The sequence below is a fragment of the Rhodamnia argentea genome, chromosome 10 (genome assembly GCF_020921035.1).
Source record: "Rhodamnia argentea isolate NSW1041297 chromosome 10, ASM2092103v1, whole genome shotgun sequence".
In the NCBI taxonomy this organism is placed as follows: Eukaryota; Viridiplantae; Streptophyta; class Magnoliopsida; order Myrtales; family Myrtaceae; genus Rhodamnia; species Rhodamnia argentea.
The window spans coordinates 22,829,976-22,902,064 of record NC_063159.1 but is presented as its reverse complement, the minus strand read 5'-3'; the positions used below and the strand labels follow the sequence as shown (position 1 = coordinate 22,902,064).

At 39.9% G+C, this 72,089-nt stretch overlaps 3 protein-coding genes, 1 long non-coding RNA gene and 1 pseudogene across 4 annotated transcripts in view; 2 read left to right on the top strand and 3 right to left on the bottom strand.

The window, feature by feature from the left end:
• Window positions 1-25,870: 25,870 nt before the first annotated feature.
• On the bottom strand, window positions 25,871-37,864 carry LOC125312738 (annotated as a pseudogene).
• A 6,392-nt stretch (window positions 37,865-44,256) lies between these two features.
• Window positions 44,257-51,092, top strand: LOC115735100. Its single transcript, XM_048271692.1, has 12 exons — window positions 44,257-44,506; window positions 44,622-44,769; window positions 45,148-45,341; window positions 45,633-45,711; window positions 46,207-46,365; window positions 47,168-47,382; window positions 47,492-47,582; window positions 48,152-48,355; window positions 49,056-49,195; window positions 49,419-49,506; window positions 49,955-50,560; window positions 50,609-51,092. Exons 1-11 carry the CDS (start codon window positions 44,423-44,425, stop codon window positions 50,530-50,532), a joined length of 1,980 nt encoding a protein of 659 aa, XP_048127649.1. The 5' UTR covers window positions 44,257-44,422; the 3' UTR covers window positions 50,533-50,560; window positions 50,609-51,092.
• Window positions 51,093-54,142: 3,050 nt separating this feature from the next.
• Window positions 54,143-58,297, top strand: LOC125312681 (heavy metal-associated isoprenylated plant protein 3-like). The gene is made up of 6 exons (XM_048271694.1): window positions 54,143-54,617; window positions 54,849-54,984; window positions 56,585-56,749; window positions 56,872-57,062; window positions 57,232-57,316; window positions 57,870-58,297. Exons 1-6 carry the CDS (start codon window positions 54,537-54,539, stop codon window positions 58,295-58,297), a joined length of 1,086 nt encoding a protein of 361 aa, XP_048127651.1. The 5' UTR covers window positions 54,143-54,536.
• Window positions 56,702-59,323, bottom strand: LOC125312682. Its single transcript, XR_007196770.1, has 3 exons — window positions 59,091-59,323; window positions 58,196-58,311; window positions 56,702-56,725 (listed from the first exon to the last, which is right to left on the bottom strand). It is a non-coding gene; the product is annotated as an uncharacterized LOC125312682 (long non-coding RNA).
• An 8,325-nt stretch (window positions 59,324-67,648) lies between these two features.
• LOC115735104 (thylakoid lumenal 15.0 kDa protein 2, chloroplastic) overlaps window positions 67,649-72,089 on the bottom strand; it is a 4,720-nt gene continuing 279 nt past the window's right edge. The window contains exons 1-7 of the mRNA XM_048271693.1: window positions 72,065-72,089; window positions 71,732-71,838; window positions 71,234-71,324; window positions 71,023-71,091; window positions 70,839-70,948; window positions 70,654-70,737; window positions 67,649-67,907 (exon numbers count right to left, since the gene is read on the bottom strand). The exon at window positions 72,065-72,089 is cut by the window's right edge and continues 279 nt beyond it. Of these exons, the coding sequence (XP_048127650.1) occupies window positions 67,878-67,907; window positions 70,654-70,737; window positions 70,839-70,948; window positions 71,023-71,091; window positions 71,234-71,324; window positions 71,732-71,838; window positions 72,065-72,089 (516 nt within the window). The 3' untranslated portion in view covers window positions 67,649-67,877. The remainder of the gene's footprint in view (window positions 67,908-70,653; window positions 70,738-70,838; window positions 70,949-71,022; window positions 71,092-71,233; window positions 71,325-71,731; window positions 71,839-72,064) is intronic.

Here is a 72,089-nt window from a genome sequence, read left to right as displayed (position 1 = left end):
AAAGGGATTACAAGGTTATATATAACTCTATAAACATAAACATAAAATGACTATTCTACCCTCATTAACATATTCCCTAAAACTCTCCCTCAAGTTGGGATGTAAATATCAAATAATGCAAACTTGTTACCAAGAAAATTCACTTTACTCCCCTTAGATATTTAGTACAAATATTTGCAAGCTTATACTCCGTCCTTACTTATTGAAGAATAATCTCCCATTTACGAACCTTTTTCCTGTACAAAGTGACAATGAAACTCAATGTTCTTGATTCACTCATGGAAGACAGGACTGTTAGCAATATGAGTAATTGATTGATTATCACAATCTAATACCAATGGATCCGATGTTAACATACCGATTTCTAACAATAACATCCTTAACTAGAGCAATTCACTTGTCACATGTGCCACAGCTTAATTTTTTGCTTCAGCACTTGATTGAGAAACCACATATCGTTTCTTGCTCTTCCAAGCAACTAAATTGCCTCCAAGAAACACGTAATAGCCCAACGTAGATCTCATATCAGTAGAACATCAGCCCAATCTATATTAGAGAACCATGCAGTGCTCGGATGGCTGTTATTTTCGAAAAGTTGGCCTTTACTCGATGTTCCCTTCAAGTAGTTGACATTCCTAAGCACAGTATCCCAATGAGTAGTACAAAAACTCATGAATTGACTCACTACACTTGTAACATCCCAAATTTTAGGGTCCATCTAAGTTCTACTATAGACGAGCTATGGACTGAAGTCGCAGACGCTGGGAACAAAGCTAGTTCACAATTGAGGAAAGATTGTCTATTGGCAAGTCACGATCAATTCTTGTGCTCGGGTAAATGATGTTTACGGGGTGATCATGTCTTAATATCTCTCGACTAAGACGCTAATTTTACAGGAACTCTTAGTCGAGTATGAGATTTGATATGGATCGATCCCGTTAGACACGCATCGACCACAAATTAGTCCCGGCCAGATTGGTTCATGAATCGATTGCGAATATTTCTTCGACACACGAATTTGATCTTGAATTCGCTTGTAACAGTCTACCATTGGAACCTTGTATCCAAACACGTGCCGGCCGCGGACTAATCACCCTTGGTTGTGCAATATGGCATGTGGGATTACGAGCCGAGGTAAACTAATCTCGCATTAATGGTAAGTTGGTCATGAAAGATTTCCTTGGTAGTGTTTCGATTGGATCCTCGATTTAAGAATGGGTGGTTCCGATCTTAAATCAAGTCAAATGTGAATATACTATTATTGACAATGATAGGGCACACCTAGGACATACCGAACCCCATGCCTAGCCGTGCCATCCACGACACATGGCCATGCCACTCACGGTACGCAGCCATGCCCGCGGTGTCTCAATTGTGCCTCCGCCATGGAATTGGTTGAGAACCGACCATACTTGAAAGTCCGAAGGTTGAGCCAATCTTTGGCACAAATCACACTTAAGAATTCCAATGAAATTACATATATTTTTCCTTTTAGCTATAACTGATACCTAGGGCTTTCTACACTCTTTTCAAAAGTCGGTTTGAAAAGTCAAAGGTAATGATTACTTTGAAAAGTCAAAGCACATATCCCTAGGTAGATGATAAGATAAAGGCACGAATTTCTAGACGATAAGATTAAGACATGAACCCCTAGATGATAAGATCAAGGCACACACTCCTAGGTAAATGATAAGATTTTTAACTAGTCAAATATAATATAGTATTAAGGAAACTGTAGAATCATTAACACATTAATAGAATGCCCAACTTGCCATTAGCAATAATTCAAATCAGTTTAGTAGTTCTAAAAAGAACTAAATAAAGAACTTTTGTCTGACATTCGGATAAATAGATTATGAGTTGACAAATTAAAAGGTGATCAATTTATGTCGGCTCTAGCATAGGAATAGCACCAATTTTCCACGCTAGTAGCCAAATTTCAATATATTCTAAATATTTAATTTGAATAATTAGAAAATCCTAAATGTGAACTTTAGAAAAATTGAGAAAGCTCTAGAATAAGGACATCTCGTTTAGGCATGTGACATAAAGGATATGCTCTAGAATTTTCAACAACCATATGTCCATTTATTCATAAATATAGGAGTACGTAGATTAAAATAAGAGGGCCACCTTAATCAATAAAACAATGACTCATGTCCCTTCATTATCATAGGATTATGTGGAAATTAAATAGATATAGAATGGCGCCACATAGAAAGAACATAGGGACAAAATTTTCTTGGAGAGCAAGTCATGAATTAATAAAATTGAGAAATAAAATAGAAAAATAACACTATAAATAGGCAAGAAGTCTTCTTGGACTTTGTACCCTCACGCCAACTTCCTCCTCCTCTACACTTCGGCCACCCTTTCCTCTTCTCTAGTTCTCCTAGCTTCCTCAACCTAATTCTCAAAGCACATGTGTAATATTCAGCCACCACTTGCCACGGCCAACTTCTCATCTTGTTTTACACGTTCTTGCCAACAAGATATGTAAGTAAATTTTCTAAACTTTTGCTAGGGTGAAGGCTAGTATCGATCTAAGTGTCTTGCATAGGAGAATCATAGCTTGCATGCTCTTTTTCATGACTTACCGTCTATAACGGTAAGTTTATAGTACATGACATGATATGGCTCATTCATGGGTGAGTATGTGGATCTCGACTATGAAATTTGGTATGGGATGAATTGATTAGAATAACGGAAGCACATGTTCGAGTCATGTTCACGTTGCCCTACGAGTTGCCTTGGTATATCGAAAGTGCACACGCCAAGACGTCTCATCCAAGAATGGAAGGGTGGGCCTGCGAAAAGTGCGGGATGTATATGACATGATGAAAAAGTTGTATGCTTGCCTATGGTAATCTATATGGCTGAATGGTTTGATGTTAAGCTTATTATCCTTGCTTGATTCTTGTGTTTCAATAATAGCTAACTTCCTATCAATAATTTAGAATTTTTACTTACTAAGACGTGTTCTCACTCTTTATACTTTCAGACTTATAGGTATGGCTTCTAATCCGCCACTTCGCTTTGGTCTTGTCATGTTGATTGAAATCACTCATACGGATGTCGTAGATGTAGAGCAGAATACTGCTCTCTGTCGCTATCTTACCACTGTCTATGTGAATGAGGGGCCCAATTAGTTGGTCCCTCATCGTTATGTGACGTGGTACATAGTCCTTGGAAGAGGAGACCTTGTCGACCCGCTTAGGAGCTTTGATGGACCACCAGGCTTCCATGATGGTGAACGACCACATGGCATGTAGGAGGCATCAAGAAGCCAACTTTTTGTTTGATAAAGGAGGAATGGATGCAAGGAAGGGTGAAACTTTGGTGTACACGCCACTAGAGGCACTAGGAGTACCCTCACCCTATATGTAGACTTGTAAGATAAAAATAGAAGCATGTATTAATGAAATGATGTGAATGAAATAGATGTTATGTAAATAAAATGGTATGTTTGCTCATGTATTATCATAAGTGTAGTTTATCTAAATAAATAAGAAGAATCATAACTTGTTTAAGTATATTCAGTAAAATGGTAAGACGAATTGAGGTTGACGCAAATTAGATGTCGAAGGACCCCGCTCACCGACGCCTAGGCCTTATGGACAAGACCGATTGCTGTTCCCAAATGGCGCCACTCATGTACTAGTGTACCACTGGGGTCAAGTTAGGAGCATTACAGCCGGTTTTGGTATCGGAGCGGGGTTATACCTAAAGTGATAAGGTGCGCGGGAGTATGGGGATTAGTGAATAGGAAATACCACGTGCATGTGATTGTGAATTTTAATTCATGCGTATGTTTGATTTAAATTAATACTACCTTGGTAATAGTTGTGTAGAATTTCTTTTCCCCAGTCGGTTTTCTAACCATAGAGCAAGATGGGCTCTCGTAGAAGACTACCAAGACAGGATCCCCGACTAGACTTGCAAGCCTTAACTCAGATTGGTAACCTCATAGGGCAACAAACCCAACAAAGAGCCCAATAGTAGGCTTAGCAGCCGGGGGTAAATGCCTCGGGGAATGCTTCGATATCGGGGACCGAAAATAATCAAGGCAGAAGCCATCTGCAGGGTCTAATTGAGCAATTTTTAAAATTAAAACCCTCTAAATTTGCTGGTATTGGAAATTCTGATGAGGCAGAGTTGTGGATTGATGAATTAAAAAAGATATTTTCATTTCTAGAGTGTTCAGAAGTTGATCGAGTAGCACTAGCAGAGTATCAATTGTAAGGTAATGCAAGCTATTGGTGGAAGGCTACAAAAGGAGTAGTCTTTCCTGCAGATGTCAAAATAACTTGGAATGCCTTTATTAAGGCTTTCTACAAGAAATACTTCTCGGAGAGTGTTTGAGCTAACAAAATGATGTAGTTTATGCAATTACAATAGGATGATATGACAAGAGATCAATACGAGGTTAAATTTGCCGACTTATCAAGGTACACCCCAAGACCGGTGGAGGAACCCATAGCCAAGGTGTAACGACTTGGGCCCCACGCGCTTCCACCGTGCCACTTTGCAAGATATTGTCCGCTTTGGACACACAATTGTCACGATTTTGTTCCTTCGAGCATCGCCCATACAACGCTAGGAAAAGGCCTCTTGCAAGTCTAAAGGGCACCAAAGTCCTTATAAACCAACCCAAGGCTCTCCTCCTAGGCGATGTGGGATGGGGATGTCATATAATCCCCCCCTTAGCGGCCACAGCATCCCCGCTGTGCCCTCAACAGCATCAGCAAGCGCTCGCTGCGGCCCCACATACGGTCGGAGGTCGGTTCTGATACCAACCGTAACGGCTTGGGCCCCACGCACTTCCGCCGCGCCACTTTGCAAGATATTGTCCGCTTTGGACATACAATCCTCACGATTTTGTTCCTCCGAGCGTCACCCATACAACGCTCGGAAAATGCCTCTTGCAAGTTTAAGGGGCACCCAAGTCCTTATAAACCAACCCAAGGCTCTCCTCCTAGGCGATGTGGGATGGGGATGTCACACAAGGCTAAGCGGTTACAAAAAGGGTTGCGTCCCAGCAATAGGGACCAAGTCATACCATTGAATCTTCGAGATTATAATGAACTATATGCTTGAGCTTAGATGATAGAAAAGTATATGCTAGAGCATGTAGTCCCCACATCGAATCATGACTAAGTACCATCGCGAATGGTGAATCGTGACAAGAGGTACAAGGGAAAGCAACCCCTAGTTCCAAATAAAAAGAGGAAGGGACCCAATGGTATTGTAAGTGAAACTTGCTGTTATTGTTGGAGGCAACATGGCAACGCACCCCGCAGAATGCGAACTTGAGCCTATTTTCGATGTGGACAATAGGGTCACCCGATGAGGGATTGTCCGCAGCAACGATCGCAAGTACAACAACGGTGCAACAAACCACATCGCAAGGAAATACTCAACAGCCATCAGCTCATGGATGAATTTATACTGTTATGCAAGAAGATGTGGAGAATTCCAAGACCGTTGTTACAGGTACGGTCTTTATTCATGGTTGTGCTGTACATGCTTTATTTGATACCAGTGCTACCCATTCCTTTATATCCAAGCAGTTTATGAACTTGATTGGGTTAAAAACTAAATCGCTTGAGGTAGTCATAAAAGTCTCTACGCCATTAAGGAAGGAAATGCTCATCACCTTAATGTGTAGAGAATGTAATATCCGCGTAGGTGATCAAGCGGGAAAGATAAACTTGATTGTGTTAGACATGTATGATTTTGACATCATAATCGGGATGGATTGGCTCCAATAACAACGAGCCAAAGTAGATTGCTATCGAAAAGTGATCCAATTTGATCCCTCAAATTCCCTAAGTTGTAAGTTCATTGCAAATGGGGAAGAAAGTTCGATCCTTATAATTTCGGTAATAGAGGCAACCAAACTTTTAAATAATGGATGTCAAGGGTATATAGCAATGGCGGAAGATAAGTCAAAGGAAGAACCTAAGTTGGAGGATACAACTATGATAAGAGAGTTCCCATATGTGTTCCCAAAGGATCTACCTGGTTTGCCTCCCGAGAGAGAGATTGTGTTTACTATTGAATTAGCCCCGGGTACGGAACCTATATCTAAAGCTCCATACAGAATGGCCACATCGGAATTAAAGGAACTAAAGGTGCAGTTACAAGAACCGCTTGATAAAGGCTTTATCCGACCAAGCACTTCACCCGGGGGAGTACCAGTACCATTTGTGAAGAAGAAAGATGGGTCGTTGAGTCTTTGCATTAACTATCGGCGCTTAAACCAAGTAACCATTAAGAATAAATATCCACTGCTAAGGATTGATGATTTATTTGATCAACTTCAAGGAGCCTCAATGTTTTCTAAGATTGATTTGAAGTCCGAATATCATTAGTTAAGAATCGAACAGGAGGACATTTCGAAGACGGCCTTCCGAACTCATTATGGCCATTATGAATTTACATTGATGCCATTCAGATTGACAAATGCACCGGCAACTTTTATGGATTTAATGAATCGGGTGTTCAAGGCATTCCTCGATCATTTCATTATTGTGTTCATAAACGACATATTGGTATATTCAAAGGATGAAGAGGAGCACGCCCAGCATTTGCGAATAGCCTTGCAAACACTGCAAGAACATAAGCTTTATGCTGAGTTTTGGCTAAATCGCATAATATTCTTGGGTCACGTAGTATCAAGTGAAGGTATATCAATCGATCTAGCCAAAGTGGAAGTAGTTGTATATTGGCCAAGACCGACGATAGTCACGGAAGTTCGCAGCTTTTTGGGATTGGCTGGATATTATCGAAGGTTTGTGAAGAAATTTTCTAGTATTGCCGCTCCTCCGACGCGACTAATGAAAAAAGATATCAAATTTCAGTGGATGGATAATGTGAGCGAAGCTGAAGAACTCAAACGGAAGCTAACAATTGTGCCTGTTCTAACAATACCATCGAGAACGGGTAGGTTTGTTGTATATAGCGATGCTTCGCATAAAGGATTAGGCTGCGTCTTGATGCAGCATGTCCGAGTAATCGCCTATGTATCAAGACAACTCAAGCCATATGAACTAATTATCCAGTTCACGATTTGGAACTCACCGCCATTATTTTTGCTCTGACAATATGGATACACTATCTATATGAGGAAAGATTTGAGATATATACGGACCATCAAAGTCTCCAATACTTATTTTCTCAAAAGGAGTTAAATATGCAACAACGACGATGGATGGAATTATTCAAGGATTACGATTGCGATATCATCTATCGTCCCGGGAAGGTGAATAAGGTTGCGGATGCTTTAAGCCGCAAGTTCACTATGGCAACTCTAATGATTCAAGAATAGACATTACTCGCTGAAGTTCGGGATTCGAAGTTTAAATTTGAGGAAGGAGATATATGTAGATTAGTCGCTATACTGCAAATAGAGTCGGATATACAGCAAAGGATCAAATCCTTACAATTAACGGACATAGAATTCGCAAGGATTCGGCAAAAAGTGGACGAAGGCAAGGAATTTGAGTTCCAAGTAACGAGAGATGGAACTCTTATGTTTCGAGGGCGATTGTGCGTACCTAATGACGCTAAACTTAAGGAGGAGATTCTATCCAAAGCACATTGAAGTCATTATAGTATCCACCCAAGAAGTTTTAAAATTTATCTAAATCTCCGATAGCACTATCGATGGAGTGGAATGAAGACGGATATCGCCAAGTTTATTGCTAAATGCTTAACGTGTCAATAAGTAAAAGCCCAACATTGCAAACCAGGAGGATGACTACAACCGCTAGAAATACCATAGTGGAAATGGAAACATATTACGATGGATTTTATAGTAGGATTGCCAAGGACGCAGAGAGAAAATGATTCAATTTGTGTAATAGTGGATCGATCGATAAAGTCCGCTCATTCCTACCAGTCTGAAAGAATTATTTGCTGGAAAGTTATCCAGATTTGTACATCAAGCAAATAATTCATCTACATGGAATTCCAGTTACGATCACATCAAATCATAATCCTCGATTTACTGCCACTTTTTGGCGAAGTCTTCAGAAAGCATTAGGAACTAAACTCCAGTTTAGTACAGCATATCATCCACAAAGTAATGGTCAAACAGAAAGAACCATTCAAACATTAGAATATATGCTACGAGCTTGTGTCCTAGATTTCAAAGGAAATTGGAACGAACATCTTCATTCAGCAGAATTTGCTTATAACAACAGCTATTAGCAAAGCATAGGAATGGCTCCCTTTGAGGCATTATATGGAAAGACTTGCAAAAATCCAATCTGTTGGGGCAAAGTCGGGGAAAAGAAACTCATAGGTCCAGAATTAGTGCAACCGACCACAGAAGCCATGCGGACTATTAGAAGTCGCCTACGAATAGCTCAAAGCCGCCAAAAGAGTTATATTGATAAACAACGAAAACCATTAGAATTTCAAGTAGGCGACTATGTCTTCCTAAATGTGTCGCCTATGAAATGCGTGTCTCGCTTCGGTAGGAAAGGTAAACTAAGTCCAAGATACGTAAGGCCATTCGAAATTTTGGAAAAGATCGGGGAATTGGCATACAGATTGGCATTACCGCCACGACATGCTAATGTACATGACTTGTTTCACATCTCAATGCTAAGAAGATATGAACCCGATCCAACACATGTGCTTGATTATGAAACGATTGAAATAGACGACGTAACAGCATATGTTGAAAAGCTGGTGTGGATCGTGGATAGAAAAGAGCAAGTCCTATGAAAGAAGATCATTCCGTTGGTAAAAGTTTTATGGTAGTATCACGATATAGAGGAAGCTACATGGGAAAGTGAGGAAGAAATGATACGAGAGTATCCACATCTATTCCAATGACCAAGTATGTCATAAAATTTCGAAGACGAAATATTTATAGGGGAAGAGTTGTGACATCCCAAATTTTAGGATTCAACTAAGTTCTACCATGGACGAGCAATGGACTGAAGTCGCAGATGCCGGGAATAGAGCTAGTTCACAATTGAGGAAAGATTGTCTATCGGCGAGTCATGATCAATTCTTGTGGTCGGGTAAATGATGTCTACGGGTGATCATGTTTTAATATCACCCGATCGAAACCCCAATTTTACGGGAACTCTCGGTTGAGTATGAGATTTGATATAGATCAATCCTGTTAGACACGCATCAACCACAAATCAATCATGTGACATCCTAAATTCCGACCCACTTTCAAAGCTGTGAATGAATGAAATATCTCATTGATGTAATTTAGTCTAATCTCACTCGAAGTTAATCCCTCTCGAGCGAATTAACCAAATGGAAATGGCTAGCTAGGAAAATCAAATACGTGGACCTAAGAACTTGATCCTGGATTGACTCTTTGGCCATGAAAATTGTCGAGGGAATATTCTGGACTAATATAGGCCGATCCTAGAATGATTAAGGAACGATTTGGATAATACCCTACGCTTGGATCACGGGTGATTCCGTTTGACTTTGTATGGGTTCCGAATGTCCCTAAATTATTTTCTAACGATCGTGTCCATCGGGACTAGTAATTGACCATCGTAATTGAATGACAACCAAAGTCGCCATGGCTCGAGAAATTCTTAAACATGATATTAATCACGGGTCGATACGCGTAACTCCTAAAAGCCATCTATTAGTTTGAGATACGCTGAAATTTCAATTAATCGAGATTGATCATGAATCAAGCTTCGGGATTTGACGTGGGACCTTCAGGGGTTTCAATAATAAAATTTTGGACGTTTCCTCATCCAATGTACGAATTCTTCGCGGTTCGCCCCAAGAGGTTCAGGAAAAATAAAATTTGGACTAGAAATGGGAAAAGACCCATTTACCCTTGGAAAATATCCAATTTTCCACTTTGGCTCAAGGGCATTTCGGTCAAATCACCCCATGGCTGAAATTGACTAGTCAACGTAGAGGGAAATTACCATCTTGCCCTTCTTGACTTTTAGACCAAAATATTCAACCTTTTATTATCAATTTTCTTGGCCTTCTTCTTCATTTTTTTCAAGAACACTTTCTCTCTCTTGCTCACTCCCTCTCTTGACTGAACCACCATTGTTGTCTCTCTCTCTCTCACCGAAAATTTTTCCAAGCTTCCGCCCGTGTCGCCTTGAACCACCGGAGCTCGACTACTACCGTGCACTACAGGGAACAGCCGGATTTTGTGGGTTTTAGCCGATTGAGGGAGTCGCCGGAGCCGCCGGATTGGGGTCAAGACTTCTCCTGTTTTCTAGCCGGAAAACTTGCTAAAATTGTAGTAAGTTGGTCCCTAACCTTCTATTAGGTACCTAGGGTGCTAATGGACTTGAGATTTGGTAGATTTGGGTGAAAAATTGGTTGTTTTTGGCCATTTTTATGCCTTGGCCGAGAATGAAGTTTTGAGGAGGAGAGAGAAAACATGTTCTTGAAGTGAATAGTGAATTCAAGAGGATAATTGTTTGGTCAAAGTTGGACCATGGTTACTTTTGCTAACACTAGTTACTTTATGTTATTATTTAATCATGGTTAGGTTAGTTATTAATTCTAGTTAATTTTTGAACTATGGTTAGATTAGATTTTAACTATAGTTACTTTTATGTGACAATATATTGTTATGCCATGGAATTAATTAAATGTGGTATTATTATAGTTTAGTACTATAGTAGTATTAATTGCACGTTAGAATATTTAAATTGTTCGGCCCCGATAAATTCTCACGTTGGTGTAATTAAATTGTATGGTGCGTATTAATTTCACGTTAGTATAAAAATAATCGTACGTTATTTATTTATTGCTACATTAGCATAAATATGGTCGTATGGCGTAGATTGAATTCTGTGGTAGCATAAATTGATCGGGTGGTCTGGATTAATCTATGGATTAGAGTGAATTAATCGGGTGGTCTCGATTTATTAATTCTCTAACGTGAGCGAATCACGTGGTCCCAATCTATTCTCAGAAAATATGAGGGTCGTATTCAATCAAGTCGTCTGAGGCCAAAGTGAGCCGTATTCGTCCGATTGTCTAAGACCGAGAAAACATGAGGGTCGTATTCAATCAAGTCGTCTGAGGCCAAAGTGAGCCGTTTTCGTCTGATTGTCCGAGACCGAGAAGGTATGAAAGTCGTGTTCAATTAAGTCGTCCGAGACTAAAGTGAGTCGTGTTCGACTAATTGTCCAAGACTTAATCCGGTCGTGTTCCTATGTATCCGAGACCGAGATTTATGGGTTGTATTCCTTTGTGTCTGAGACCCTAGTATATAGATGTAGAGCCATGTTCCATAAAGGTCCGAGGCTCAATGTTATGAACTTGTATGATGTCGGCGGAGTAACGTGGAATGTTCGGAGTAACGTGGAATATTTTCGGAGTATCGTGGAATGTTCGGAGTAACGTGGAATATTTTTAGAGTAACGTGTAATATTTTCGGAGTAACGTGGAATTTTCGGAGTAACGTGAAATTTTCTATGACAGCCTGATGCGTTAGACGCGGGCTTTGGATCAATATGGATATTTATATTATGGCCCAATGCATTAAACGCGAGCCCCGGAGCACGTGGAACATTTTATTGTCAGATTGAGGCGTGGAGTGCCGAAACGGGAGTAACGTAGAATATTTGAGAAGGTGTGGGAATTTTCGAAAAAAGAACGGAATTTTCTGGAATTAAATTGTGGAATTTTTGGTAAGAAAGAATAATTGTTGGAAATTGTTCACTGAAAATGTGTCTGGAGGCACTAGAGCCCTAATCTAGGATTAGGGGCTAGCTTACTGAGATTTTAGTTCACCCCGTTGTGGGGTCGTTGTTTATTTCAGACCCTCCACCGCAAGCATGAATGATCCGCCCGGGAGATTCGGTATTCCCCGGGTCATGGTACCGGGAGAAGATGGGGAGGTTGTAGAGCCATCGGATGTGGAACAGCCACCCGAGCTTGACGAGGATGAGTTGGAGGCGAGAGATGATATAGTACCGGCTAGCGAAGACGAGGCCTAGGATAGTTGGCCTCTTGACTTTTGCTGGCTGTTTTATTTTGGATGTATAGTAGGCTTCGACCACGTAATCTTTTTGTTTTAGTGGTCATATGCTTGTACAGTGGCCTCCGAAGCCGTAGGTTTGGAAAATTGTATAGAACATGTGGATATGTATATAAGTTTGTTTTTATCGTGATGTTAATTGTTTACGTACAGGGATTCGTTTTTGCTTCCATATGAATTTGTTGGCCTTTGGATCCTGGAGAACTGTACATAAGCGTCGCCAAGTGGGATGTCGATGAGCTCGCGGGGTTCGGGTCATGACAAATCCTGGCTAGATTGGTTTATGAATCGATTACGAATATTTCTTCGACACAAGAATTTGATCTTAAATTCGCTTATGACAATGTACCATTAGAACCTCGTATCCAGGCGCTTGCCGGCCACGGACTGATCACCCTCGATTGTGCAATATAGCATGTGGAATTATGAGCCAAGGTAAACCGATCCCGTATCAATGGTAAATTAGTCATGAAAGGTTCACTCAAGTAGTGTTCGATTGGATGCTCAATTTAAGAATGGGTGGTTCCAACCTTGAATCAAGTAAAATGAGAATGACGATGACAGGGCACACCCAGGACGTACCGAACACCACGCTTGGTCGTGCTATCCACTACACATGGCCATGACACTCACGGCACACGGCCATGCCCGGCGGTGTCTCGACCGTGCCTTCGCCAAGGAATTAGTTGAGAGCCCACCATGCTTGAAAGTCCGAAGCTCGAGCCAATCTTTGGCACAAGTCACACATAGGAATTCCAATGAAATTACATAGATTTTTCCTTTTAGCGACAAATGGTACCTAGGGTTTTCTACACTCTTTTGAAAAGTCAAAGGTAATGATTACTTTGAAAAGTCAAAGTACATATCCCTAGGTAAATGATAAGATGAAGGCACGAATTCCTAGATGATAAGATCAAGGCACGAATCCCTAGATGATAAGATCAAGGCATACACTCCTAGGTAAATGATAAGATTTTTAACTAGTCAAATACAATTAGTATTAAGGAAACTGTAGAATCATTAACATAGTAATAGAATGCCTGAATTGCCATTAGCTATAAGTCAAACCAGTTTAGTAGTTCTAAAAAGAACTAAATAAGGAACTTTTGTCTGACATTCAGATAAATAGATTATGAGTTGACAAATTAAAAGGTGACCAATTGATGTCAGCTCTAGCATTGGAATAGCACCAATTTTCCATGCTAATAGCCAAATTTGAATATATTCTAAATAGCTAATTTGAATCATTAAAAAACCCTAAATGTGAACTTTAGAAAATTTGAGAAAGCTCTAGAATAAGGACACCTCATTTAGGCGTATGACATAAAGGATATGCTCTAGAATCTTCAACAATCATATGTCCATATATTCATAAATATAGGAGTATGTGGATTAAAATAAGAGGGCCACATTAATCGATAAAACAATGACTCATATCCCTTCATTAATCATAGGATTATGTGGCAATTAAATAGCTAAAGAAAGGCACCACATAGAAAGAACATAGGGGAAAATTTTTCTTGGAGAGCAAGTCAAGAATTAATAAAATTGAGAAATAAAATAGAAAAATAGCACTACAAATAGTCAAAAAGTCTTCTTGGACCCCTTACCCTCACTCCAACTTCCTCCTCCTCTACACTTCGACCACCCTTTCATCTTTTCTAGTTCTCCTAGCTTCCTCAATCGAATCCTCAAGGGACACTTGTATTATTCGGCCACCACTTGCCATAGCCGACTCTTCATCTTGTTTTATACATTCTTGCCAACAAGATATGTAAGTAAATTTTCTAAACTTTTGCTAGGGCGAAGGCTAGTATCAATCTAAGTGTCTTACATAGGAGCATCATAGCTTGCATGTTTTTTTTCATGCCTTATCATCTATGACGGTATGTTATAGTACATGACATGGTATACCTCGTTCATGATTGAGTATGTGCATCCCGACTATGAATTTTGTATGGGACGAATTGATTAGAAGGACGGAAGCATATGTTCGAATTATGTTTGAGTTGCCCTACGGAATGCCTTGGTATATCGAAAGTGCACGCCAAGATGCCTCGTCCAAGAATGGATGGTGGGCCTGCGGAAAGTGCGAGACGTATATGACATGATGGAAAAGTTGCATGCTTGCCTATGGTAATCTATATGGCTGAATGGTTTAATGTTAAGCTTATTGTCCTTTCTTGATTCTTATATTCCAATAATAGCCAACTTCCTATCAATAGTTTAGAATTTTTATTTACTGAGATGTGTTATCACTATTTATACTTTCAGACTTGTAGGTATGGCTTTTAATGCGCCACTTCGCTTTGATCTTGTCATGTCGATTGAAATCACTCCTATGGATGCCGTAGATATAGAGCAGAACACTACTCTCCGCCGCTATCTTACTACCTTCTATGTGAATGAGGGGCTCGATCATTTGGTCCCTCATCGTTATGTTGCGTGGTACATAGTCCTTGGAGGCGGAGACCTTGTCGGCCCGCTTAAGAACTTTGATGGACCACCAGGCTTCCATGATGGTGGACGACAGCATGGCATGTAGGAGGGATCAAGGAGCCAACTTTTTGTTTGATAAAGGAGGAATAGATGCAAGGAAGGGCGAAATTTTGGTGTACACACCGCTAGAGGCGCTAGGAGTACCCTCGCCCTATATGTAGAATTGTAAGATAAAAATAGAAGCATGTATTAATGAAATGATGTAAATGGAATAGATATTATGTAAATAAATTGGTATGTTTGCTCATGTATTGCCATAAGTGTAGTTTGTCTAAATAAATAAGAAGAATCATAACTTGTTTAAGTATATTCAGCAAAATGGAGGAACGAATTGAGGTCGATGCGCTTGGGACGTCGAAGGGCCTCACCCACTAACGCCTAAGCCTTATGACCGAGACCGACCGTAGTTCCCAATTGGCGCCACTCATGTACTAGTGTACCATTAGGGTTGGATGAGGGCGTTACAACACTAACAACAAAAAATACATCAGGTCTTATGAGGATAACCTAGTTCAACTTATCCCCTAATCTCCGATATTTAACTAGATCATGTAACAATTCTTCATGTTCTGCATCAACCTTCACATTAGGTTCCATAGGAGTATTAACTGGCTTTGCTCCAAGAAATCTAACCTCATCAAGAATGTCAAGTTCATATTTTCGTTGTGATACATTGATTCTTGCATGTGAATAGTCAATGCAATAGTAAGGAAATATATCGAATGTCCCAAATTCTTAGTATTGAATTCTTTATGTAGCAATTGCTTACATTGTTGAATACCATCTGAATTACTTTCAGTAATAATAATATCATCCACATACAGCACTAGAAAGTACAACCACCCGAAGAGACAAAATTAAAGACTGAATGATCTACTTGACATTACTTTAATCTGAATTTGATAACAGCATCATTGAATCTACCAAATCAAGCACGAGGAGATTGCTTGAGTCTATACAAAGCCGTATGTAAGCTATAAATCAAATTATCCTCCCAACCAACAAGCCCCGGTGGTTGCTCCATATACACTTCGTCATTCAAATCACCATGTAAGAATGCATTTTTTTACATCGAAGTAATGAAGAAGCTAACCGAAGTGCACATGCAAGGAAATAAAAACACAAACATAAGGAATTTTAGCCACGGGTGATAAAGTGTCATCATAATTGACACTATATATCCGAGTATATCCTTTTGTAACTAATAGAGCCTTCAAATAGATCAAGAGTGCCATCAGGATGAATAATAAGAGTAAAAACCCAACGACAACGAATAGGTTGCTTCCTCAAAGGTAAGGAGGTGGGTTGCCAAGTGCAGCTTTCAATGAGCGCTTTCATTTCATCCTCCATGGCTTGCCGTCATCCAGGATGAGCAAGAGTTTTAGCAACATTACTAGGCACAAAAACAGAGGACAAGGACAAGACAAAGGTAGAGAAGATAGTGCATAAACAATCATATGACACGAAATTGTAAATAGGATGATGAGTACAAAGACAATCAGAAAGACCATTATAAGGAGTTTAATGATCCACAAGATGACTAACACAAGAGCTTGTATCTTTTTGAATAGTAATGGGGGGATCGGGATCTAAGGACAAGGCAACAACCGATGAGGGAATAGATGAATCATATGTTGGTGAAGGCTATACTACTGTAATGGGAGCTGTACCACACCAATGATAGGTGCGATCAACAAACCGAAATCATGTGGATGATATTGGAGGAAGCGAGAGTGGACGCAAGATCGATAAGTCACACCCGCCACCACCAGAAGTCGCCACGGGGTCTATGTGAGCATTATAATATGGCTGTTCTTAAAAAAAATCACATCCCTTGACATGAAGACATGATGATGAGTATAAATTTAACATTTGTAGCCCTTCTGAATTCAAGAGTGTCCCACAAAGTTGCATTTTTCAGCACGAAGATTATCAAGACTTGGAGCAAGACAATGTACAAAATAAACACAACCAATGATACGTAGATGTAATGGAAAATGAGATTTGGATGCAAAATAAGGAAGGATATCTCCCCTTGAAGAACAGAAGTTGAAAGTCAATTAATTAAGTGGCAAGCTGTAAAAACGACATCCAAAAAGTTTTAGGTATGTGCATGTGAAACCCGAAGCAATGAGCTACATCAAGAAGATGACAATTTTTGCGCTCGGCCACACCATTTTGCTGTGGAGTATAGGAACAAGAAATCTTATGAATCAAAAAAAAGATTAAAAACCCGAAGTAATGGCAAGATACTCTTTGGCATTATCTGATCACAAATTTTTTACCAAAGTATGATATTGATTACACTTATAAAATAGAATAAGCGAAAGCAATGAAAAATCTCGGTGTGATCTAATGACCAAGTCATATAGAAAAAACAACCACGAATGTAACAAAATATATGAATCAAAAATATTAGAAACATGATATGGATACTATACATCCGAGTGAACCAATTCAAATGGACTAGACATATGACTCTATATGCAAGAAAGATTAGAGGCCTTATGGTGTTTCATAAACTGACAAGCTTCACACTGAAAGGAACTCTTAGACTCATACTCGGGAAATAAATGCTAGAGAATGTTTGGTGGCGAATGATCACCACGAAAATGTATCCGATATATTCTAGAGGATGTATGCCTTACAGAAAAAGTTACAACTAGCATTTTCTATCAAGGTAGTGCCGACCATTTGATTCATATCCCCCTCCAGTCCTTTGATCTTAAAAGACACGGTGAAAAGAGAAAAAGGTCACAGAACAATTTAGTTCTTTAGTTAACAAACTAATAGAAATCAAATTATATGGAGATTTAAAATGGAGGACATATGACAAAGAAAGAGGACTCAAATGAACAACTCCAGTACCAATAACTAGAGACCGTTAGCCATCACCTAATGTAACGTAATTCGACATCCCGGGAGATGTGGAATGAAGTGAAAACAACAACTTAAGGTTACCGGTTATATGATGAGTGGTTTTAGAATCTATAACCTAATAGCTTGACACTGAAGAAAGTAAAAAAGATGAACAACCTTTTAGGGTTTGGGTCGGCATAGGCGACTTCGGGGTTCGCGAGTGGGGACCCCGATTGCTGGTCCGGCAGAGGTGGCTAGAGGCTCACCCGGGGGCTGACTAGGAAAGGCGGCAAGGGCTCGGACGGCTACGAATCTCCGATGTCGGGGTCGCGAGCTCACGGATTGGGGTCGGGCGGAGGAGGGAAGAGGGTCGAGTCGTGGCCATGGGTGAGCTCGAAAGACCAGCACGGCGTGATGAGCTAGTAGCGGGTCACAAAGTTCCTCAAATCAATGGGCTCTCGAGTGGCTTCGGTCTCGGTGGTGGCGGCAGCGGAGCCACGAAGTGGTTGGATGGTCGAGCGAAAGGGCTCTGGTAGAGATGGGTTCGGCGTTAGGGGCTCGCACATAACAAGCGAGCGGCGATAAGCTAGCGAACGGAGATGGCTGGGGGGTGACGGTGTGGCAAGGTGGAGAACGGCGAGGCTGTAGATCTCGAGTGCCGGGGGTGGCTACCACGTCGTGGGTTGCGGCTAGTAGTTAGAGGGTGCGACGGCATCGGGGGTAGAGGGGCGACGCGGCATGAGCCGGTAACTGGCAGTCGAGGAGACTAGGGGTGAGTACGGGTAGCGGTGGTGATCGGCCAAGGCGAGCCTAGGGGGAAGGGGGAGCTGCAAAAAAAAGAAGAAAATGAAGAAGAGGATGAACGAAGAAGAAAATGAACAATGAGGGGGGGGGGTTCGCATGGTAGGAGAGAGAGAGAGAGAGAGAGAGAGGAGGGGATCACGTGGGTTGGTGCAGGGGCGGGGAATGATGAAGATGACGTCGCCGATGACGTCATCTAGGGGGTTTCACGGCTACAAGTCAAAAAGGAGGGGCCCACTTTAGGTCAAATAAAGTTTAAATTTTTTTGTCTTACATGCATAAAATCTAGGGGCAAACTGGTAATTTGGCAAAATAGGTACTGGTAGTCATTCAACTCAATCGATTGAGGGCAAAATTGGGATTTTCATATTTAGGGTTTGGTTAAGGCTAGGTTCAAACGCGAAGGGTCTCGGTAACACAAGTCGATGTTTGACTAGTCCAACTTAACTTTTTCCGACCGATGTCTCGAAACGATCCAATTATTGTCTCTTGAATCCTTAAAATCCAAATTTATTTTTCACGGTAGAATTCATAATTTTTCTTACAAATATCAAGATTCCGGGACGTCACATAGGCAATGGACTTTCCGATTTCCATTAACCTCCCACGAGGCATTTATCCGAACACAGGTGGACATATAAACATCCTCAATGGGACCCTCGGTTCTTTACGTTTTCAAATATAGCTCAACCATCCTCAGCCCCTCAATTTCCAAACACATCACCATCTCTAGGCTCAACGGAACAAGCAGACAATCACACGCGTGCTTCGATTCTTATATGCAATGCAAACTACCACAACTCGGCGACCCAAGGCCACAAGACATCAAGCATATCACACTGCCACCACACGGCCCCAATTTCATATGCCCATAATACAAATTACACCCAAAAAACCACATGCAAGGAATTTTCCCATCCAAATAAACACGATATCTACTCAAAATACCCACAACCAAAACTCCTATTCCACACCCAATCGAGCGATCAATGGACAAGTTAGTGGTAAAGTCAGAAATCCACTTGCCTCGGTCCTTTACAACGAGAATCCGAGCTTGAATCTTCATCTAGACATCCAAAACCACGACTCTTCCTCCTTTATGACTTATCGCCAAACCACCCCATGGGTCATCCAACTTTAATTCACCTCCATTCAACAACAAACATAATGATCGGGCCTTAAATTCTGCTTACGCATAACTCAAGGACACTAGATCGGACAATGAATCATCCTTACAAAGCTGTTTTTCTTTCCATGCAATTGAATCTTTTCCTCAAGAGGCCCATATTCCAATTCGATGATTTATGCTGAAACGAACGACGATTGAGTAGAATAAGGATGAAGGTTAGTAGATACTTGCCTTATGGTCAATCACGAAGAAAATGGGAGTTGAATCGGTCCAAGAATGGGTTCAAGCTACCACTTCTTCCCTTGATGGTGCACGGCTGACGGAAGGAGAAAGAACGGTGCACGGGGTGGCGAGCGGGTAGAGGAGGAGCTAGTTGGCACACGGTGAGAGGGAGAGAGATGCAAGGCCGCGAGATTGAGAGAGACGAGAGAGAGATGGTTGCGAGTGAAGGTGAGCCGAGAAAGAGAGAAGAGAAAAGAGAGGAAGAGAGAGTGGGCATTACCCCTGAAAAAGAGAGGAAGAATTGAGAAGAGAGAAAGAGTGGGGAAAATTATATGGGAAGAGGAAGGGAGAGGTCGGTGGTGGCCTGGGGGGGTCAAGTGGGATTTTCGGGCTAAGTTACGCCGTCCATCCGAATTTACAATGTCCGAGACAACTACAGGCCATCCTCTGTTTTATAATTCAACTCATTCCTTGCTTTGTTTCGTATAATGACCACTTCACGACCCTTAACTTGGTACCTCAAAACTTCTTTGTTCTTGACCCACTTATAGAATTAGTCATTCTACTTAATAATCCAACTTGCGGAAACTCCGATTATCGCATAGCTAAACTTCAGCCGCTGGAGTTGATGATCAATATGCTCCTTGCTAACGAGGCTGATTTCAGCTTCATTAGCCAAATGATAGGTTATGTCTCTCGTCTTGCTATCTCTCACAGACCCTACTAGCTTCTCATGAATCTTCCAGCATGTTTCGCGAGTATGCCAAGGTCTATTATAATGACCACACCATACACGAGGCTTCTCATCTGTCTTGTGTGTAGTGGCACTCAGCCTGTCAACAATTGCTTTAAACACAACCAAAGCTAAGGCATAAAACTATCCTTTAGTAGAGGTTCTTGCTTCGGTATTGGTTTTACCGAGCATGAAGCTCCTCCGACTTTCTTCCCTTCTAACTTCAGAAAAAACTTCACTAATAGGTGAGAAGGGTTGTCTACCAAGTATCCTATCTCTAACTTCATCAAATTCATTATGAAGACACGCAAGAAACTTAAAAAAACAATCAGCCTCAATTAACTTCTTGTGATTGAAATCTTCAAATAGGTCTCCACTCATAATTGTTGAAGAGGATAAAATTCTGCCATAACTTTTTTAAGACATTGAAATACTTTGTGATAGTATCTTCTCCTCGTAGAATCTCACTAAGCTTCAACTTTAGTTCCTAGATTTGGGATTGGTTCCCCAAATCAGAATACATCGTATCCCACAATTCATTAGCAGTGAAAAAATACATATAATTGGCTCCAATTTCTTCCTCCATGGAATTCACCAACCATGTCATTACCGTAAAATTCTCAGCATCCCAAACAGCCCAAGTTTGGTCTGTTTTTTCTGGTTCAATTTTATCCCTAGCCAAGTATCACATCTTCCCTCTGTCCATTGGATTATTGATTTGGGTGTGTCTAACCACATGACAAATGTTCATTATTTGTTCAAAACCTATTCGCCTTGTCCGGTTAATCAAACAATATGCATAGCACATGGTAGTTTCTCACCCATTGTGTGTAACAACTTGATTTTTCGCCGGTTTGGATAATAAGCGAAATAGTATATATATCAAGCTTGGATTAGTGGCAGAAAGTGACGTTGGGGGATATAATATTCGAGTTTGATGGCGTAGTGGACGTGCTAATATTGGTCTGTTTATAATTATTTAATGTATTTTATTAGTTTGTGTAAAACGGTTTGATGTGAAGTTTGGTTCGTGATTGGAGCACACAAGCTCCTACTATCAACCTAACCCCTACCATTTCCCCTCCATATAAACCCTTCCCCACTCTCTCTCCTCTCATTTGAAGCCTCTCTCAAAGAAACTCTCCGATCTTCTCTCGGTTTCTCTTTCGCCGAGCTTTCTCTTGCTCTTACTTTGGCCGACAACGCCACAACGCAACGGTAGCAATCTCCGACGGCTCACTCTTCTTCTCATGCTCTCCCTCGTCTCTGTCCCAGCATGCTCACTCTTTCGCTCCTCTTGCCCGCACAATGCTAAGGAGGAATGAAGGGTTTGAGCTCGTTCGGATAGCGAATTGATCCCCGTTTTCTTGTACACGAACCTAATGCAAGTAAATATCTATCTTTGCCACTAGACTGCCCATTTATCATTTGTTTTAGTGTGGAACGTCAATTTTGGGCATAGGTGTGTTGATTGGTAGTCGGGTTTGCATGGCGAGGAAGGCAGCGTTGCATATCCGATCTGTTGCTTGAGTTGGCGTCTCTAGGTCTTGGGTAAGTGGAACGTATGAGTTGATCATCCTTATTATCATCGGTTTGTGAAGCATTGGAGTTGGACCGAATAAGGTAATTCGACCGTGTACATTGGGGGTAAATTTGCGTGATTTGTGAATTGCATGTTCACTATGCTAGTTAAAGTGTCGCTATCTTGTTTTGGGTAGACGGAATCTATAGCCGGATCGCTTGGCAAGGCGCTAATTTGACGTGGATTGGAATCGGGCTCATATAAGTGTTCAGCCGTGAGGTTGGGGGGAAGGTTTAATGGAGTTTTGTGGCTTTCATGTCAACCTTAGGCGACCAACGATTGATTGTCTTGTGCCCCTTCCATGTACGTGTTTCGTGGTGGCTTTCCTTGAGTATTCTATTGGTTGATTACTTGATAAGGTCTACTTGAATGAATGGTGAATGGATAGCCTAGTTATTTGATTCGACATTTATTTGCTGAGTTTCGGCTCACTCTTTAGTTATTACCCTCTTTTTAGATATTCAGATACCTATGCCCTATGATGATGGTGGTGGCGTTAGAGCACGATGATGGTGCTAGATAGTACTCGGAAGTAGATGTTACCTTTTTTATTTCTCCCAGTGTATATTTCGTTTTAAAGGATTGATCTACATAAACGGTTAAATATATGTATAAATAAAATCAATCCTTTGGAGCATCGAGATGTTATTGATATGTGTGGATCGATGTTTTATCATATACGGGTTAGTGAACCTAAAGAAGACATATCCTTTACGCGTATCCTACCAGTTTATCATGCACTTGTATGTTTGTATAGCCGACTTGTATGTTACTAGGCATCTGCATGCACGAGTATATATGTAATAAGAGATTAAAACAGAACACGCTAGCAAGAAGGTAGTGCCCCCGGATTCTACAGCTCACGTTGTAGGGAAAGGCTTTATAAAAATTTCCAATTCTATAGACCTTCCGAATGTCTTACATGTTCCTAAGCTTGCTTGCAACCTTTTGTCTGTTAGCAAGTTGTCTAAAGATTCAAACTATCCTGTTATTTTATTTGATTCCTATTATGCATTTCAAGAGCAGATTTCAGGGCAAACAATTGGTAGTGCTAGGATGGTCGATGGTCTCTACGACTTTGATGAGTCCATCTTAGACAAAAAGGCTCAGGCCTGTGATACTTTCAGTTCATCTTACGTCTAAGAACAAGTTTTACTTTGGCATTTTAGACTAGGATACCCTAGTTTTGAGTATTAAGACATTTGTTTCCCTCTTTATTTAAGGGTGTGAATTTGTCATTTCTTCATTGTGAAAGTTGTCTTCTCTCTAAAAGTACTCGAGTTTCTTATATTACAAAACCCTAACGTGCATCCAAACTTTTTTACTTAATCATAGTGATGTTCCACGTCCATCACCTATTACTACAATGATTGGCAAAAGGTGGTTTGTGACTTTCATTGATGATCACACACGCTTGAGTTGGGCCTATATGATAAGTGCTAAGTTTGAGGTTGAAAAATTGTTCAAGGATTTTTATCACATGGTTGCAAATCTTTTTCAAACCCAAATTAGCATTTTGCATACTAATATTGGTAAAGAGGTTTTTAATCATCACTTGGTAACTTTTCTAAGGGAAAAAGATATACACCACCAATCCTCTTTTCGTGACACATCCCAACAAAATGGTATTGCTGAAAGAAAAAATAAGAATTTTCTTGAAGTAAATCGTACCCTAATGTTTTATATAAATATTCCTAAATGCTTGTGGGGCGAGGTTGCATCAACCCAATCACCATCTCTACCAAAAAGTATTGATGTTTCACAAAAAGGGGGAGAAAAAGTACCGGAACATCCTGAGTTTCAGGTTTATTTTAGAAGAAAGACACTTCAAATGGCTAAAGACCATCCTATTTTGGAACTGTATCGATCTGAGGCCTCGAGAGATAATTCCTCTCATCTTTCAAGTAATTATGATCCCATTTTACCTTCACTATCTTCTGATTTGGACTTTTTCTACACTTGACATTCCTACAGCACTTCGAAATAGGGTACGGTCTCATACTCAACACCTTATTGCAAACAAGTGTCCTACCAAAAGCAGTCACGCAATTATAGACCATTTGTCACAAATCTATCTCACAAATTTGTTCTTAGAACATTCAGGAAGCCTTGAATGATCCTAAGTGGGAGGAGGCAATAGAGGAAAATGGCACTTGGGATTTTGTTGATTTACTGAATGGGAAAAAGGTAGTTGGTTGCAAGTGAGTGTTGACAGTGAAGTGTAAAGCAGATAAAAGTGTTGAGAGGTACAATGCCAAACTTGTGGCAAAGGGATTCACACAAACTTATGGAGTTGATTACTATGAGATATTTGCTCTAGTTGCCAAGATAATCATATTCGGATTCTATTATCCTTGGCTGCCAATTTTGACCGACCTTTACATCGGTTGGATGTAAAGAATGCATTTTTGAAAGATGACTTGGAAGAAGAAGTTTTTATGAATATACCACCTAATTTTGAGGAAGGAGACGGCAAAAAAAGAGTCTGTATACTAAAGAAAGCATTGTATGGACTAAAACAATCGCCTAGATCATGGTTTGAGCGGCTTGGGAAGGTTATGAGAAGACTTGGGTACAATCAAAGTCAAGGAGATCACACCCTGTTTTGTAACACTCAAAGGGAGGTAAGATAGCTATCTTGATTGTCTATATTGACGACATAATTTTAACAGGAGATGATAAGGGTGAACTAGAAGGTCTAAAAAGGAGTTTGGCCAGTGACTTTGAAATTAAGGGCTTGGGTACTTTGAAGTTCAACCAAGCAAAAGAATTTCTAACAGTAGAATTAAATTTCCAAACGGAACCTCAATATATTGGAGGAATTAGTGACGTTGACATTTTCCCCATCCCAAAACAGATGATGAAAAGGGAAGCTGACTTTTTCTTTAAATGACAATGCCGCAAAATGCATTCCTGGTATAGTAAGATTGGCAGAAATCATACATCAGATGAATTACTGATTCTCAAATGCCACCCTCGCACACTTTTCTCTTCCGTTTACTTCTCATAATGCACTAAAAGGCAATGCATCAGTCAACTCAGCATGACTATCAACTCAAGCAGCCAAAGAAGCTCAAACAACTCCACAACTGCAGTAGCATAGAGTAAAGAATGAGTAATTTAACATGAAAAATGAAGCAAAGAGTCCATCTAATAGTTCTTAAACCCCTGATTAAGAAAAAAAGACTTACTCATAGAATATACCCTACCATTTGCTGAGTTATTGTACAAAGTGTTATTGTCCAGAATCCAACTGATTCTACCGCAACAGCCACCTTAAAATGCATGCAGCCAGATCATAATGATCTGCAAGAGGACGACGAAATCAGTTTATCATTCTTTCTCCAACAAAATAAAATAGAAAAAGTACATTTGTGTGTGTAATGAAAACTTTCAATATGAGTTGCAAATTGTCAACTGACATACAAGATCATCAAAGTGCAACATATGATTAAGTTTTTAGAAGGTCAAATTCTTTCCTTCAAGACGTTATCAATTCTGCAGGCTAGGGTAGGACTTGGTTTGAGATGCACTCTAGACATTGTATTTCCACCTAGGATGATGAACGAGGGACCTGCATGTGTTTTAAGGAAAGAATGCGTGAACTTTTCTAATCAAGACAGTGATTAAATTAGGTAAATCCGTTAATTATGCGAGTAACCCCTCGGCTAAGTGATCAAACCATTATGATTTATGTCCCCATCATGAGATAGATACATGAAGGTGCATGTCTGTTGTCAATGAAGATGGTACAGTTGCCTCACACTGATAGTAGTCAGGTAAAAAAAAAAAGGGCCTCTTTGCAGTCTTCAATATGATGGTAGATAGTGTACGATGAACTTTTCCTTAGAGCCAATGTGAAGCCTCAAGCGGCAACACATTTTCAGAAAAACCCATCAGTGGCGTATCAGCAAAATTAGTTATAGCATGTCAAGGTTTGATGGTTAACCAAAAAAGTAATTCATGCATACATAGAGTAAAAACAACGTGATAGAGGGAGTTAATATTGACTTACCAAATAGTTAAAAACAGCACAATCATGTCTTTCACAAGTGAAGAGAAGTGCAAGAAGAAGATTCCTCCTCTCTGGTAAGAGGGTGAAATGACCCTAGGGGATAAGTTTCTAACTTTTCCAATGATTAAGATTGCCAAATGAAATGACAACTGATAAAAGAAGGATCGGGGATAAAGTAATACCAACTTCTAGTAAAAGTTCCCGCATAACAAAACCATTTTGTTTCCTGAAGATAGCCAAATGGAGATCTCCTGATATAGCATGTGTCAACCAAAAACCTTCTCATTGAGCTGTCCAGAGATATTTTCCTCTTTGTGCATCAAATGGTGGAGTACTTGAGCTTCATGCCACCTCCCACTTACACATAAGTTGGAAAGCAGCAAATTAGAGGAGTGAAGGCTCGGAATGAAGTTATGGGAAAGCATTTCTTCAAATATCTTGAAGGCAAGAATATTCAATTTGCTCGGTTTGACAATGCTGATTAAAGAATCTGTAGAATGTAGCTAAGAGAGAAGAAGCAAGAGGAAGAAGAAGAAGAGAAGAAGAGATGAGGAAAAACAGATCGTGAATTTCAATAATGAGTTCTCTATTTTTTTTTTTTTGTTACGGAAAACCCTACTTCTATCGTTATATTGACACGAAATTGTACTTGACCATAATACCCTTATTTACGTTAAAAGAAATAAAACACAGAAATAAACCCTATATCTTAAGTAACGTAACGCTCCCCCTCAAGCTGGAGCATATAGGTCACCCATGCCCAGCTTGGAATAACTAGCAACAAAGGCGGGACGAAACAACGCTTTAATGAAGATATCAGCAAATTGATCTCTAGAGGTAACGTAAGGAGTAGCAATCAACTCCTCCTTCACGACATCACGAACAAAGTGGCGGTCAACTTCTATATGCTTAGTTCGCTCATGAAAAATCAGATTTCCAGCAATATAAATAGCTGTCTGATTATCACACATCATATCAATGGGTTGATTAATAGAAAATCCAAGCTCTTGAAGAAGGGATTTCAACCACAACAATTCAACTACGGTATGTGCCATAGCACCATATTCAGCCTCCACACTAGATCCGGCAATGGTAGTCTGTTTCTTGCTTCTCCAAGTAACCAAATTGCCACCAAGAAAGGTGCAATAACCATTCGTAGACCACCAATCACATGTTGACCCAAATTAATTGTTGACACTCGATTTTTAATCGGTTTTCCTTTAGTTTTATTTTCTAAAATTTCTCAAAAATTCACAAAAAATTAAAAAATCAACATTGGAAGCCTTGGCCAAGCATAAGGAACCAATTTTGAACAAAAAATAATTTTCCATATTTTTCACATTTTTTTAATATTTTCGGAAAATAGGAAAATATTATAAAATTCATAAAAAATACTTTTCAAGGTCGCAAAAATATAGGAAAATGTCCAATATTTTTCTCTTTATTCCCTTTTCATATTGACCTCAAGAAAAATTGAAAATTGGATCCAATTTTAGGTTTTTCTTCACATTGCCTAGAGTTGAATTTACACAAAAAAATACCAATTGAGTCTTTTTATTTGCAATTTTTGCACATTTTAGGTCTAGACATTCAATTGCAGTCCCTTTGAACTTCAATTTGATCAATTGCACCCTCAATTTCGCAAATTGCACGAATTGCATAAAAATCCCCAAAAGTTTTGCAATTTAGTCCCTCTACTTGCTAATTTTTTAAATTACTTTTAATTGGGGGACTTTCTCTGCAAAATTGGACAACCCCTAGGGTTTTGGCACATTCTGAATCGATTGGCATGGGTCTCATAGTCCAATTTGGTCAAATTAACATCCAATTGAACTTTTCCGCAAATTGGCAATTTTGGAAAATTTTGGGCTTTTGTGCAAATTGATAAGAAATTTTGGGCAAAATTACATTCCTAGATAATATCCAGGCCCCTCAGTCCAATTTTAAAGTTTAATTGCAAAAATTCCCACTCAATTTCGATTAATTTTGAAAATTCTATGAAATTCACTTTATGACCTGGTTCGGACCGGTCTGATCACCGGTCGGACCGATCGAACCGGTCCAAACAGTGTCATCTTCCCCAAATGAGAGGCACGAGTTGCAGGTTTGAATGCTGAGTTTCAATGGTTAAATTGAGGATCAATTCAATGCTAATTGGAGCAATTAGTGTAGCGGTTTTGTCTTGCAGGTTATGCCGCGTCGATCGGGACCGGCGGCGTGACCCGGCCGTCGCCGAGCACGGCGGAATTGCAGGTCAAAGCCCCGGCGAAGCAGAAAGTCAACATTCTCAAGTTTAAGGCTAATTCACGCTCGTTTGTGAACGATTGAAGGCCGGACGGCTTTGGACGGAATGTTAACTAACTCCGTCGCCGTCCGGCCACCTAAAATCACGTGGGCGTACGTGAGGACAACTCGGCCAACTCACACTTATACGCGCGTGAATTTGAATGCAAGTATAAAGGCCGAGGAAGGTTATCGATCCGAGGGAGGCTCATTCTGCTCGTTCTCGCAACAAAATAGAGAGAGAAAGGGAGAGAACTAGAGCGAGAAGCTCTCGGGCGACGTCCTCGCCGGAACTTCAAACCAGGGATGTGCTACTTCGGCCCGGCCAATCCAAGCCAAATCAGCACAGCGGATCGTCACCGGAACTTCTCCCGAGCTAAAACAAGTTGATCGCACTAGCTCAATCGGCTTTAAACATCCAAATCGGGTAAGGCGAGCTTGAAACACCGCTCACGTGCATCAATGGCATATCATGCTCGCGAGCTTAATCCTTGCAATTAGTGTAGGCATCTTGCTTCTTGAACATCACTAACCACTTCTGCATATCCGTTTTACTTCGATTTTGCATAAAACCTGTCAATCGAGTCTAAGAAATCAAACCTCCACGGCCGATCACTGTCGAAGCTTGTCTAGACAAATCTAGACCAAACCAGGTCAATCAAACCTGCAGGTAAGGTTTCTAGACTTGATTTGAGTTAATCCTGTGATTGAATTGAACTGTGATGCCCCGTATCGCTTGATTGAACTATGCGATGTCGATACTGTGCGAAGCTTGTCACTCGTGATTCCATGGATGAAATGCTGCGATTTTTGGATATGTTAATCTAGAAAGAGAGACGAGTAGAATGGCGTTGGTTTGGTGTCATTCCGGCGAGATCTCACCGTTGGATCTCGCCGGAGAAGTTCTGACCGTCCGTTGTGTCGGTGGCGGGAGGTTGAAGATGAAGATGACATGGCGGTCGCCGAGTCAAAAAAAGTCTGAGCTGTCATCGCTTGGTTGGTCCAGCTGGAGTCCAATCGGCTCGTCCGTTGAGCGAGGCGGCTAACTAGGATTATATCGACGGTCGAGATAATTAGGTTAGTTCAATTCTCAACCATCCGATTAGATTTTCTGTAATTGATATATTAGATAGAAAATAAAAAAAATCAAAACGGCGACATCTCGTATGTGCAATGCGATGTCGTTTTTGCCTTTAGAAGGATTCAACGGCTCAGATTTGATCTAGGTTATATCGTAGCCGTCCGCGTACATATTTGATACGGTGTCGTTTTGGCTTAGGTACGACGAACGGCTTAGATTATATCAAGGTTAGATCTCAACCGTTCATTCAATTAGGCGTTGCGGCGTCGTTTTATAGCCGAGCGAGTTGACGGCCTAGATCGCATCCAGGCTCGGATCGTGGCCGTCCATGTAATAGTCGATTGCGGCGTCGTTTTTACAGAGGGGGCTGACACGGCGTCGTTTTGATTAAGAGGGAGTCAACGGCCGAGATCGATTCTAGATTTGATCTCGGCCGTCCGATGATTTTGTATATATTCTGGATATTAGAAAATCAATATTAGAAAATCAAAAAATATTGGATAAATACATACGGCGCCGTTTTAGTGTCGCGAGCGAGTCACGGGTGGTCGGACTGGGTTGACCGATCGTTGACCGGGTTGACCCGGTCCAGATTTATTAATAAAAAATAAATATATATATATTCCCAAAAAATCCAAAAAATTCATAGAAAATTCATAAAAATACCCAGATTTTCCCAAAAAAATTCTAAAAATTTCTAGATCGATTCGGGACTTATAAAGTCTGGATCAAAAATTTTCAAGACTTCGAGGGTCGATCTATGTTGATCCGAAAAATTCCTGATTTTTTTTTAGAAAATAAATAAAAAATCCAAAAAAATTAGAAAAATTAGAAAAATTCTAGAAAATCACAAAAAATGGGAAATGACCGCATTCAACTGGCCCGACCCTGATTTTGTGATTTTCGGGTCCCGAACCCTAAAAATGACCATTCTACCCTTCCGGGTCTTCCGCCCCAAATTTTCCCGAACCATCCCTGGAACCCAAACTCGATATTTACGTGGGTCGATAGGGCCATATTAGACTCATTCATTTGATTGATTGTTTGAATTGATTGTGTTTGCTTTGATTGCGCATTAAATTTCATGATTGTGACCGCTAGGGTAGAAAAACTCCCGTCCACATGACACCTTAAATCGATAGAGCCTACCTCACCCGAAAGTTCATCTGCATGAATTCTTAGGTTAGAAAATCACTCAACATCGGTAATCGAAAGGGCGTCAATGTAAATCTTAGCGTAACCAAGTCCCCGGACCCAAAAATCTCCGGTTCTCGTAGAACTGAACGGTTTCTCCCGACCGCTCGGTAGGGTTTTCCGATCATATCCTCCAATAAATTGATCGGTGGCGACTCCAAAACGCATGTACACTATACATATGCCACCCGACCACACTAAGGTCGATTTCGATAAAATTTTCCCTACATCGCGATTCGAGTAATGGGTCTTGGGAGAAACCCGCGATCCCAAAAAATCCCGCCGACAACCGGAGTTATACCATATAAAAAAGGGATCGGCTCGTTAGCCCTATTCATCCAGGATATACATATAAAAGAAAATTTTCCGGAGGGTCGCAACACCAATCAAGCATCGAATAGCCAATTAGAGTGGAAGAACCATTCGATTTATAAATTAGTCCTTTACCAGGAGAGTTTTTAAGGAATCAAACAATTCGACAAACAGCATCCCAATGAGCCTTCTTGGGTGACTCCATAAACCGACTCACTACACCAACAACAAAGGAAATATCGGGACGTGTAACAGTAAGATAAATTAGTTTCCCAACTAGACGTCAATATTGATGTTTATCTTCAATATCATCTCTATCATCAACTCCAAACTTCTGATTTGGATCCATAGGAGTATCAACTGGCTTGGAAGCTAGTGTACCGGTCTCACACAAAAGGTCAAGAACATACTTTCGCTGAGACAAATTAATACATTTCTTACTTCGTAAGACTTCAATACCCAGAAAATACCTAAGAGCTCCCAAGTCTTTAATTTGAAACTGCTGCTGAAGAAAAGACTTAACCTCAGAAATGCCGGTCACGTCACTACCGGTGACAATTATATCATCCACATACACAACAAGAATAACCACCCCTGACTCCTTCTTGCAAAAAAAAAACAGAATGATCAGAATAACGGTGGTGGAACCCACACTTGGAAATCACCGAACTGAATTTTTCAAACCATGCCCTTAGAGATTGTTTCAACCCATAAATAGCCTTATGCAGCCGACATACTTTACTATGATTCTCCCCCCGAGCAACATATCCTGGAGGTTGCTCCATATATACTTCCTCAAACAAATCACTGTAAAGAAAAGCATTCTTCACATCTAATTGATATAATGGCCGATCAAAATTCACAGCAAGGGAAATAATAACACGAACAGAATTAAGACGTGCCACGGAGGAAAATGTCTCAAAATAATCTACCCCATAGGTTTGAGTAAAACCTTTAGCAACAAGTCACGCTTTAAGACGCTCAATCGAGCCATATGGGTTGTACTTGATAGTGTACACCCACCGACACTTCACGACATCTTTCCTGGGTGGAAGATCAATTAAAGACCACCTTTGATGAGACATAAGAGCTTCCATTTCCACATCCATAGCTCTCTTCCACTCAAGGCACGATAAGGCCTCAGTGGTAGAACTAGGAATTGTGTGAGTATGTAATGATAGAGCAAAATTTTGTAATGGAGAAGGAAGATGTGAGAGAGAAACATAACGCTCAATAGGGTAAGCAAAAGAGGATTTTTGTGTACAAGAACGAGTACCTTTGCGAAGGGCAATTGGAAGATCGTCTGGACCGGGAGACAAGGAGGGAGATTGGATGGAGGGCATGGAAGAGCTGGAGACTGGTGGTGCCGTGGACTGTTTTCGCCGCTAATACACCTGCAAGGGGGAGATACGAGGAGAAGGACTAACCGAGTCTAAAGGAATAAGTCGTGGAATAGGAGGATCGGCTATAATGTCGGTTGAAAACTCTTTACCCTCAACAGAATAGTATGGTGTACCCTCGAAGAAAGTGACATCAGCACTGATATATTGGATACAAGTAATAGGATCATAACATCGATATCCCTTTTGAGTACGTGAATACCCGAGAAAAACACATTTAGTGGCACGAGGAGATAATTTATCAGCACCGGAACGTAAATTATGGACAAAACATACACACCCAAAGACACGTGGAGTAAGAGGGAACAACGGCTTGTTGGGGAACACAACACCGACCGATGACTGATTATTAAGGACAATAGAAGGCATACAATTTATGAGGTAACATGCAGTAAGGACAGCATCACTCCAAAACGATTTTGGGACATTCATACAAATCAAGAGTGAACGAGCAACTTCTAGAAGATGACGGTACTTTCTCTCGGCCACACCATTCTGCCGAGGGGTATAAGTATGACTTGTTTGATGTATAATGCCAAAATTAGAACAAAACAAAGAAATTGATTTACGTGAATATTCTAGAGCATTATCGCTTCGCAAAATTTTAAGGGATGTATTAAACCGATTAGTAACTTCACTATGAAATAACTGAAAAACAGATAAAAATTCAGAACGGTCATGAAGCATATAGAACCATGTTAGGCAAGAATAATCATCCACAAAAATAACAAAGTACTTAAAACCATTTCTACTAGCAATACGTGAAGGTCCCCAAATGTCCGAATGAACAAGTTCAAGTAAAGTAGATGCACGAGAATCACTACGTCCAGGAAAAGAACTGCGATGATGTTTCCCAAGTTCACAAGCCTCACACTCAAGAGTAGAAACTGATTTACACTCGGGAATTATTTGTTGTAACTTAAATAAAGATAAATGTCCTAAACGGGAATGCCATAACATAGGGGTAGTAGAACTAGCCGCTAGACCATTGGCGTCGGCAGTAGAAACACCATCCGGATAGTAGATTCCATCACGTTCATGCCCTCCACCAATCGTCTTCTTTGTCCGAAGGTCCTGAAAAATGCAAGAAAAGGGGTAAAATGTAATAGAACAACCAAGGGCTTTAGTTAATTGACTAACGTATAACAAATTCAGAGGAAGTTGGGGAACATGTAAGACAGAGGACAAGGATAAGGAAGGTGTAAGAGAAATAGCCCCCGATCCAACCACCCGAGTAGAGGAACCATTAGCTAAAATTACTTCGGATACAAAACTAGAGTTGTGGTGGGAAGAGAATAATTCTTGCTTACCCGTCATATGACTAGAAGCTCCCGAATCAATGACCCCAGGTGCTAGGGGACAGAGTAAAGAGAAAGGCCATGTTACCCGTACATGCAAAAGTGGCAATGGATGAGGAACTGGAAGCCTCTAGTTGATGAACTCGCTTGATAAGTTGTGTAACCGGATCATCTCGAGCCGAAGACTCGGATAAACTACACCCGGTTGGGATAGATGGATTCGTGTCGCCGTAAGACACATTTCCAACACTCCCTTCGGATGCAACAACATTTGCAATAGCTAATCGCCGAGCCCACTCGGGCTTGCCGTGCTTGGCCCAACAAGTGTCAACCGTATGACCAGATTTTCTATAGTATGTACACCGACGGCTGTCTCGATCATAACTCTGTCCACTACGTCCATCAACACGGCCACGACCTCCCAATAAACCACAGCCTCTATTAGAAAATCCACCACGACCACGACCACCACTAGTAGCCAAAAGTGCTGAGCTATCTCTAGATGATGTAGAAGATGGAGAGATAATGCGCTGAATCCTACAAAATGCTTCATTCATAGAAGGAACTTGCTCCCCAACGAGAAGCCGGCTCTTCACAGGCTGCAAGTCAATATTTAGCCCAGATAGAAACTTAGCAACTTGAAATTCAGCTCTTTGTGTCTTTAGTCTCTCAAGATCGGTAGTGATGGGCTGATAAAGATTGAGTTCTTCCCACATGCCTTTCAAAGCACCGTAATACTCTCCAAGAGATTTGTCTCCTTGTTTAAAATTGAATATTTTCTCATACAATTCATAGACTCTAGACATATTTTTGTCTTGTGAGTAGCTCTCTCTAAGATCATCCCACACTCCCTTGGCAGCTTTGTGAAACATGACATTAGCAGCAATGGCTGGTTCCATGCTATTCCATAACCATACTAAAAGTGTATCGTTCTCTCTCATCCAATTACCATAGTCATTAGCATCCGCATTAGGAGGGTCTGTTGTAAGATACGTGAGTTTCCCTTTGGCATTAATATAAACCTTGACGGCTTGAGCCCATAACAAGTAATTGGATGCCCCATTTAATTTAATGGTGGTAATCCGAACATTAACACTATCGGATGCTAAAATTTCAGGCTGCATAATCAATGAACTGATCCTTGATTCCGTTGATCGTTAAGTATTGTAATCCATAGCCACAACCGGATTCCGGTAGATCCGATGTCTCCCGGTCTTATACGTATCGAAATTAGGAGATAGAACAAGTAGAACTTACAGCTTTAGGTGGCTGCACACCAGAGAAGGAAAAGGCTTATTTGGGGGACTCTCAAACCAGCGATAGGATGAAGGAATCACGTGATCGGATCTGCTCTAAACCATGTGACAATGCTGATTAAAGAATCTGTAGAATATAGCCGAGAAAGAAGAAGCAAGAGGAAGAAGAAGAAGAGAAGAAGAGAGGCGGAAAAACAGATCGTGAATTTCAATAATGAGTTCTCTGTTTTTTTTTTTTTTTTTTTTTGTGTTACAAAAAACCCTACTCCTATTGTTATATTGACAAGAAATTGTACTTGACCATAATACCCTTATTTATGTTAAAAGAAATAAAACACAGAAATAAACCCTATATCTTAAGTAACGTAACACTCGGCAAAGGTGGTTCAATAAACATGTACAAGACAACTTACACGGAAATAAAACCCTCTTATGCATTGCATAAACAAGTGACAATGCATCCAACAGCCGTCCACAACTACAAAGGCCTCTCACTAACCTATTGTATGCAAGTCCATCCGGAAGACAACCATCAGCATTCATCTTGTTGAGTAAGCCAATAGCACTATCAATTTCACCTCGATTCATGTGCCCCCCTATCAGAATTGTATAGGTCACCTGATTCGGATGTAACCCCCCTCTTTGCATCAACTTAACATGGTGATACACATCCTCAAATCATGTTTGCCCGCAGAAACCAGATATTAAGCATGGTATAGGAATAGATTCGGCATAAACCCGCTGTCCTCAATTTTCTTGAACAGATTCAACGCAAAGTGCTTCATTGCTTCCGGTAAATTTATAGGAACCTAAAGGTTTCTATCATGTGTTGCCAAACTCCCACTCGGCAGCAAATCAAACAGCATTTTGATTGCTCTATATGATGCTCTATTTGTGATGTTCCATTTATTCTTCACGCCATTGACATGTCTACATACACCCTAACACAACAATATAGGTGATAAGATCACATTTGATCTGGTTTCTGTACGTCAAATCAACTAGCATGAAGGCAAATTTAAGCTCTCCTTCCCTTAAATAATGGCCAATAGGGGAGGTATAAAGCACATTATTTGTCTCATAACCCTCACCAATCATTTTATCAAGGTATATGCACCCCTCCTCAGTCATATTTCTCTTTACCAAATCATTCATAAGAGCAGTATATGAATATGAACTTGGCCTGATAAAGTTTTCTATCATTTTATCAAACAATTCACTAGCTTCAAGAAATCTTCCACTTCTGGCACAAGCATTTATCAGCGTCATGTATATAGTCTCATCAGGATCCACACCATCCTCAAGCATTCTCTTGAAAAGGTCTTCTGCCTCAGAAATTCTCTTATTACTACTTAGAAAACACATAATGCAGTCATACATGGCGACTCTATCACTAATTAGGTCCATGACAAAATAAGCTGACTGCAAATTCCCTTGCTTGCAATAAGCATTTATCATTATTAAGTAAGTTTCCAAGTGTAGAACTATGCCCCTGTCCTGTATTAGATGAGTGAGGAATTCAGCTGCCTCAAACAGCCCATTTTGGCAGAGACATCTGATCAGTGAATTGTATATAAAAGCAACTGGTGGCATCCAACAATATCTGCTTTATCCACGAGAGAATAGCAGCATTAATATCTCTTCTCTCACAAAAAGCACTAATGCAGATAGTAAAAGCAATATTGGCCAGATTCAAGTCCCTTCTGGCAATTCCCTCAAGTAGAGAATCAATGTTTTGCCCAAAATCCATTCTGCTATCCCAAGAATTAGAAGCCAAGGACACAGAATGGCCAATAGCCTGCAACATCATATAAGCAATCTGAAGTTCACACCCTCTCGGGTGCATCCTCATGACAACAAGAGAAAAAATAGGGTCAGGGAGAACCCCATTGTCCAGCATCCTTTTACACAATTCATCTGCTTCAGTCAACTTGTTTTTCTCGTAAAGTGAAGCAATCAAAGTTGTATAAGAGTGCATACTAGGAGTTATACAAGCACCCCATTTAACAGCTTCAATGCACAGTCCACTTCCCCTTCTCTACAATAGTTGCTTATCATGATGTGGTAAGTAACCATAGTAGGCTGTACTCCAGAGTCCACCATTTGTTTGTATATTTCCCAGCCTTTATCAAATATACCCAACTTCATGAACCCATAAATTAATGTGTTAAAGGTATAATCATCACCTCACAACCCAATTTCAGCATCCTAAAGAAAATCCTCACTGCCATCTTCATTTTCCTATCCTTGCTATACCCAAAAATTAGAGTTATACATTACTTTATAGACAAAATAGACCTGCGCTTCCATCTCTATCGATAGTTACTCCGCCTCCACAATCCTCCCTCCTTTATAAAGACCATCAAACAGTGATTTATACTGATGGAGCATCAGGGGAAGCTCCGTGATCCACTGCAAGCAGAATACTTTGACTGCTTCGTCCATGTATCCCTTAAGACACAATGAGTCTATCAACTGATTATAACAACCAATCCTCATACTAATCCCTGCACCAATCAATCTAACAGAAAAAAAAAAAAAAAAAAACGGACGCTTCCAAAGCCATTCCTTGTGCACAAAGTTTTCGAAAAACTGCATCACAAGCTTGCATATAAGGCAATGCACCCGACTCGACACACCTATCGAACACCCTCTTTGCCTCTTTGCCTCATCGAGTTTTCCCAACTTACAGAAACAATTCATGATAGGATCCAACATACAAAAATCAGGATCAATGCCTCAGCCAATTGGTACTCACCACACTGGACGAGTTTCCAGAAAAGCGCACCATGGCTACTCAAGTCAAAGTCCAATCCTCGCGAAGCGAGGTAATGGACCGCTGAGACTGCATCGAGAGCTGACGAAGAGTGAATTATTATCCACCGAACCACGATCTGCGCGGACAAGAACTGCCCCTGCCGAACGAGCTGCTCCAACAAAGACAGAGACAAGGACTTATGGTCGGACGAATCGCCGGAAGTTGCAGAAGCCGGGGATTCCAATTGGAGGGCAGCGTCGTAATCGCTCTTCTTGAGCTAAAAAATCGATGTTGAGCAGTGACGCATTTCTTTAGCATAATGGGTTACTGGAAATATGGATTTTTTGAAGGAAAGATCTCACCTCTCAGCACAAAAATGGCGAGACAATCGAGAATAGCCCATGAATTTCCAAGGCGCGATTGAAAGAACGAAATTTAGAGACTGTAGTGTGCAGGGTCGCACCTGAGTGAGAGAGAGAGGAGGAGGGAGAGAGGCATGATCCCCCAACGGTCAACATGAGTATAAGCCCTTCAGGTTAGGGTATCAGCAAATTTCTCTTTTTGGTCGAAAGGGGGTTTTAGCAATTCAATAGGGGACAAAAGGGGACATAATTTTCTACTCGCTAGTTAACTAAAAATCAAATTTTTAGTAGAGGTGGTCACCATTTGGAATCAGCCGATTCCGATCATGAACCAACAGTTCTGGTTCATGGCCACCCCTGAACCTAAACCAGAACCGGCCCCTTAAGGGGTGGTCTCGATTCCGGGCCGATTCCCGTTCTGATTTTTATATTTGATTTTTAAATAATAAATTAGGAAATAATAAATAATAAATTATCAGATATCGAATTATATATTGTAATCAAATTTGGGAGGGAAAAAAAGTGAGAGGGAAGAGGCTTGAACTTAATAAATTATCATTAAGCACCTACAAATTTTTTTGGAAATATAAGAATCAAAACCCACGTAGTTCGTTTACCTTTGATAACCCTAACTTACCTCATCGTCAATCGTCTCTACCGGTTCCAATAGTCGCGGAGGTGGTATTTCCATCATCATCATAGAAGAATTCGGCTTCTGCGTTGTGATCCATCTCGTGTTATCGAAATTTAGTCTTTATCCAATTATCGAGACAAGCTTGAGCCTCCACCAAATATGAATGTAATTTTGAACGTCGATCGTCTAAAATTAATCCTCCAATACTAAATGTTTGTTCAATTGTAACTGTTGAACAAGGGGTTGCTAAAGTCTGTCTTGCGATGAAGCAAGGTTGGGAATTGAGTTGAATGCCTCTTCCACCACTCTAGAATTGGAAAATCTGTGCCTTCGGATTCACCAAACTCAAAAGAAATAGTTAAATAAGTCTCTATTTCAAAAATATTACTTGTTGCTCCTTTTGTCTTTTTTACCTACTTATCAGCATTTTGTACCCTCTATTAATTCTACTACTCTCCTTGCGTTGTATGTTCATTAGATTGGGAAGATCTATTATCACCTAAATCATATCTACTACAAAATTCACTATACAATTCTACTATTGCGTTTTTAACCGCTACTTGTAGAGTTCTAACATTTACTGTCTCATTCAAATGTAAACATTCGTAATAGCTATTCAAATAATCACCTAAACCATCTAATTTCGTATGTGGATCAAAAATAAAAGCAATCAAATAAATAAGAGGAATTTTGATATAATAAAGTAGTCATTTTGCTTGCATTGCTATAATAGTCGGAGCTAATTGATCATCTTTTTCATATTTTTCAAAAACGCTGGTAATATTAACACACTATATTAAAAATAAATGCGTAGTATAATAATAAACACCAGATAAACTATAAATTACATCGTTAAAAACTTTTAAAAAATATAAACTTTTTTTCCAAATATCTCACTCTTGTGGGAATAAATTAATTTCGAAAACATTATTCGAAATAAACGCACATAATAAATCTTTATAAGCAAAAGATTGACTAAGCAACTCGTACGTAAAATTCCAACAAGTCGGAACATTTTTTGGAAATTTTTTTGGTGTTCTTCTATGTGCTTTATAAAATCTACCCCATTCTTTCATAATTTGGGGATGTTTCCATAAAAATTGAATTGCTTTCTTTATTGGGCTGAGAAAAGCATCAAGAGTTCGTAAATCATCTTGTATACATTAATTTAAAACATGGCAAGCATATCTAATGTGAAAAAATTATCCACCAAAAGCGGGTTTACAAATCTTTTCTAAATCAGGAATAGAAACGGTATTTGTCATGGCATTATCGAAATCAATTAAAAAAATTTATCAATCAAATTACATTCTTCTAAAACTTGCTTAATTACTCTATAAATATTATTGACCATATGTCTATCATCAAAAACTCGAAATGCAATAACTCTTTTTTGAACGTTTCAATCGTCATCTATCTAATGACATGTGATACCCATATAAGAATGAGTTTGCCAAGGAACACTCCAAATGTCGCTACCTATATGTACACATCCATTGAAATTTATAAAAAAGCTTTCCAAATCTTTTTTTCCTTTTTTATAAAGCCCACAAATTTCCCGTTTAAGAGTATTTCTAGAAACGGGTTTTGCTTACGGAGTATATACAGTTTTTATGAAAAAATTAAAACCAAATTTTTCACCAACATTAAATGATAAACGATCAATGGCAACATATTGAGCTAATGTTTCTTTATAAAAATTTTCATTGTAACAAAATAAAGGAGAAGTGTTAGAATTGGCATACCCAGAGATTTGTTATTAGCCGGTGTCGACCCCGACTTGCGTTGCATATTTTAACCTCAGATGCTGTTTAAATGTTCCATAGCCGCCTCCACCCGTAAAACCGTATGTTGTCCCACAATATTTATATTTTTTCCGATACTTGTTTTCGCCTAAATGTTCCTTCGTGAAGTGTTTCCATATGTCGGATGTACCATCCCGTTCCAACTCCCGTATTGTCGACGTTTCTTCCACATCGGTAAGAGCATAAAGACTTTCTTGAGTTAGGACATGCTCGACGTTGAAATAATGTTGATATTATCATTCTCGTCTACCCAACATGCAAATTCACGAAGATCATATTCATGAGAATGAGGATAATCGAATTCCCCCAACTGCATTGCACTCTTTCCCTTGTCACCTTCCGCTTGCCATTTTTTTTTTTTTAGAGAATCGAGCAGAAAGCGGATTCAAAAAATTGAGAAAATTGAGCGGATTGAGAGAATTTGTGAGAAAAAATGAAAGGGGGAGGGGTATTTATAGAGATTTAGGATAATTTTAATAAATTAAAAAAAAGGGGGGGAGGGGAATCTGTTGCAATGCAATGGTTGGCTGTAGGCCTACGGCCCGCTAGGGAAAGAGCCGTTTTTTTTTTTTTTTAGGCTTAAAGCCGTTGAGCTTAGGCCGAATGGCTAATTGGCCGATTTCGAAATTGGCTGAACCTCAACTAGCCCACGAGGGCCGAGCCTATTTCAGTTCGGAACCGGCAAGCCTGGTCAACGGGCCGATTTAGGGCCCAAATCGGCCCATGGCCATCTCTAATTTTTAGGGTTTTAACTTTCAAAAAGATACGAAACACCATTGCACAATTCCATATGTTATATTTTCGTATTTTAATTGATTTTGAAGTGCTTTGCGCAGATAAAAGTAAAATTATGAAGTTAACAAAATTTACTTCGACAAAAAAAAAAAAAAAAACTTTACAAAATTTACAAAAAGTCAAGGGAAATTTTCCACAACGAAAATCTTTTCTCCCGCAACTTCTCTAGTTTTTATTTTTATTTTTGTTGGACTAATTTGCCCTTAATAATTCATCCGCATTCTCTATGAGGATTTACAAAAGTCATTATCCCCTCTACAAAATTTATCGGATGAAAAAAAGGAAACCAAATTTACATTTTTGTGTCTTCTACAGCAAAACACCTAGCTTCACTTTTCCATTGTAAGTGTTTGTTTTTCTTGACAGGGTGTTGCTTTCTTCCATGGCTAAACTATATGTAAAGCAGTATATAGCGAGAGACCCAATATGCGAAGTAGATTATTTGTAGTTTTATCTATTAGCTTACTTCTTTGTTTCCTGAAAATACCTTAATTCATGACAGGATTAACTTTCCCTTGAGATAAGCAAACTTCCCCTACATTTAAATACTACAATAAAACTTGTTATTGCCAGATAAACAGTAAGTAATTTAGTAAATTAATTGAGAGAAAATCCAAGAGCTAAATGGTGGTTGTATAGCTCCACACATCTAGAACTATAGTTGTCGTCTGATGGTAAATTAAGCTTATAAAATGGACAATCGCTGCATGAAGTTTGTTTGTTGATTGTCCTTTGCATCACCGCAATGGTACTGGAATGTGATCAGGGATGTCTTTGTTTGAAGTAGTTGAAAGCCTGGAGATTCCCATTAATTATGAACTTACTCTCACCTTTATTAAGCTTGGATTTCGTTAGATGAGCTCATGTCATTTTCGTGTCATCTGAAGAATCAGCACTCGACACGAGGTACAGACTTACCGCTTGTCTCATCAACGCTAAAAGAAGTGTAATTTGAGCGAAGTTAATGTTGATATCTTTCACGTGGCCCTTGATAGGACATGTGTGAACGATGGTAAGAAAGATTACAAGTTTAGAATCACAATAGGAGACTCTCTCTTTCAACTATTCTTTAAGTTCATTTGCACGTGATCAATTAGAGGTGATTAGTTCTCGATCTAGTCCAATCCCACCCAGGAAAAGAGAATCGAACCGAATTGGACCAATTGGTCCGGTCCGATACACGAACAGTCCAATGAAACCGATGAATTATCGGTAAGGGTGACCATCACAACTTTAATTTTTAATTTATTAATTAAAATTAGGTTTCACACTAAAGAAATAAAAAACTAGATAAAAAGAATCAGTCCGATCACGACATCTGATTCTCCCTAGAATCGAGAACCACCGGTTCCAATTTAATGGAATTGGAAACCAAACCGGCTCCCTCGAGAACCAGTTCCTATTTGCACAGTTTTCGATTCGTTCGGTCCATCTTATTTACCCCTACGATTAATAAAAAAGATAGCACAGCTTTCAAGATCACCGGAACTTGTTTAACATGGAGTTCTATTAACATTTTCTGATAATGGACATGCTTTTGTAGGAGATCATGCAGCGATTGCTTGTTAGAATGGTCGCGGCCGATCCTAGAGGCGGCCTATTATATTGCCATATAGAAAGAGATCCTTGGCGACAACCGTGGTACATTGGCCTTAATCTATCACCATACTAGGAAGAGCAATTTCACCATAGCAAACCAAAACTAACCACTATCCGTTTACAAGACTAGAGAGAAGAGTCGATACCAAGATTTCAATATTAGCTCTTGTCATTAGAATCTTGATCTGCAAGTTTTATTCTAATGATATTTCTTAGGGTTCTTTTATTTAGATTAGGATTTTGATGAATATAGTTACTTATTTGAATTTCGTATTTTAAGGAGGTTATCTTTTAGAGAAAATGTGTGTGTATTATTTGTAACTATAGAACTAAGTTGTACAATTCAAGTGTAATTTGATCAATTCACTTAAAAACCATAGTGAAAAAGTGCTCTTCTATTTCTGCTCTCATGGAGGTCAGCGGCGGTCAATCGCCGTCGCGGCTGGTCGGTGATGGAGTCTACGTGGCCTTGGGCAGCAATGTGCAATAAAGTAAGTCGACTCTATCGCGGCGTTGCAGAACTTCAGCGGCCACTTTTCGCATGCATGCTTCGTGTTCAACAGCCTCTCGAGGGCGATAATGATCTCGACCCATCTCGTAAGTTCCGATTCAGGACCACCGCCTACGACTTCGTTCATTTCATCGAAGATATGCCTACAATGCCGTAAACTGCGAGTCTTATTATCGTAAGATAATTTCCTTTTTTTCAGGATGTCGGGGACATGGTGGGGCGGGACATTACTGACGCAATCTTAAAGTTTGCTACTTTAGCTCTGTAGAGTGATGATTCTAAATGGGCATGAGGTATCTGCTGTGTCGATGATGATGCTTGTGAGAATGGTTTTGGTTTATCTCTGGCATTGTTAGCTGATAAGCCGAACTCATCCGCTACAGTGAGTTTGATCATGGGGCAGGTTCTGCAAGTAGAGACGAAAACCCATCTCTGGCGTTCGATCAGTTTGCATCAATTAGCATTTGAAAAGAACAATTCAATCCCGCGTCTTTTTCGTAGGACAAAAGCATAGAATTTAACCAGGTTTAGATAGGCAAACGTAGATCTCCAAATACCGCTGCGGAATTCTATGCCGTGGGGCTCGCGGAACAGCAAATACCGCGACGTTTCCAAAAAAGCAAGAAGGTGTCCGGTCTTCATCTTCTCTGGTTTCGTTTCAGACGTCATGGGTGATTGTTGTGGAGGTCCACTCCACTCCCCACCGTGAAGGGACTGGCCGACACTGGGTTAAGAAATTTAGAAGACTTGACATGAGTCGAGAGAGAACCCACACTCCCAGTTTGTCTGTTCTGTCTTTAGTTGTCAGTGCGCCCCTCCCAAAGGTTCCTCTCGTATACAAGTTGAGGTGCCGTGACCGGTGATTCGTCTAAGAAGTGTGGACTGTGGGTTGCCAAGTCCAAGCTCTCTACCTGGAACCATAAATGGCCCACTTTTACGTGGACATTTCGTCGAGCGATTGGCCTGCTTTCATTTCGCGCCCAAAAAGAGATTGCTTTTCGGCAACGCAACTGCCCTTCCGGGAAACTTCCATGTCAACGGGTCCTCGTCAACTTGACTGGGCTTCTATATTCGTAGCGAGCAGGGCGAAGCACCTTAAGCTTGTAAACTCAGTGAACCCCCTCTGTCTCTCTCGTGTTCGCCCTAGCTTTTGCTTTTGATGCTCCAAGGGGGTCACTGTTTCTGATTTTGCTGAAAAGCTCATCTTGGGTCTGACGTGAAATTTTGCCGACCCTTTTTTTCTTTTTGGTTTGCTACGTCCATTGTTGCACTATACTGGGAAAAATGGTCTTCAACTGTAAAGGGTTTTACTTTGATAAAGAAGATGAGGCATTTGGTGAAAATTCCGAGGAGAAACGAGCAGAGGAGGTGAGTCTTGCAGTTGTTTGATGATGATTTCGAGTTAAGTCTTTTATGATGATTTCTTGACCGACTTTTGCTTCTCTTGATAATATTTTTTGTTGTCTGTCTTCAACATCTGTAGCTTCCTGCCAACGAGAAGAGCAAAAAAACCAGAGGCAGCAGGGTGAAGCGAGTAGTGCCGGGGGCTAATGCTGACACTCTGTCGAGGCGTCGGACAGAATATGATGGTGCTGACGACCAATCAAAGAGCAACTTTAAATCCATTAGTGGTATCTGAGACAATGTTTAGTTGCATCTTGTTGATATTCAAATTGAGTCTATGGAAGATTTGATAACTAATCAGACATCACTGCAGGGGGATGAAAGTTGCAATCAGAATTCTGTAGTTAGAATGTATCAATTGAGCGCAGGATATGTGATTTCTTTGTATTGGATTAGAACATTAGAGATATGTCTACCTTTCTGCCTCTATCATATAAAGAAATTTGTGATATGTTACCTGTTATTGTGATTCTCTTTAAACGACTGAGCTACAGAGCCAGTTTGATCTTCTTATTCCTAGTGTTTCCAGTCATTGATACTTCCCAGCTTTGATCTAGACCTGGTATTGCCCGTACTGCTACTAAATATTGGATTTTGGTTTTCAGAATTAGGGGGAGCAATTTCAAAGAACGTCTTGAGGAGATCAAGAGTGGCACCAGAAGAGAGCTTTGAAGAACAAAAGCCCCAGCATTTTCAGCACTTACATCCCCAGCCACCAAAAGGCAGTCATCGAAGTGATGATGACAAGAAACCGAAGGAGAAGACCAAGAACCCTTCAGCTGAGAAATTTCTGGACAAGGTAATTTTTTTGTGGGCAATGCTAGAGGTGCTAAGAAAATCTACTCACTTGTCTACTAGAAATTGTGTCAAGCATTCATTGCATGCCTAATTGAACTGACCCATCTTGTTTTGGAGCCCCTTTGGGAGCCTTTCCGTGTAATGGTGTCATTAACAATGTCACACCATTCAGGGTACTAGTCTTTAGTAATAGAATTTTATCCAGCAGTATTTCACTTGTTTTATGGGCTAATGACTAATAGACTGTGTTAATTATGAGTGAGCTAACAATTGGTTTATTGGCTGTTTTAAGAGTGTTCTTCTGAGGATCTGCCACTGCAACTGTGATACCTGCAGACGGGTGATTTGTGAAGTGGCCAGGAAATTTAGAGGTCAGAGCACAATGTCAGGAGTTTTTTTTTTAGCATTATTGCTCAAAACAAAGGATTGTCGAAGAATGATCTGCAGACAAGCTGAAACACTAATAAAAGGACTAATCATCGGTTCATGATCTGCATCCTCTTCAAAATAGATGAAATTTTCAAACCACCACTCTAATTTTCCAAATATGCAGTTAGTGTATTTCCTGATTAATATTTTGAAGTTATCTTCCTGTAAACTATGGCTATAAGCATTAAAGTATTTATTTTCAGGTGTCAAAATCTTCCGAGAGAATAAATACACCCTAAAAGATAACAGTTCAGAATTAGTAACTTGATCAAATCATATGGTCAAGCATGTGCATGTCCATTTTCACTTTTGCTGTTTGGATTACATTGTTGACTTGGCATTTTCCCCTTTTCTTTGGGTTAAACAAGTGTGACATTTCTACATCCTTAAGTTTCTCCCTCTCTAATCTTTTGGGAACTTTTTGTCATGGACGGCAGGTGTTAGTGAAGTATCTGCAGACCCCAGCACGGATCTAGTGCGAGTGACAGGTAGAATGGACGTGAAGGAACTTTTGATTCATCTCAAGAAAGAGCTGAAGAAGAATGTGGAGGTGGTACCTGCTGAAAAAACCGATTACCCTGGGAAAGACAGAGAGTGTAAGGGGCTCATCCATCTTAGATGAGGCTTCCTCTATGTTTCTGATAAATTGGTTGATTAGACTCTCTAAATAGCAACAAGAGGTTAATTAAAAAGTTCATGGTTTTTCAGAATTTTGTGAATGGGCATCTATGCAATTGAATTCTATTTGATTTTTTGTAAAAGTTAAATTGATGAGGATAGTACTTATAGAGGGAAGGAAGCACTTGAAATTTCAAAACAGCATCTGTTTGTTTCCTTATTACTTAAATGTGCTTTCAATTTCTTCCTCTTGCTTCTGTTGTTACAATCTTCCTGCTTTTTAAGTCTCCTAACCAGAATTGCCTGAGTTCTCGTTTTGCACAGAGGGAGATCCTCGAGGAAGAGGATGCAGACCATATGAAGATCCTTGCTACTTTTATATTGTTTCCGTCAATAGGAAGACAAATAGGATTTGTGTGGAATATGATACATTGATATAGGAAATATTCTGGAGCGGTAGGTGGCAACAGAGGAGATTGACAAGACAAATCTGCTTTTGTTACTAAGACCAATTGATGTATGGAAACAGGTTTAGAGACTTATAATTACTGCAAACATCAGATTTTTCTTGCTGTATTCCCTTTAATCTCTCTGGAAAGCATTTTCAAAGTCGAATAGTTCTTGTGGTAGAATTGATACATTGTTGGAATGCCTTTTTAGTGAGACATCCAATTGTTTGCTTGTGAACTTAAAGTCTCCACCTTGTGTATTAGATCTTAATGTGGGTTTTGAGCATTCTTTGCACCCCATACCTATTTGTTAACAACTATGTGCTATCAGATGACAGGGATTCAAACATAATGGTCCACAATCTCTCGAGCAAATCAAGAGTAAAGGAGAAAGTCGAACCTGCAAAACTGGAAGAGAAGTTCGGGCAGCAAAACTCTGAGAATTCTAAACTGTCCTTGCCTCAACTTAAAGCTAACCATGGCAGTGACTTAATGGAACCGCATCAGAAGATAGAGAACTCAGGGAACCAAAAGACTCAGAAAGAGGTGACCTTTTTGGGCTGTAGTTTCTGCTTTCTCTGCTGATTTGACAACCAGCTTTGTGATTTCTCGTTTATTAGGTTTGAGCTAATTATTGGTTATTGGATATCTCTAGCGTTCAAGTCAGCTGCTTTTGAGAATCGAAAAGCATTGCAACTGTGAAGGTTGCACCAAAAAGATGAAGGATATCTTCAAGAGATTTAAAGGTCAGTGAAGTATTGTTGAAAATTTCGGTGCCTTTGGTTTCAGATTCTCAAATTGAAAAAATCATCACCTAATGCTGTTAATATAGAATGAAATGTGTGTGTGAGTAATGCCGAAATCTGGTCTCTTCGATTTGCTTAAGTATCTCAAGTGAAAATGGTCCAACATCTTCCGGTGGACTGTACCAAATTATCTTTGCATCTAATTGTGGAAAAAGAATTTTGTCGGCTTCAGTCCTGACTGTTTTCTTTATTTCACTATACATCTAAAAATAGTAACTTTCTTTATGGATCAACCTTATGTCTTTCTATAGAAATCTCAACATCAAATGACCTGAAAAATTCACATTTAAGAAAGTGTCTTCACGGATGCAGTACTTAGATCATGCCAAATTATCTTAGACCACGCTTGTATCCATTTGTGTTTGAAAATCATGCATTCTCCGTTTGATGACACAAAAGCATAGATCACCTCCTCCTCTGCTTTTTATTTATTTATTAATGTTCTCTGGGAAACAAATGGTATAACCTTTGCAAATCATACCACTTTATCCTTTGTTGAATGTCTTCAGCAGCTAGTCATCCTATATCTGATCTCTATGCAGGAGTTGGCTCAGTTAAGATATATACAGACAAGGAACTAGTAGAAGTGACAGGAACAATGGATACCAACGAACTTGTCGTCTACCTTGAAGAGAAGCTCAGGAGGAATGTGGAAGTAATGCCCATTCAAAACGATGAACATGGTGCCAGTCCCACTCAAAAACACAGAGCAGGTCAGGGGCTTATATATCGATTTGACGTTTGACATATTGTTAGTGTTCACAGATGATTGGATTTTCTTACATTGTGGATAACAATGAGTACAAGGGTCATGATAGTGGTAAAGCTCACTGGATTGTAGGCGTTGTTCTCTCTTTTTTTTCAATTTGATTGGAGCAATTTCTACTCTCCAATACTATCTATAGTCCCTCCATTACACATCAATCGAAGGAAACAACTGAATTTCATTGAGATAGTGAACCTTTGTGGGATGGGTTGATTTACTTTAAGAGAAAAGCAGAAACAGAAATTTCGAAATATGTAAACTGGACTTTGGTTTCATCACTGACTTCACTGTCACTTCCCAACCTTATTGCCTATCCACTTTGCCCTATCCACATTCTCACCATTCCCAATGTTAACCTTGAAAATCCAGGAGATCCAAGAGTAGATGTATTACAATCAAAGCCTCATGTGCTGACTGTACAGATGGCAGGGTAAATGAATGGACATGTAAAGAGTGAAATTATTGGGAGTATGGAATAGTAGTTGAGATGATAAGTATGAGTGATGAGCATAAATTTATTGTCGAATTTATTACATAGAGAACTTTTCTTCTATTTATCACAGAATCTTCAAACACTCAAGTATGAAGTTTTTTTGTAAAAATCAAAAAAGTTATTTTGGCTGATTTATGTGGTTTTGGTCCACCAGGTGTTAGGCACATTGCAAACATAACTGACAATGCCTCAAGGAAAACGGAAGGATACCCAAGTGTGCAGGAGAAGCAAAATTTTAAGAAGACTAAACTTACACTTCCTCAGCCAAGGAAAGGGGATGGGAATGATAATGAGGTGAGTTTGATGACTTGCAACACCCCTGAGAAGCACAAGGAGGTAATGCTGTCATGACATGTAAATCTTCCCACTCACCAGATAGGGAGAACAGAAAATTGCCTTGCGAATAAACATATGCTTATTAAAGTAGCCTTATAGTTAATTTTCAGTTATTATGAGATGTCCATGAATTCTAAGAAGGCAGGAGAAGAAATTGATTACCCTTATTGGCTGGATCCAGGTAACAGGTACGGTGCATTTGAAGATTGAAATGTACTGTCTTGAAGGATGCCCCCGGCGAACACAAAAAGCTGCAAGGAAATTTACAGGTTAGATAGCAAAGTTCTGTTAGTGTCCGGAGACTGTTGGCGTGCCTTGTTTCTAATTTTTACTGTCGCTGTACTTGCTTGAGGCATGTTATAACGTGATCTCCCATCAATACCTAGATTTAGTGAACATTTCAATGATATATCAATGAATATCTCGTAACAGATAAAAGATTTGTGAAAATTTCTACAAGCTGCTTTCCACTGGACAACTTGTCATCTTATATTCAACTTAGTTTACATAGGGCTCAGAAGAAGTCATGAGTTCAGTTGGCTAATCAGCACGTGGAGACTTACCTGTTCAGATAATATTGTATTAACTATTCCAGGAGTGTCAGGAACACAGATATACACATTAGTGGGGTAATATTAGGTGTACCTGATTTTTTGGCTGAACCTATACTTTAGTGGTTGTGCCCCGATATCACTGAAGAGAAATTGCATTTTGCAGGAGTTAGATCAGTCAAAGTGGAGGCAAGTAAGCGTCTGGTGATCGTGGTTGGCACAATTAACGTGAAAGAACTTGTAGCCGATCTGAAACAGAAGCTGAAACGAAGTGTGGAGGTGGTTCACATTCAAAACCACAGTCTACCTGGTGACAATAAAGAAGTGGAGGTGACTAAAATAGAGACTCTCAAAGAGCCTGCAGCTGCTCGTGAAGATGGTTGGCACAAGGATGTAGAGATCAAGAAAGAAGTTAAGAAGGAAGCTGAGGAAATAAAGAACAAGCGAAAAGTTAAGGATGCGAAAGTGAAGGGTAAAAAGTATTCTCACCATGATGGAGGATATGATGGTACCAAAGAAGATAAAGAGAATAAGAAGGGAAATGAAGGAGTTGAAGACAACCTCAAAGAGGCCAAGGGACAAGGCTATATATCTTACGATGGGGAAAAGCATAGAGAGCTTGAAAGGGAAGGTGATAGGCAAACTTACTTTCAAAATTATGGCGAGCAAGATTATCTTGGACATTGGCTATCTAGGATTCAGATTTTAAGTGATGAAAACCCCAATTCATGCGCCGTCATGTGAACGCTATGAACTGAGTGTTCGATAAATATTATGAGGATCCAAAGCATAAGGGTATATGTGGGTCAATAAATGGTTAGGAAACAGAGAGATTATTCATGAAGACATTGTGCATTTTCATGTGAGAAGGGGCATGAAGGAAAAAGACTGGAGTGGATTTGGTGCAAGCGGATGTTTTACATTGAAGTTGCATGATGTGGGTCCACTTCATGTGGGAGGCACTTGATACTTGGGAAATAACAGCAGAAGGGAGAGGTGGCTTTTTCGGTACCGCAGGTCTTCAAACAATTCTGGTTGTTGGTATGCATTTTTCCGATTGTTCTGTTCTGGAAGTGTGGAAATTACATATTCTGTAGCTTGTTCTTCACTTTTTTATGTGAACCGAGAGATCTTTCTGCATATGGCTCCTGGGTACAGATCCCACCTCTTGGTGCCTTAAAATGGTTCTGTTCTTCTTTCCCTATTCCTCTCTCGTACTCATTTTGTCCATCAGTATATCGGCAAGTGTAAACTGACGGAATGATCAACCAAATAAGGTCCTTCTGTTTCTTGTTTTAACTTCAGCAAGATGCTACAGATTCCTGAGATAGGATCGACTGAATGATAAAGATGTGATCTGAATAAGATAGATCTCGTGTTTGAATGACAGCACCCCTCTCATACAGTAACTTCGCCCGTCAACGTTGCCTTAGACACGAGGATGAGACAGTTTATTTGTATTGGTGGGGACTGCTAGAATTAAAAGGTTGGTATACATGACATAGGAAAACGTCCTACACCTATTTCATTTGTGGCAATTTAGTCATGAACTTTTCAATTATGCTAATTGAATCCTAAACATTTTTACATTTTGCCAACTGAGTCTATGTAGCCAATTTTGATTGGAAATTGCTGACATGGACACCAACAGTCTTGCGTGACATTATCAGCTTTGACGTGGATGTTTTTTAATAGTATTTGTAATTTCTTTTTTTGATTTTTGGTCTTTTCTTTTCTTTACATTGTTTTTATCGAGTGCCGGTGAAGACCGCCCTTGTCAGCCATGGGCGAGGCCAAGCGACCCTCGCCTATGGCCGTCAAGGGTGGCCTCGTATGGGTAGGGCAAGGCCAACCCTTTGCCTAATCATTGCCGTCGAGGGCACCCTCACCCTACCGAGGAAGCCTCACCCTACCGAGGAAGTACGACCTTGTCTAGCCCTCTTTTGCCATCACCGGCGATTGGTCATCACTTGAAACCGGCCACCGACAAGAAGGCACAAAAAAAAAAAAGGGAAAAAAGCAAAGATAAAAGAACCAAAAAATTTCTAAAAAAGTGTCTACGTCATCGCCCGTATGTCATATAAGACGATCGGTGCCGATTGACTGCCACGTCAGGGTTTTTTGACTCAAATTGGCCGGATAAATTCAATTGATAAATCGGTAAAATATTAAATTAAAATGATTTGGACGGAATTGAGTTAGGTGTAATAGGTCAGAACTTTTTTGCTGATTTTCCCTGCAACCTAAAAGAAAATGTCCGGAGCTAATGACTTGGCAGCCATCAAATCAAGGGAACCTAGCTACGAAAGAGAGAGAAATCCAAGTTTGCGTAACGAATAACGATTGCCCTTAAGTTCAGTCCACAGTTTGACGAGAACCAGTCAAATGCCCGATAAACGGTTACAAACGCAATCATGACTACACCGTATGTCTGCGTCCACGTTTAATATTATTTCAGGAAATATGACAGTTTCACGAGATCATCTTTTCAGAACATTAGATGTAACTTGAGTCACAAAAGGTCACTATAACGAGAGAGAGAGAGAAGTGCACTTAAAATTTTAAAATTTATCACAAAAGTACAATCAAGTCTTTAAACTTTCAAAAAGTGCAATTAAATCCTAAAACTTATTACGAAAGTGTAATCGACTCTTATAACTTTCAAAAGGTGCAACCGATAGACTTGATTTCATCAATTTGACAAGTTTTAGGACATAATTACACATTTTGAAAGTTTTGGGACTCAATTACACTTTCTAACAAATTTTAAAATTTAATTAATTTCTCAAAGTTTTATAACTCAATTACACTTTCGCAAATAAATTATGGAACTCCCAATGCACTCATCCCTTTTCAATATTTGGCTTATATGTAGTCAACAAGTAGGTAGCTCCTTCACTAAGCGACAATCTTTTATTGGCTCGCTATTATAAACAACGCCTTCGAGAACGGGAATGTTCATCCTTCATTTTGACACTTGCAACTAGAAACTTGTATTGGGATAGTTACCAGAAAGGTCCTCCTAAACCTTTTATATTGGTATCAATTAGGTCCTACCTTTTATATATATGTCAATTCAGTCCATCCAAATAATTTTGACCGGAGATCACTAGCTCGAAAGCTTTAATAATATTTTCTTCCCTAGGAAGAAAAAAAAATAAAAAATTTTCAAAAAAATTAAAGTATTTTATTTTTACGTAGGTATATATTGAGTCTATTCCTCATCGTTCCTGACCTAAATAGAAAACAACCCCAACTACTAATTATTTCTTTTTATATATCTTGATTAAGGGAAATTGTCAAGAACAATCTAGGCAAGTTGCAATGGGTCCGGATCATTTTTCTAAGCATTAATGCCACCGTTCACTCCGTCAAACAACTGATTTTTTTTTTATGACGAAGACATAAGGACCCAAACGAAGTAAATTCATTGACTCGATAAGTCTTCCTAAATAGACATCGGCTTCGTTGAGCGATTGAAAGCTACTACTAGTCTTCAGAGAGAGACAGAGAGAGCCCAAAGATGGCCTCGTTCGCAGGTTCTTGTTCAGTTCGTGAAACATAACGAACAGTTTTCGAATGGGAGTGTTGGAAAACAATGCCTGCATAGCCAAATTATACATGTAGAACAGCCCTCGCTTGCATAGATATAATACCATGCATATCAAGTACTAGCGCCACTGGTGAAATTTTTAGCGGTCTACTGAAAACAAGGAAAAGCGTCAAAAAAGTCCTGAATCTATTGCGTTGGTGTAAATTCAATCCTAAACCTTTTAACAGTGCCAATTTAGTCCTAAACTTTTTTGTATTTGTGCCAATTAAGTCAATACTGCCAATTTTGATTGGAAATCGCCGACGTAGACGTCCTTCGTGGCACGTAGGGCTGACGTGAACTTTTTAAATAATTTTTTGTTTTATAATATTTTCTTCCTTTTTCTTTTCTTTACTCTTTTTTTTTCTTATTGAGGTCAAGCGACCCTCAAGACAGTCCATGAACAAGGACAACCAATATCCATGTCAACGATTTCCGATCAAAATTAGCCAGAATGACTAATTGGCACAAATGCAAAATGGTTTAGTACTAAATTGGCACCAATGCAATAGATTTAGAATTTTTTTTTTTACGCTTTTCCCACTGAAAAATATATAGATCGAATAGACACCCGAAAATGAAGTATGACAACGTGGGCGTACATGAATTGTACATTAGTACTTGTTGCTTGCCGCATCATTTTGAAAAATTAATTTAGGATTGCCAATCTTAGTATTCCACGTTATTCTATTATCCAAACGAATTTCTTATAAATATCGTCGGTTAAGACCGTTCAAAGGGCGGAAGAGTTACGCGATGTGTTTCTTGATTCATTCCCAGAAACTTACCTCTTTGTCGTGTCGTTCTTGTCTCTCCTCCAAAGGTCTCCGCCCACCACAATACACGAAACAAACCCTCTAGAGTCTCCTCAAGCCCTACACATCTTTTGCATATTCTTGACGAAGAAGAAACCCGTGAACAACGTAAAATTAGTCTCACGAAGCTCGCCACATCGGTCGATCTCTGCCGTCTCCTCTGACTCTCTTACAAGGCCAATCTGGTGAACAGCAAAATCTTCACGTTTCAAACTCTCCCGTTCTCTCTTTTTGTCTCTTCCTTTTTCTCTAATCCTCGCCAAACTTCATGCATGGCGACGTATTTATACATTCATTATCGGAAATATCATTGACGTTGTTGGATTTTGTAGTGCATATACATGGTCATACGGTGCAAAGAGTTTTCTTTCGATGTGGATGAGGGTGCTCTTGACTCCACCGGCAACAGACAAGCAGATGAGGTAAAGCTTTTCTGCTTCTGCTCTCGTATGTGGAAGGTTATTCACTAAAAACTAGCCAACTACAACCAAATTCCACCTGGTCTCACATCAAACTTAATGATAATTGCAAGACAAGGAAAGAAATGAAATTTCATCTAATAAGGTGAACGTGTATGATGGAAGATCTATTATGTAATTCATACAAAAACAATCTTTTAATCTACGGTTATGCTTTTCTCGTTGCTTTGGCAGCAACTAACCGGCAAAACTGGAAAAGGGAACGCCACCAGCTCTGGCGCCAAGAAGAAACGAAAGAAATTCCAGATCTTTTCAAGGGATAGAGGTGGAGGAGTTAGCAAAGTAGAGAAGGTTGCTACCGGAAACAAAGGTAACTGATTTTTCGCCACAAAATGTTTGCTGTTAATCTGCTGATAGTCTCACTGCAATAGATTCTCCAATAGCCATGCACACATTCAGCAACTCTATCTTATTTTGCGAAAGTATATATATTGAATAAGCATAATCAGCCTCTCCTTTTTAGCAAGTGCAACAAAGAAATGTTCGCTTCTAAACAAAGATACCCAGCTCTTTAAGAGCTTACCTGAGACTGTTTGTAGTTTCTTCTAGCCTCTGGTGTTATTGTTCTGTTGTCTATGAACACAGAAAGCATTTTGTGACAAAGTGTAAGAGTTTGTAACTTCACAGTCTACAACCAACTGCAACCCAAAAGCTCCAAAAGCATGCAGGTACTTCCTGGAGCGACTGCGTGACTTCTGAGTTGCTTCCAGAACTCCAAAAGATTTCGCTTTTTAGAGATGTAATGTCTTCAAAGAGCCAAAAGAAGCAACCTAAAAAAGCTAAAGCTACTGAAGAGAAACACTCACAAACACCATTGCAAACATCCACTCCGCCTTCGAGCTATTCCAAGTCATCAAGGTCTATACTCACAATTTTACTAGAGACTCATTTATTAAGAGGTCAGTCTACAAGCTAAAAGTCTAATTGCTAGAAGACACGGATGAGTGTAATAGCAAGAAAAGAAGACTGCCTGCAATATACGTGCAGGAAAAAAGAAAACTGTTCCCATGCACTTATTTTTGTCATCTATATTGTTCTTCTGAGGATGACGACGAACCTGCTGAGGGACTAATTTACACTAAATAAAAAAGAATCTAGCAGACAAAACTCATGGGCCAAAAGAGTAATATACAAACTACCCAAGGGATTCTAAAACATTTGTTAGTTGTAGTGGAAGTCCAGTGTCAACCCGACCCTCAAATCTAGGTCTTAAGAGCTTATTTCATACCTGCTCTTGGATTTGAGCCGCCGGGTACCAAGGACTTGAATGTTGACGATATCTCCAAGAAATCGGCAGTTGTTGGAACTGTGGACAAAGCAAGAGCAGAAGAGAGGACCCGGAACAAAAGCTTAAGAAGTAGGATCGGCTACTCTACCCTGCCCAGCCCAAAAGCAGAAATGGTAGGAATCACAAGGAACTGCCTAAGTTTTTCTGCTCTTTCTTTCTTTCGGTGTACTGAATCATCAGTTATCTAGAAAGGTAGGAGCTCCTAGTTAATATTATATAAAACATCCAGTCTTCAACCTATAAAGGCCAAAGCAGAGAAGTTACTCCTCCGAACTGTACCCCCAGAAAAGCTTTTGACTCGAACTGTTTTTGGATTTAATGAAAATACCAATAATATGCCAAAATTATATAAAGTACGACGTATGTGTGTGAACATATTCATTTTTTTTTATGAAAGCCACAGTAAGAACAATTGCAAGAATCCATATTACCACTAAGTTGAGGCCACAACTAAAAGCTTGGGCTGAAGTTCCTTAAAAAAAAGTTGTTTGTTTCAGCTAAGTAAAGAGTATAAACAATACCCATATTTTCATGGCATGACCCATTTTGCGATTCACATGAAAACATGGACTCTCAAAATCTGGTACCAGATTTCCTACCATTTCTTGGGTCTGTTTATCAGGTACTAAAGACGTTAAGGTTGAAAATGTTGTAGAGAAATCAGGAGGAGTCAAGGCTTTGGAATGGGACCCAGGAAAGTCAAAAGCGAGGTTCCAGGAGCAGCAAAAGCAGAAGAGCAAGAAATGTGACCAGCTGGTCTCTCCTGCCAGGGTAAACAGCAACCATGGTAGGAATTAACATGAAATGAATCACCAAAAGTTGCACACATGTACAGTGAATATTTGTTTAGAATCTTAGAACTTTTAATGTAAAACCAAAACTGATCAAATTTCTTTGAGCTTTCACCAGGCACAAGGGACATCTACATTGACAGATTTCCAAGGAAGTCGGCAGTCATCACAGGAGACAAAGGGAACTCAAAAGAAAGAAATGGGGAGAAAAGGACCAACACATATGTGGCCTCCTCTCCCCAGGGTGGCAGCAATGAGATGTCGTATGCAAAAGAGAGCCCTTATAATCAGAAGAAGAACGAAACAGAGGTAACATTCTTACAAGCAGATAAAATAAAAGATAGCCTTAGAAGGACTAGTTTAATCTACTTATTTTTAGAGATTCCATGAATTTTCTCATGAGAAAAGTACTTCTATTATCATTATTATTTCGTGGTGAACAAGAAAAGTTTGACCGTGCATGGGTGGGTGGCTCCAGAGATCGAGCACCCTAGTTCTCAGGATCAGACTGCATTGTGATGGCTGCATTCAGATAATACACAAGTGTATTTCAAAGTATAAAGGTAAGATGGACAATCTTCAGTCAATGCTCGACATTTGGGGTTTTTTTTACTAAACTAACTAAACGCACAGGATTGTCCCAGGTTACTGCCAAGAAATCTAGGAAGAGACTTTTAAATAATTTGGTTTGGACAAGTACACATTTCTAATAAAGAATTTTTGTATGTTGAAAAACCAATACATGATGATCATATGATTTTTTTAAGACTTCTACTTCTCCCAAGTAGGTAAAGACATTTTTCATTCTTTACTCAATTACTCATCAACCAACATGACTTCTTATCGAGTGGGTCAATATAGCATGATCAGCCATCCATATTGGTCAAAATATTAAGGCAAATGTCGGAGTTGAGGTATTCTACAAGCATATAAACAAAAGAAACATATATAACAACAAAAACAGGAATTCTACAATGAACCTAGTGCATCTACTCTACTTATTTTCTAGTGTTAGTACTCAGTAGCCTGTGGCCTTTCTCATATTGCGCCATTAACCAATTTCTGCAGACATTATTGATGTACACTATATGAGGAGTGTTTATTGCGATATGGCAGGAATTGAATCAGTGGCTGTAGATGCGAGCAAGGATCAAGTATCAGTGACAGGGGTAGTGGATGTGAAAGAATTTGTATCTTACCTAAAAGACAAGATCAGGAGGAATGTCGAAGTGGTTCCCACAAGAAAAGGAGGTGATAACGAGATTAACGACATGGTTAATATGGGTGGTTTTGGTGGTGCTGGAGATTATGGCAAGCAAGAAGAACATTCTCTGCCCACCAAGAATGTAAACCAAAGAGATAACCACTGGTCGCTACAACATCCTGTCACACATTGGAATGATGAAGAGCTCCATGATCAGAATTATGGCATGGAAGCTTACCGAGGTTACATTAATCAGGGTGCTTCATATCAGCGATTCAATCAATCATATGCCCCAGACATTTTCAGTGATGAGAACCCTAATGCCTGCTCCATCATGTAACAGATCACTTGTGCCTGAGAACATGGATCAACAGCAATGGTGCTTGAGAATGCTATGGATAACCAACTATGCAGTGTATATAGATCTTTAGGGTCAAAGAAGCGTTTCCAAAGTCATTATGTTGAAAAAAGGTAATACTTCCCTAGAAAGGAGGAGAATGAAAGAGCAAAGGGAAACTTTTCATTTAGAGTGTAGCTGCAAGTTAGGACGCTTGAGCCCTGCTAACACGTTTGGCCAGGTCAAAGTGACTAAAATGGTCGCCTGCTGTCATTTGCTCCTATCAAGCGGGGCCGAACTCTGCCATAAAGGTGGATGGGAATTTGGGATCATACCAGGTTACTGCTACCCACAGATACAAATGAAAAAAGTGGTGGCCTACTGTTGTGTTTATTGGGCTTTCTGGTTTGGTAACAATATACAAAATGGTCATGCTTCATCGTACTACCTTCGCCCTCTCACATAAACAGTCATAGAACTTCCTCTATCTGTTTCCGATTTTGCATGCATGTGAAAGATCTGTATCTATCCGTAATTCATCCTCATGGGACACCTCGCATAACCAGTTTCCTGTCCCCAAGCCGAACACTACTAAAATTTCCACTTCCATCTCTCTGTCGGACTTAAAATGAATCTTAAGTACATGATTCTGCAGATAAACTACACAGATTTGCAGTAGAAACCGATTTCAAGAATATCCAACAAGATGATTAGACGAAGAAACCGAAACACAAGAATGCTGGGACGTCCCAGAAACGGAAACAGAACTATTCAATCTCTCAGAAGTGTAGGGAACCTGGTGTGATCTGGGTGATTCAGGGCTGGAACTCCCGGCTTAAACCCAGTATCCATTTCAACATCAGCAATCTCTTGTGCCAATCTTTGTCTCCTGCGCACGAATCCGGTGACCCATGCCTTAACTAACTTCGTGTAGGTTCGTTGTGCGAAACTTGAGCGCCTTCCATTGCAGTTTCGGACTGTTCAGACACTCGCCTCGTTGTCAATCAAACGCCTCGACGGAACCAAATTCCGTAAAACATATTTTGAGAAAAAAAGGGCACCATTTTCTGGTGTTTATTTTTCGGCTTAATATCACGAAAAATAAATTTAAATCTATGATAAATATATTCCCATTAACATCTAAATTATTTTTTATCACAAAAAACTTCAAATTTGTACACCTATAACAAGCTTACGCTAAATTATTTTTTTGACCAACAAGAACCTCAAATCAATACACGTATGACAAATATATACCAAATTAATTTTTTTACCATTAAAAATCCTAAACAAATATAATTGTGACAAATTTACTCTCCGTTAAATTTTTTTAAATTGGGTTAATGATGCGAAAAATTTCAAGTTGATATATTTGTGATAAACATAAGTAAAAATTTCAAACTAATATACCCGTCAACTGTCATGTGTCATCCAAATTAGCTCAGCAATTTGAAAGTAAAATTTAGCGAAAACTAATGAAGGATAAATTTATCACCAGTGAACCAGCTTGGAATTTTTTATGGTAAAAAAATAATTTTAAGTAAATTTGTCACAATATACTAGTTTGGGGTTTTAGTGTTCAAAAAATAATTTGAAGTAAATTTGTCACGTAGATACTAATTTGGGGTTTTCGTGATCAAAAAAATAGTTCGAAGTAAATTTATCAAAGAAGCACTAGTTTGGGATTTTCGTGATAAAAAAAATAGTTCAACATAAATTTGTCACAGATGTATCAATTTGAGGTTTTCGCGTTATTAACCTCATTTTTGCTGAAAACAAGTTGGAAAAAGATAGTTTTGTTGTATTTAATAAATGAGTAAAATTTTTCAAAAAAAAAAAGTTAAATTCACTAAAGGCACATGATAGCATTAAAAATCAATTCTAGAGAAAAAAAAAATCCTTCTTATTTTCCCAATCATTTTCTTTTTCAATTTAAGTTTGTTATTTCCGGTTGTTGTGACCCTCGATTCCAAAAATCGAGTGTTTAGAGGTGATTGCCAATCAAGAATCCAATTGGCCCTACATCGTCCTGGAACCTCTCAAGCCCTCCCTATGCATGGTAGTATATATCGAATTCAATATTAGTATGATCAGTGGCATGTATAAGTTTATATGTAAAGGAGTTGCCACTAGTCTTTTTTTAGAGGTAGATTAGAAACATCATCAACCGATCGAAATAAATCATTTGATTCCTACGCAACTAGAGAAAAATGGATTCAAGAACTTGATTACGTCATTATTTCTATTGAAGCCTTTTCAGTACCGCAGTTAGTCATTTGTCTAACATGTTCATGCAGATTTTTTATCCATTTTAAATTCAAGTGAGGCAAGTCTAATTTCTACATGTTCATGTAATTGGGAGTTCTATCTTAGCAAACACAATCCGAGTATGAAAGGCAATCAAGGAATCAATGACAGAGATAAAATACATCAACGAGCCTAGTGAAGCCCTAGGGCTCAGTGAATGATTGGATTTGAAATGTGTTCCCAACTTTCCAAAAAGGGGTACATTTTACCAATTTCAAGGAATATAAGTCCAGAACTAAGAAAATTAGGTCAGACTAAGTAAAACTAGTCATTTTCTATTTTTAAGGATTTTTTAGATTTTTTCGAACTTTTTTATTTTTATTACTTTTCAATTTATTTTTTATTTTCTTTAATTCTGGAAAATTTTCTGGACCAGGTGGCCCGACCCACACTGATGGGCGCTCGAAAAGAACTGAATGGGTCCAGGTATGTCTAAAACGACGTAGTTTTGACAATTTTTGTATTTTCTAATTATTTCTGATTTTTTATTTTTATATTCTAATTTTTTTATTCTGGAATAATCCAGAGACCGACACGTGTCGGGTCGGGGTCAAAGAAGTTTTGTTTGCGTCTGAATGATCTGTCCATCATGTTTTCCTTTTTCTTAATCAAAACTATGGTATAGTAGTTGATGGCAAACTACGCAGAAGCCGTTTGGAGATATCATATAGACATCAATGGCAATCCATTCTGGACAATCATATCTTTGGACCGACAAGGTGCAATTGTCTACTATTACCGACACAACTGAAATCTAAATCCGGAGACAATTTGACATACCTACAACCACCGTTAAACAAGAAGGAGACTGCAGCTTAAAATTGAAAGCATAATTTTGGAGGGGTTGGGCACCTTTAGTAACCCCTTGTTAAAACTGAATATGCAAAGTAACCCAAAAAAAATCTAAAGGGCTCGGCTCCATTTATTTCTCAAAAAATGAAGCATTTTTGGAAAATATTTTCCAAGAAGTGATTTTCTAGGAAAAGGATCATATTTTCCGATGTTTGGCTGAAACACGAAAACGGATCGGAAAATATTTTCTGCCTTTTGGTAAGGAAAATCAATTTTAACCATACACACCTTAAAATAATTTTTTATTTGTTTAAAAATAATTATTTGCTAATTTTTTTTATCTTTTCTTCTCTTTCACACTTCTTTTCTTTATAATTAATTTTCTTTCTTTCTTTTCCTTTTCTATTTATTTAGGAAAATTTTCAAATAAAAGCTCCAAGTTCTCTCATTTTTTTCAAATAAGGGTCTAAAGTGGTCATTATTTCAAATAAGGGCCTACAATCCATTTTTTTATCTCAAATGAGGACCCGAAGTGGCCATAGTTGTTTCAAATAAGGACCCGACCTTGTAAGCCGACCAAAAATTCCCTCCGATCAAGGGCATTTCCGTAAAAAATACAATTTTAACTTAAACTAAATTAAAAAAAAGGTAAAAAAAAAAAAAAAAGAGGAACCTATAGGTGGGAGGTCACCCCACCGCCGGTAAGGCCGCGACCATGGCCGGTGACCTAACCGACCAGAGGCGAGAGCCGGCGACCCTCGCCCAAATCTGGAAGAGGGCTGCAGGCCAACGACCCCGCCGACCAAAGGCGATGGCCCGATGGCCCTCACCAGAGACAGGAGAGGGCTGCAACCCTCTCCCAAATCCGGGCGAGGGCCCGAGGGCGGACACCTCCGACGGTTGCGGACCCTTCGAGAGTCGGCGACGTCACCGGCCCTCACCAAGGCATCGGCAACCCCGCCGCCTATCACCGCCACCCCACCGGCGTTGAGGCGGCGACCACGGCCCCCTCCCGCTTGTGTTTCTTTATTACTTATTTTATTTTATTTTTTGGAAAAAAAATGAAAAACATATAAAAAAAGAAAAATAAAAAAAGACGAAAATGCCCCTAATCAATAGTGATTTAGGCCCTTTTTGAAATTGGTAAGGTCACTTCAAGCTCTTATTTGAAACAATGTCCACTTTAAGCTTTTATTTGAGACAATAAGAATATTTCGGGCCCTTGAACGAGACCGAGCCTAGCAACCTCGCCGGATCTGGCGACCTCGCTATCCCCGGATAGCAGCTCTTGGAATCAAAATGGCAAGTATGGAGGAGAGAGAAAGGAAACAGAGGAGAGAGAACAGAAACAAAGGAGAGAGAAACAGTGAGAGAGACAACGGGGATGGGAATGGAGGAGAGAGAGAGAACGGGGAAGAGGATGGAGGAAGAGGAGAGAGAAAGGAAGATTTTCTCTGTTTCAAAAAGTTACCCTGAGAGGAAAGCCTAAAATAGAATAGAGGAGAATGATTTCCCTCCTCAAATTTAGAAGGATATTTTTTATTGATCAAAAAATATTTTCCTTGACTGCTCATTTTCTACTCCCAAACGCTGAAAAATAAGAAAAATATTTTCTTGAAAGATACTTTCCACCAAAGAAAGAGCCTTAAGATTTATAGCTCAAGAGCAGAAAATTGTTCCATTGCCATAATCCGGCGAAGCCAAGAGCTCATAATGTCTTCGAAAAGTACTTTGTAGGCGCAACTCCAAAATCCAGTAGAAACAACAATGATACGCATAAAATGGCGGGGTAAACAATGTTTATGGAGACATAATTTGTAATAGCCAAGAGAAATAACTTGTTCATACCACAAGTGGAACAATGTTTATAGAGTAGTTAACTAAGGTCGATCGCTGCCATCCACCTCCACTAGCGTAGCCGGTAAAAATTTATCAATAATCCGTGTTTTGTGTTTGTATGATGTACCCAAAAAAAAAAAATAGATCTTGCACGTTCAAGGGATCAACGTGTTTGGTGAGAATTGAACCCTTTGGCGCCGGCTAAACCACGGACATGGGTTCGAAACTCTCCCAACGAGTTTTTCGGACTTAAGTGGGGGGCCCTTGCTGGTGGGCAACGGGACCAGCCTCCCTCCGGGTATAGTCGCCGTCGGAAAGGACCTTCGCCCCGCCCAAAGGGTGGCTGGTAAGTGTGCTCGATTACGACCGGCGGATCCCGAATCATCAAAAACATTTCAGTGCCGAAGTAGGCTTAATTTTGAGGAGAGAAGAGGTGAGAAATTATTCGGTGGTTAGCAACTGCCACGTCATAAGTCTATGTGGTGTGTGTGCGCTCCACTAAAAAAGTGACACATGTCCTATGACATGGAAGAGATGAAAAATCAGAAACTAAAATAAAGAGCTCTCGTTTCTCTTTCCTCTACAAAAAGCACTGAGCACAAGCGAACATTTATTGCTTGCTCTCTTTCTCTCTCCCTCCCTCTCTCCTCCTTTACGTTTCAACCTCTGTCTTCTGCAAAAATGATTTCACCCTCTCCCTCGTTCACCTCAAGCCCTCCCCTCCTTCTTCTTTGCTTTCGTCCTTATAGCCATCGTCGCCTCTCCGGCTCCAAAAATCGGCGACTTGGCCTCTTCCAAAACTCATCACATTTTAATGTCACCGAAGTTACATACATCATTGATCTGTTTTAGTAGGCTGAGTCCAAAAGTTGTATTTGAAGCTTGAGAAAAAATCGAGTGCTGATTAGGATAAAACAATTGTTTAAGCATGTCTTAACGTCCCCGAAATCGTCCGGGTTGGAATTAGTTGTTCGATTATGCTTATGTGCTCTTTGTTTGAATGTATCACTAAGCGTTCGTGATAATGACCAGGTGAGATCGCATATATATTTGAGAGGCGTCTTTCTAAAACTTAATGCGGGTTTGATAGCGACCATGCTGATAAATGCCAAGGAAACTTTGGATCTTCGGCTTGATTTTGACTTTGTAGACATGCGCCTTATGCCCGGGCGAAATGAACTAAGAAGAGTCACCTTGGAGGATCTAGACGCGGGCCTTCGATTGTTATCCACATTGTACAAGTCTTTACGGGTTAGAAAAGCTTGTAATGTTCTTTCCGTCTGGTGCGATTACAAATGATGTATCACGAAATTGATTGAGTTCGTTTAGGGGATTATTTGTCTCGTTAGTAAAAAATCACAAATGTTGTGGCTAACAAATATAACCAGAACCAGAACTACAAATCCCAAAATTATAAAGAAGGTAGATTCCTAAACAAGACATAGAATCAGACTCCAATGTGGTTGTCTTCGGTTGGCGTACGGCACGGGAAGAGACACTCCGAGGGACTTGATTTGAAGAAGACGCAAAATCAAGTGTTGTAAAGGCGCGCCCCCAAGAGAAGCATGTCAACTGTCCGGACACGAGCAAAGGAAGAAAATTACACAGGTTTATAATAGCCAGAATCCCAAAATTCGGTGCGGCCACCGGTATATCTAGCGTCACAGGCCTCTTCCACTTCAAAATCGTTGGCAACGAACCCAAGTCCGAAATGGGGAGCGAATTAGAAGTAGAAGACGAAGAAGACGAGTTCGAGAAGCCAATGGGCGATCTTTGGAGCGAAGTCGCAAAGGCGATGATGGCGACGAGGAGGGAGGTGAAGGAGGAGGAGAAGGGGACGGCTTGAGGTGACCGGGGGAGAGGATGAGAGGGTGAAAGAGGAGAGAGAGAGAGAGGTAAAGAGAAAGAGCAAGCAATAAATGATTGCTTGTGCTCAGTGCTTTTTACAGAGGAAAGAGAAACGAGAGCTCTTTATTTTAGTTTCTCATTTTTCATCTTTTCCATGTTGGAGGACCTGTGTCATTATATTAGTGGGGCACGCACGCATGGTAGTTGCTAACCACTGAATAATTTCTCGAGGTAGGGTGCGTCGCCCTTTGAAGAAAAATCGCTAGTAATGCGTGTATAAAAGCAGCGTGATGGGAGCAAATTTTTAATTAAACAAAAAAGGGAAAATATGATATCTTTATGTTAAAAAGCCAGCTAGTACCACAGCGACACGTGTCGCTGCTTGATTGGTTGGGCGCTTTCTAGAGCGCGTATGTGTGGGCGTTTGAGTTGCTTCGAGAACTCCAAACGCTTTTGCTTCCTAGAGCTATAATATCTTCGTCAGAGAGCCAAAAGCACCCTTAAAAGCTATAGGTTATTGCAGAGAGACACTAACGCACGCCATCGCCAACATCCACTTCGCCTTGGAGCTATTCTGGGATGTTTTGATCTCAACTCACTATTTTATTAGAGACTCACTTAAAAAAGAATTCAGTTGATCCAAAGTATTGACTTTAAAAGGCTTCGCCTAAATTCTGGAACGTTAAATTTCAAGGTATTTCCAATTATATAGGGATTTGTTTAGCAATTGGGGGATGGAGGACATACGGGCACCGATCCGTTAAAATAAAAAACGCATCCACGGAGCCCGCCATTGTTTTATATCAAGTGGACAGGCGATGGAGGCCCCTGTTGGAGAGAAATCTCCAGCTCTGTCGGACTGTGCGACGCTTCGCACGGTGCCTTGTAACCGGCTTGCCGGTAGAGTTCCCCTTCGTTACAAGGCCCAGAGCTACAAGCCAAAAGTCTTACTGCTAGAAGATGCTGATATATATGAGAGAGAGAGAGAGAGAGAGAGAGAGAGAGAGAGAGTTGAAAATGAAAAAAGGAAAAGAAAACCAGATGGTGGCTACAAATGATGTCTTATACTTAATATGGTCGTCATCATGTAGATCAAGTTACGATAAATTTGGCCTCAAATTCTAAACTCAGTTTCTCTCCCGCTAAAATTCCATACCAAAAGAGCTGTCCATAACAAAACTTATGGCCCGCATGAAAACACTTCAAATTTTTCATTTCTCTGCCGGAAGCCCATCCTGCAGAAAAATGCGTTTGATAAAAATCCGATCGAAGTAGAAATCCGTTTTGTAAAAAAATTGACTTATGATAGGACTTTTCACTTCTAGCAAGATTTTTCACTTCTGACAAGATTTTTGATCAATTTTGAGAAGTAAAAAAATTTTACTTCTCGGCTCCAAAATCACTTCTTGGACCACACCCACCTCCGCCAACCACCAATGCTATGACCGCCGGCCGCCGACCATTGACCTCCGCCGCCGCCAACCGCTAGCCACCCGCCACCACCGCAACCGCCGACGACGTTGCTCGGCGGCCGCCCACCGCCGACAACACCGCCGTCGCCGACCACCGCCACCGGCCGCCCACCGCCGCCGCCCACCACCGCCGCAACCGCCACCGGCCATCGACCACCGTCGTCGCAGACCAACGCCGCCACTACCGACCGCCGCCGCCGCCGACCATCATCGCCGAAAATTTTGTTAATAATGTTTCAAAAATAGAAATTTTCATCCGTTACCAAACGAATTTTTCTGATCAGAAGTCAATCCGGAGCAGAAGTAGAAAAATCAACTTATACTTTTGAGGAAAAGTGGAGAAATCAATTTTTGACCGGAAGTTGATTTTTTGGAGAGAAGTGTTACCATGTGCGCCCTTATTAGCTAATTGATAAAGATAGTGTGTTAACCCATGTCCATGTTGCCTGGGTATGTCGCTAGTATATTTCATGTGATACAAGCAGCTAATGCCAATCCAAAAATGCTCCATCATCGATTCATCATCACCTGGTGGATTAAACGATCATGATCCTAAAACTTGGAGAAATTCCCACACATTTTTCTCCTTTTTTCTATGAGTGCCTATTCTCAACGTATGTTCTAAACGTTATGCAGCATCCAATTCGCAACATAATTTGTCCAAACCTGACTCTCAATCTTATGTCTTAAAGAGCTTATTTTCTACATGCTCTTGGATTTGGTCCATCGGGCACCGAGGACTTGAATATTGACACTCTCTCCAAGAAATAAGCAGTTGTTGAGACTGAACAAAGCAAAAGCAGAAGAGAGAAGCCAGGAACAAAAGCATAAGAAGTATGATCAGCTACATCCCCTGCCCAGCCTAAAAGCAGCCAAGGGAGGAATCACAAGGAAATGCCTAAGTTTGTCTGCTCTTCCTTTCTTTTGGTGTATTGAATCGGAGCTCCTAGTTAAGATTATATGAAGCTTCAAGTCTGCAACCTATAAAGGCCAAAGCAGAGAAGTTGCCCAAACTGTCCCTCAAAAGCTTGACTTTAAGTGAAACTACAAATAGTAAGCCAAAAATTGTATTATAAAGTATGACACGTATATGTTTATATGTTCCTTTTTTTAATGAAATCACAAATTCAGAATTGCAAAAACCCATATTACCAGCTAAATCAAGGCTACAACTAAAATTCTTGCCCTGAAGTTGACAAAAAAAATAAAATAAAATAAGCTGTTTGTTTCAGCTAAGTAAAGAGTAAAACGCCCGAGAGACAATACCCATCTTTACATGGCAAGACCCATTTGGCTATGCACATGAAAACATGGACTCTCAAATCTCACACCAGCTTTCCTCCTATTTCTTGGCTCTGTTCATCAGGTACTGAAGACATTAAGGTTGAAAATGTCACTAGGAAATCAGCAGGAGTTAAAGGGAACCCAATAAAGACAAAAGAGAGGTTCCAGGAGTAGCAAGAGCACAAGAACGAGAAATGTGACCAGCTGGTCACTCCTGCCAGGCTAAACAGCAACCATGGTAGGAATTAACAGGAAAGGATACACCAAAAGTTGCTCAAATGTCTAGTGAACATTTGCTTAGAAGCCTAGATCTTTCAATGTAAAACCAAAACCGGCCAAATCTGGTTGAGCTTCCACCAGGCACGAAGGACATCTATATTGATGGTATTCCAAGGGAACCACCAGTCATCACAAAAGACAAAGGGAACTTAAAAGAAAGAAATGAGGAGGAAAGGACTAATAAGTATGTGGTATCCTCTCCTCAGGGTGGCGGCAACAAGAAATCATATTTAAAAGAGAGCCCGTTCAACCAGAAAAAGAATGAGACAGAGTCACAGAGGTAATATTCTTACAAGCAGATGAAATCAAGCATAGCCTTAGGAGGACTTGTATAATCATTGTTACTCTTCTACTTATTTTCCGAGATTCTAAAAAAGCTCGCATGATTAAAGTATTGCTATTATCATTATTACTTTTTGGTGAACGAGAAATTTAACTGTGCATGGGTGGGTGGCTCCAGAGAGCAAGCACCCCGGTTCTCAAGACCAGACTGCATTGTGATGGCTGCATACAGAAAATACAAACGGTGCAATTCAAGGTATAAAGGTAAAATGGGCAATCTTCAGTCAATGCTTGAGATTTGGGGCTTATTTAAATTTAACTATTCCAACTAAATGCACATGATTGTCCCAAGTTACTGCCAAGAAATCTAGGTAGAAACAATCTTAGCTAATTTGGTCACGATATGCACAAAATTATATAAAGGACACATGTATGTTGAAAAACCAATAGATTGACATAATATGATTCTTTTAGGCTTCTACTTCTCCCAACTAGGTAAAGAAATTTTTGTTTTTTACTCCATTATTCATCAACGCACATGACTTCTTATCAAGTGGGGGTGGGCCAATATAGTGCAACCCATCATTCGTATTGATCAGTCTTAATGCAAATGTCAGAGTAGAGGTACTCTACAAGCATATAAGTAGATTACAAACAACAACGAAAGGAATTCTACAATGAACATAGTGCATTGACTCAAAGTTATTTTTTAGTGCCAGTACTCAGTAGCCTGCGCCTTTCCGATCTCATGCACTAACCATTTTCTGCCGACATTATTAGCATTCAGTATATGAAGGAGTCTATTGTAAATAGCAGGAGTTGAATCGGTGGCTATAGCTGCAAGCAATGATCAAGTATCAGTGACAGGGGAAGAGGAAATGAAAGAAGTCGTGTCTTACCTCAAAGACAAGATCATGAGGACCGTTGAAGTGGTTTCCACAAGAAAAGGAGTTGATAAAGAGATTAAAGACAAGGTTGATAAGGCTGGTCTTGGTGGTGCATTATATGATGTTAGCTCTAGGTACAGGGTCCTATCAAGCCGCTTTAACATTTCGATTTTCTATCATAATTGTCACTACCCTACTATTCCTTCTTAAAGGAAAGGGAATTTCTACTATTCCAACAAGCACAGTAGATATGTTCTGGGGTTTATACATACTTCTATTTGCTGTTACAATAGAAAGTGGCATTCGCAGCATAATATTTTCTTTGTGTGGCTGAACAATGATTTTCCACAAAGCGGTGACGAAGGGTCTAACTTGTACAAATCATTCCATTTGCCGGAGATTATGGCAAGAAAAAAGAACAAAGAAGCTCACCAAGAATGTAAACCAAAGAGACAACCACTGATCACTACCTCATCCTATCACATATTGCAATCATGGGGAAGTCCACAGCGGGAATTACAGTACGGAAGCTTACCAAGGTTACATTAAGTCAGGACGCGTCATATCAGTGGTTCAATCCACCATTGCCCCTGACATTTTTAGTGACGAGAACCCTAATGCAGGCTCCATCATGGGATAGATCAGTCGTGCTTGAGAATATGGATTAGGAGAAATTGTGCTTGAGAATGCTGTTGATAACCAAAGATGCAGTGTAGACACGTCTCTAAGTCAAAGAAGCATTTCCTAAGTCATTAGGTTGACAAATAGAAGTTAAAATTCCGCTAGAAAGGAGGAAATAAGAAGAGTCAGATGAAAGTTTTCATTTCGGGTGTCGCTGCAAGTAAGGACACTTGGCCCCTGCATTACACTTGGCCAGATCAGAGTGACTAAAATGGTTGTCTGCTGTCACTTGCTCCTGTCAAGGGGGGTTGAACTCTGCCATATAGGTGGATGTGGATTTGATATCATAATAGGTTACTGCTGGCCTCAGATATAAATAAAAAATGTGTTGGTGTACTGTTTTATTTATTCAGCTCTCTGGTTTGGTAGTCCACATACACAGTACTCATGCTTTGTTGTATAACCTTAGCTCTCTCACATCAAGTATCATTGAATTTCCCTCAACTGTTTTCACATGCAAAAGATCTGTATCTATCCCTAATTCATCCTCATGCGACACCTCGCATAACCAGTTTCCTGTCCCGAAGTCAAACACTACTAAAGTTTTCACTTCCATCTCCCTGTCGAACTGAAAAGCATCTTAAGTACATGATTCTGTAGATAAAATACATAAAAGAACAAAAATTTGCCACCACATGAAAAGGAAAATCTGGTTTGTAGGATCTGTTGATCATGTACATTATTTTACCTCAGAACAGTTATATGGACCCACAGGTTCCCTCAAGCAATTAGATATCGCCACCACAGCAGCTTCAATAGACGCGTCTTCTCCCTGTTTTAGTCACAATGTTCTTTAAATTCATCTCTACTGGGGAATGTAAAAAGCTCACATTCAAGGAGGTGAGACAAGTCCAAAAGGTGCAAAGTATTTACCTTCTCTTTCCAGTAAAACATATTTCCATATTTTCCAGCCAAACGACTCCAAAAGCTACGCGGAATGTCTAAATCAACAGAAGCTCCCACATTGAAATTTATGATGTTACCTGTTGCAAAAACTCAATCAGCTTGATGATTTAATTATCACAACTATTCCAAAGAAAACATCCCACTAGATTACCAAATGTTGGGTCAGCTACAAAGACAATTGTTCGATCATCCACACTCCAGAAATCTTTAATTGCCAACCCTGTAATAAGTAGTAAAATTCAACCCTCGATGATCTCAATATATTCAACAAGATGATTTGACGAAGAAACTGAAACACAAGAATGCCGGGACGTCACAGAACGAATAAACGAACTATTCAATCTCTCAGAAGTGTAGGGAACCTGGTGTATTAGGGTAATTCTGGGCTAGAACTCTCAACTTAAATCCAGTATCCTTTTCAATGTCAGCAATCTCTTGTGCCAATCTTATCTCCTGCACATGAACCAAACGACCCGTGGATTAAGTAATTTGTGTAGGTTTTTTCTGTGAAACTTGAGCCCCTTCAATTGCACCGTCAGACTTTTCAGACTTCTAGCTGCTGAGAGCTCATGATGTCAAGTCGATCAGACTTTTTGATGGAACCAAACAGGATAATTCTTTCCGGTAAGTCCATGTTTTCCCAAAGTATGAGTGTAGATAGCACCAGTGCACCACCACTGACATCACACAGCATGACGACATCACACTACCCATAATTATCAAATGAAGTACCTTTCATGAGGTAATTCATCTATACCATAACAATCCAAAATTAGTACAAAATACACCTCCCGATAAGGGACTGATGCATTCACATACACAAACACGCACACCCGGAGCATGCATTAACGCGCACGCACCTGACCATCGGAGAGGAGTCCGGCAACATCGATAACCGGAGTGTACTCTTTAGGAAGCAATTCTGGCTTGTTAACCCCGACTTTCGCCTCCGCAAACCCAACAACTCCTACAAACATGTGTGCTCTTCCATTTTCAGAATCTCCCTTACTATCCAGAGTAAACAAAAAATAAAAATAAAAAAGACCAGTTTCTGCTACGTAGACCAACAAGGGAAGTTTCATCAAACAGACGGGCTAGAAAAAAGAGAAAAAGAAAACAGAGCCACTTGCACACAATGCAGTCAAATAGAAAGACTGGCCCAACTTTCGAACGGGGGTTCCGCGTCTACTGACCCGTGAGAGATAGTCCGAGAGCGAG

Coding starts and splice junctions, on each gene's coding strand:
- LOC115735100 (XM_048271692.1), top strand. CDS start 44,423: ATGGTCTTCAACTGTAAAGGGTTTTACTTTGATAAAGAAGATGAGGCA. Junction 47,383..47,491: donor ACCAAAAGACTCAGAAAGAG/GTGACCTTTTTG, acceptor GGATATCTCTAG/CGTTCAAGTCAGCTGCTTTT. Junction 48,356..49,055: donor CACTCAAAAACACAGAGCAG/GTCAGGGGCTTA, acceptor TTGGTCCACCAG/GTGTTAGGCACATTGCAAAC.
- LOC125312681 (XM_048271694.1), top strand. CDS start 54,537: ATGGTCATACGGTGCAAAGAGTTTTCTTTCGATGTGGATGAGGGTGCT. Junction 57,063..57,231: donor AGAAGAAGAACGAAACAGAG/GTAACATTCTTA, acceptor GGGTGGCTCCAG/AGATCGAGCACCCTAGTTCT. Junction 57,317..57,869: donor GTGTATTTCAAAGTATAAAG/GTAAGATGGACA, acceptor GCGATATGGCAG/GAATTGAATCAGTGGCTGTA.